We start from the raw sequence: 72089 nt of genomic DNA, 5'->3' as shown, positions 1-72089 counted from the left end.
ATCAGGTACCTGCTATCTATCACCAGCACTGATCTAGCTTTTGTATGTTGTGAAAAGGACAAAGCACTAGCTTTGCAAAGCTGGAGAGGGTCCAACAAAGATTCCAATGCCAAGAAATTTGTCTTTGTTTATTGTAGACAAATTAGGAGTAGCAACAATTTTCTTGTCCTTTTATTTCCTCCCATTATCATTTTAAAAGGGTTTTAAGGCATAAAGGGGAAAGTAACTTCTTTTTTGCCTAATCTCTCATTTCTTTTTCATCATTTTATCATATGAGATTTGTTAAGTATTTTTTTTTTTGTTTTAGAAGGCAAAGTTGTCTAGTTGTACACTACATTTGTCTTTGTAAGAGTACATAATGAGTGAGTATTTTAATTTTGTTTTGTTTCTTTCTTTCATTTATTTGACAGCCAACTTTCATTATTTTCTTTATTGTAAAAATGATTTAAAAAATATGGATATGCACAACTATACAATTGAATAGCAGTTAAGAGAGAAGGAAAACCAAATATTTCTTTTCAACATATTGTTTTGGTTTAAGCAAAAACAGAACTTTGGTAGGTTGAGTGAGAATAACTTATTCAACATTTAAAATTTCTCTTTTAAAACCATTGGAAAGGACAATGCAAGAAAAACCATACAAAGACTATAAAGACAAAAATGATATATCTAATATTATGAATGATTGGTTCTAGATGAACCATTTTATTTTCGTAGGCCGTTCTCATGAGTCAGAGATTTGGTGCAAAGTGTGTAAATTTTCTTTTCAATTTAGTTGTGTTAAGGGCGTGAAAAATTAAATATACATTTATAATACCTAACATTTAACCTGTGTACATCACATAATTTTCTCTCCACCTAAGATGGCTCCGCCCATGACCTTTCTTGATTGGTTCAAGACTTGAGAGATACAACCTTTGTTACTAAAAGAATTGATGTATAATTAGAGAAACAAAAAAGGGCTATAACAGCTAAGAAGGTGGATTTAAAACATGATCACAAAGGTAAAGTTTGTGTATATGCATATGCAAGCTAAGTACCTAATCATTATTAACATATTTTAATGATAGTTTAAGACACACTAAAGGTGAAGGTTAATGAGACATAATGATCATGACTAGTGTCATGCTGGTTTTCAGCTCACCTTCCTCTATATATATCTTTATTAAAAATTACTTTATATTATATCATAAAGAGAAAGTTGGTGTAAAATATATATCTTATTGTGGTCTAGTCCCTTAGTTAGGCAGATTGGGAGGACCATATGAATAATATTACTTAATTAGTATATTAGAAAAAAGGGAAAAGGACATTCTCCGAAGTAAATAGTATGCGTCATATTTTGGGACATTGGTGTTCCTGTCGTCTAAAAACTAGAGCATATATGTCCTTCACTCTAACGGAAGACTAAATAGGAACACGTGAAGCAATCTTATCCGTATCCGATATTTAATAAATGTCGGGTCGGTGGATAAGATTATGACACGTGTATGTCTATTAGTATAAAGGGTATATATGCTCTAGTTTTTGGACGGCATGGGCACCAATGTCCCAACATTTACGATAGTTTGGGAATATATTTGTCCTTTTTCCCTAAAAAAAAATTACAAAATAAAGCATCATGAGTTTTGAGAAAATTAGAAAAGATTGTAATTTTTTTGTATTAAAAAATGAGAAAAGTAGTTATATAGAGGATTTGAATGAGATCAATCTAGAATATTTAGTGGAAGAGTCTAACGATATCTCTCATAAAAAATAAAAAATGACCCTTATTTTGCGATATGTCAACAAATAAGATAGAAATATTATTAAACCATTTCTTAGAAGTTTTTTGTTATTATTAGTTAGTAACTTTTAGAGCTTACCAATTATTTTAATGAAGTAACTATTGAAGTTTTTTTTTTAAAAAAAAAAAACTTGTAAGGCATAACTGATATATGACTTTTTAATTATTGTATAGTTTGTTATATAAAGAATGGAGTATTTGAAAGTGTATCTGATGGTGGTGAGACATTGATTGATAATTTTCAAAATATTATAAGTCATTAAGTGCAATTGTAATGAATCTATTATTAATATTCATATACAGTATTGTGTTAAGTGGTTCATTATTATTTTTAAGTATATATTAAATATTGATATACTCGTTTTTTGTTTTGTTATAGTTATACGTTAGTTTGAACTCGTTGTCTTATCTTAAAATTCAGAATTCATAACTTTTAAATCGTTACACCAACTCTAATTTCATATGTATATTTGTTTCAAACTTTGAGAAACTTGTTTTAAGTTCCATTTTTATTCAATCAAGTACAAAGAGAAAATACATGCAAATTTCATTATAATGACAATGTTTGTATGAAAATGTCATGAATGTTATGATGAGTTATTGTTATATATGTATACTGACATTTAATATTAAGATCTCATTCAGCTATTATAAACAAAAATATGCACATAATTAGTTTAATAATTTTGTGTATGAAGAAAAAAGAATTCCTTCAATTTCGATTAAAGATTCTGGGCATCTAAGCCTTTAGTACTCTAGCTTCTTCTTTTTTAAAAAAAAAATAGATCTTACATGACACAAATTTAAATTAATCGATTAATATATTCATATTCCATATGATTAATCCCCCAAAAAAAATAAAAATATCATAAGATGAAGCTTCCTTTTAACTAAGGTGAAATTCCACTCTAGTGTGAAAACATATAAAAATTCCACCTTTATGAAAACAAGAAGAAACAAACTTCTTATAATATTATAGTACCTAGGTAGTTGCCCTCAAGATGGGGATAATTGACCATAATTTGATTGTTGGGAACATTATTAATTTATTATGTCCCACATTTGGCTCATTTCCTATAAGGCCACACATAATTTTTCCACACATTGAGATACGGATGTACTATATCGATCGTCTCAAAATATTTATCGTATTTTTTATTTATATATCTGTTAAAAAAATATCAGTTAGTAGAGATATTTAATTATTCCATCCTTGTTTATATTTTTAAAGATCATACTTCTTTTATTGAATATTTATTTTATTTATGTGTAATAATTGAGATGTTTATACTCTGCAAAAATAATTACTACTATAAATAAAATGAGAAAAAAATAGGACGGTAGGAATAATAATTAGTTTTGTCTTGAATTTTTAAAATAAAAAATATTTTGAGATAATTTTTAGAAAAATATATGGACAACAAGCACTGACTATGTTATTGAGCTTGTGAATTTTTTATTTTTTATTTTTTTGATAGAAGTGAAACAAAAACGTGTATTTGTTAGGAGAGAAGAAAATCATTTTTTGATATTTGGTAATAAGAAAGTCATTTTCATAGAAAGATTTTCACCAAGAAAAGTGTTTTCTTTCACTTAATTATGGGTGGAAGTTATTTTTTTTATAATTATCTTAACTCTAAACTTTGTATTACTTGTATAGTTGTATTAATCAAAACTTAGATATAATTTTTTTTATCTCTAATACTCTCTTCATTTTGCTAATCTTGTATTTGTTTTTAATACATTCACTTATAAAAAAAAGTAATATATGTTTCACTAACTCATCTAATGATTGTTTTTCTGCACGAGCAAGAAAAATGTGAAAATAACATCAATATATTTTGTCAAAATACATGGACCACAAATTACTAAAGAGGAAAAGTTGAATATTGAAAAACAAGACTAAGAAAAATAAAAGGAAAAAAATAGGAAATCTTCAATTCAATTGGAGAAAAAGTCATATAAGACATTTTAAAAAAATATATTCGTGAATCGTGAGACAAATTTTGAGGTCAATTGTTATTTTCTACATATAAGAGAAACTTTGTAAAGTGTGAATTTGATCCGTAGGTCCATTGAATGGACTCCATTCTAATAATCAAAGCGAAGAGTTGATTTTGAACTAAAGCTATCATATTTCGAAACCAAATAAATAAAACGAGAACTCAAAGATCATACTCATAAGAGAAACCTACATTCTAATTTAAGTGAAATTCCACCTTTACCTATTAAAAGATATAAAAATTCCACCTGTATGAAAACAAGAAGAAAACAAACAATTTTTTAATTTTTAAAAAATAAGGAAATAAATATTTTTTTTAAGAAAAAACATATTTTAACCTGTCTGGCTGTCACACAGGCTACATTATTCCCTAAGGCAATGATTTGAAAATATTCTTAAATTTATTTAATGAAAAAGCAATTATTATATTTTTAATATGGTACCACCATAAGATGTTATTTTTTTGTTGTTGACAGTGAATACGCAATTTTTATTTTTGATTGTGCACAAGTAAATTTCACTTCAATGTAATAGTTTGGATCAAACAAACTTCATGTGTGACAAATTCGAGTATTCGACTAAGAAAACATATAAAAAAAAAATTTAAACCTGAACCCTCCAATCTGAATAATCATCTACTTAACCAACTTGGTCATCGCAGTTATTAAAAAAAATGGTTTCTTCTCTTTGGGCTGATTTATTTTTATTCCATACACGTGAATTGATAATGATACTAGTGCAATTAAAATTAGAAACACATTTTTAAAAGAAGAACAGAAAGAAGCTTATTTAATTTATTTTATAATAAAACATGACATGTGTTAATATGTTAATATACACTTTCCATTATGGAATTCCGTTTCTAAAATTTGAAGTGGTTCTTTAGCTAATTTTCATTAGAATATTGAAGTTTATCGATAATTTTCTTTCTTTGTTTTCTAAGTTTGGTTACTAAGGATTTTCCTCCAATGTTCTACTACATCTAAATATTTTTTTAATATTTCTAAAAAATAAATATGTCATATAAATTAAAATAGAGAAAGTAATTATTTGCAATGACGTACGTTTATAATCCAACAAATAAAGTATATTACATGATTCAAAAATTGACGACTTACCCCATTCAGTGAATTAGATAAAATGGGGCAAGTGAAAATCAAATCAACTTTCTCTGTTTTTAGGCCAGCTTTGAATCCCGAACATTTTTTATCAATAGTTATTAAAATAAATAAATAATAAGAATTTTTATTATTATAATGATCAAATAAATAAAACCGGAGGGAGTGTGAAAATGACATCAATATATCAAATACAAGAAGTCAAGAGCAACAAGTAAAGAGGAATAATTGAATTAATATTGCAAACAAAATTAGTCTAGATAGCAAATTTTTTTGGTCAATTTCTACTTGGTATGCCTTATTTCACACATGAATAATATCATCCCCATTCAATGTTTACTTCAAATTTTTCTTCTTATAAACAAAAATATTTCCTGCATAAAAGTCTTATGGGGGTGTTTTATTTTAATCGTCTCATTTAATATATACATATTTATGAAGAATCATGACCACAACTTCTCATTTGTTCTAGAGTCTTTCACCCTAATGGCCCGCTTGATTTTTCACGAGATCTGATTATTTATCTAGATTATATTTAAATATTTTTTATTTACATATCAAATTTAAATAAAAAATAAATATAAGAAACTCATTAATTGTTTTTTAGAAAACAATTTTCTTTAATTTGTATCAAACACAACCCAATGTGCACAATTTTTGCCTGTTCTATGAAAATAAATTACGTATTAATTTTCTTTGAAAATACATAATTATTATGATAAAAAGTACAATAATTCTTTGTTATATAAATGTATATTATTTTAATTTCTTTAACCTTTTTCAAGTAGAAAAAATTAAGAAAATATTATTTGTCTTCTTATACTATGTCCCCGACATTAACATTATTTTATCTATTTAACTCTTTTTATATTCTCTTTCTTTAAATTTTTAATAAGTTAGAGTAGTACTCCATTAAAAATAAAAGTTAATAGACAAAAAGTGTTAAACACAATAATTTGTAATTTTCTTTCTGTTTGACTTTCAAATATTACAACGAACATATTAAAGTATGATATAAAATTCTTGAATCAGATTTTATCGTTTTAACTTTATTATATTTATTTAAAATTTATCGATTGAGAAACACTTTTTCCACTTAATAAGTGAAAATGACATCAAGCAAGCTATATTATACTATCAAAATGCAATGAACCACAAATAAAGAGGAATTCTGCAAAACAATTTAGGATTCTTTAAAACTAGATGTGAGACGAAGTCATATATAAGACATTTAAAGTACTTTTTGGGGTCCATTTCTACTTGGTTTTATTATTTCACTCACAGAATAAATTAAAATATAGTATCCGATCGATCCATCGACACGTAGGTTGAATGTATACTGATTTATAAATCATATTTCTTATCGCTAAAATATGTGTATGTCGAGATTCAAGTCCAAAAACTTGAGAAAACGATATAATTAATTTCCTAGGTTTACATGTGTTCCTTTTTTATGATAGCAAATTATTATTATAAGAACATAAAAGAAACATGTTAATGTTTAATATCGATTAATCTAGATTCACATTAAAAATTATCTCACTTTGTGAGAGATTATTATTATCATTAAATATAATATAACAATAATTATATCATTATCATTAAATAATTACCGCAAAATTATTTATTTGCCACAACAGTATTACTACAGGTACTATTTATTGATTTCTCTTAAAATATTTTTACTCTTTTTTTTTTTTATCCAATTGTGACGAGTAAAGTTCCTGTTTTAGTGGAACTTTTAATATGGATATCGAAACCGAATGAAAAATAAAAAATTCTTACTTGCAAAATCTCAATAACACACGTGACTCATTTCAAGGGTTATTTTTTGTTGTATCCAATTGTGACGAGTAAAGTTTCGAATTTAGTGGAACTTCAATATGGATATCAAACGAATGAAAAATGAAAAAAGAAAGTGGAAGTTTTCAACGAGTGGAATCGTCCAACATGCCAGTATTTCCTTTGTGGATGTAAAATCAGCTGTAAAAAAAGTATATATATATATATATATATATATTAAATGTTGGCCAATTCTCAAAGTACTAGTAAATAAGGAATAAGAGTAATAATAACAAGAAAACTTCAATGCTTGAAAATGGAAAAAAAAAAAGTCCTATAGTGGTAGAAATGTTACCATCACCTTTAATTTTCCCCTATGTTCATATATAAAGTCCATGCTAGTTATTAATTATAAAGTCCATGTTAGTTATTAATTATGAGTGATTTGCCAAAACGACTTTCATAATTCATGGTTTTGAATTTTGGTCATAAAAATATATAGTTCATTGGACATCAATTCAATTTGTTTATGATGAAAGAAATTAGAAATATTTCAATACAGAGAATGTGCTCAATTAATCATAAATTTTGCAAAAATTGCATGTGAAACTCCTGCCCATTAGGCTACATATTACACTAAATTCATTGTGTTACTTATTGAATTAGTGCCAGAGTAATCAATAAACAATACACCCTTTTTGTTTCAATTTATTTATTTAATTTTAAATTTAGCACTAAATTTAAGAAGATAGAGAATGCTTCTGAATTTTATAAACATAATTAAAGATATGATAATCTTTATTAAATTATGTATATTTGAAAATTTCAAAGATATAATTTATTAACGTGTTGTCTTAAGATAATTTGATTCCTTATTTATGAATTATGATTTGTTTATTCAATAAAATTATATTTAATAATTATCATAAATTCTAGATGTTTTATGTTTATGAGAATAACTTAAATCGCACGTCGAAACAAATTTTTAACTTCAAATGGTGATATAAATCAAGGTAGCAAGATTGACATCAACAATAAATTCAAAGTATCATGAAAGATTTATCAAAAGAGCATTTTAAAGTTCATAACATACTCAAATGAAAGAAATAATAATCACAGAAGTTATCAAAAACTTTAGCTTACCTCACCCCCCCAACCCCCCAACCCCTCACCCCCCACCCCACCCCCTTCTTTGAATTTTCTGAAAATTCCACATAAACACGGTTCCTTAATGTACCAAAAAACCTTAAAATTTGTAATTTTTCTATTGCATATACTTTGTACAAAGTCCTCTTGAGTTTTGTAATGGACTAATTATTTTTGTGTACCCGCTATGACCAAACCCAAAAAAATTCTTGAGAACTTTTTGAAACCCTTTTTCTCAAGCTCCAACAAAGGTAAGCAAAAATTCTTGTGAGGGTACCCTTAATCTTGTTTTTTATTTATTTTTTGTTGTTCTAATGGTGATTTTGGGTTTTTCTCTTGTTGTGAATTGACTAATCAAAAAAAGGGAAAAATGAGGAGGACTTAGAGAAAATTGCAGCACAAGAACAGAAGCAATTCCCTTTTGAAGTTCTTGTTTCTGCTACCAAAGATTTTCACCCAGATAACAAGCTTGGTGAAGGTGGATTTGGGCCTGTATTCAAGGTAAAAAAAAAACTGAAAATCAACAAAATTGAGTCTTTTTGTGATTTGGGTGTTAACAAAAACTCAAGCTTTCCTGAAAAGATTGAGTCGTTTTGTGATTTGGGTGTTAACTGAAACTCAAACTTTCTTGAAAAAATTGTGTCTTTTTGTGATTCTTGAAGAAAATGAATCTTTTTGTGATTTGAGTATGAACAAAACCTCAAGCTTTCTTGCAAAAATTGAGTCTTTTTGTGATTCTTGAAAAAAAAAAAGAAGTCTTTTTGTGGTTTTGGGTATGAACTGAAACTAAAGCTTTCTTGAAAAAATTGAGTCTTTATGTGATTTGGGTATTGAACAGAAACTCAACATTTCTTGAAAAAATTGAGTCTTTTCTTATTTATAGGGGAAATTGAGTGATGGGAGGCAAATAGCTGTGAAGAAGCTTTCACATAGTTCAAGGCAGGGGATGAAGGAATTCAAGAATGAAGCTAAGTTGTTGGCTCGTGTACAACACAGAAATGTGGTGAATTTGTTAGGGTACTGTGTACATGGGGTAGAGAAGTTGCTTGTCTATGAGTATGTTGCTAATGAGAGCCTTGACAAAATCCTCTTCAGTAAGTTTTATTAGTTTTTATCTTCTTAGATCTACTAGCTTTTGTATGTTCTTTTAAAATGAAATGAAATGACATTCATTGAGAGGCGTAGCCAGAATTTTTAGTTTATGTGTTCTAGGTCATAATTGTGTTTGTTTACTGAGTTCTGGATAGATTATTCGTACTTATTAGATGAATTTTTTAATGCAATAACAAGGTTTGAGCCAAAGTTATCGGGATCTGCAGAACTAGTAGACACCTGTGGCTCTGCCCTTGTCTTCACTATCCAAAGATTAAAACAAATTGAACTGCAGATGGATGCTCTTGTCAGTCTTTTGAGGAGTGAGATACTGGAAATAGCCTTGGGATATGCATTTTCATTTTGCTATTGGGTCCAGAAATTTTTCTTTCAGTTACGTTGTCAGTAATCTAGTTCAATGATCTCTGTGTCAGTCCGTGAAACCACTAGGGATCGTCATATTGTTCTGTATTCGTGTGTTTTAGTTGCTAAACAAACTCTAAGCTCAAATGTTCCTTGAACTCCAGTGATGGACATAACGTTTATTGTTTTCTCGACATCCAGCAACAAACGTGTGGCTGTTCTTTCTGTTGTCTTTCTTCTTTTTTGATAACTTTGATGTTTGGACCAGCATGTGTGCACCTCAACTACTTCATGGAATACTTGCATCCTCCTATCAATACATGTATCATGTAAATCTGTTCACCAACGGTTAGACAGATGAAAAGAAATTACTTAGTTTGTTTTTTTGCCTTTGCTAGGATTCGTACCCCACCCATTGTGTTCATTCCAGTTTCATCAACCTTAGGCGGCCGCAGTACGTTATTGAAACTTCTTCTGTCGGAAACAACCTCCCATTCCCCACTAAGGTACATCATACACTCCCTAGACACCACGTGTGGGATTACACTGGGTATGTTGTAGTAGTATTTGTAGATATTGAAACTCCTTGTACTTCTCAAGAATTCTATAACCCTGAAACATCATTCGACGACATTTGAGGACCTTAACTTCCTCGTGTAAAGTTAAACTTATCAGTAGAAGCAATTTGTGATTCCGAGCCCGAATATAATATAATTCTTCAAGCAAGCAATTTTTCTCATAGTGGTCTTAGCAAAACCAGACTCTTTACTTTATGAATCTTTTTAACCTTTCCGAGTTTTGAGCAAGAAGAAACATGTTTAGTAGTTTTAGAAGCTAGTACTGACTCTTATATTTTTGTATTAGAATCTGTTAACAGAGATGCACTCATCTGGAAGCAACGGCATGACATAATTGTTGGCATTGCTAGAGGGTTGCTATATCTTCATGAAGGTTCACATACTTGCATTATCCACCGTGACATAAAAGCTAGCAACATCCTACTTGATGACAAATGGGTGCCCAAGATTGCTGATTTTGGAATGGCTAGACTCTACCCTGAAGATAAAACACATGTTAACACCCGTGTAGCTGGTACCAAGTATGATTCTATTGAACCTTATAAACTGTGTTTAGTGATGACTATGTAGAAATTTCGTTATATTGCACAAGTACACTCACTCGATATTGCTAACAACTCTCTTTGATAATTTAACTTGGAAGCCAGTGGCTATATGGCGCCAGAGTACGTTATGCATGGACAACTATCAGTGAAGGCTGATGTATTCAGTTTCGGAGTTGTAATTCTGGAGCTCATAAGTGGCCAGAAGAATTCTACCTTTAACAGAGATCCTGATTCTCGAAGCCTTCTTGAATGGGTAAGAACTTGATTTCTCTGCGCTTTTCAGTCTTGATATTCCTTGAAATTTCTGGATTACAAGAAGAAGAATAACCTGTCAATGCCTTCTTTCCTGTTGAGTATAATAGGAGAGTCCTCGGAATCAATTCGAGCTTCCTATAAACATGTAACAGAAAAAATAATATAGCCATACTGTAGAACTTTTTAACTACTTGAAAAGTAAGATCGGACTACTTTTATCTATGTTGAGGGTGCAAAACATAATCAAATCGGTAGATGGAGGGAGAAGAACTTTACTTATAAGGTGTAGGTATACTCTTAATGGTGTGAGACCTTTGGGAGAAAACTGTGTGGCTGTGACCGTAAGTGGATAGTATCACACCATGTAAAGGTATTTTTTAGGCCAATTTAGCCTAAAAGTGGGTAGTAGTGCCAATTATTTGACGGATAGAGTATGGAGATGAAGGCATTGGGTGAGTTTGCTGCTAGTCGTTGGAAATGCACAAAGGAAAAAAACTATCAGTCTTGGTGACAGTGTTATAAAAAGCGAGGAAAAGCGCGCTTAAAGCGCGAGGCGAGGCGAGGTGAAGCGCAGCCCCTGCGCTTTTATTTCCTGAAGCGAGGCGACATTGAAAAAGCGCTCGCTTCTACTGTAGAAGCGAGAAGCGCCAGAAAAGCGAAAGCGTGAAAAAGCGCGCTTAATTTGAAAAAGCACTAATTAGGGTTTTTTTAAAAAAAAAATTGTAAGTTTTTTTTTATATATAATTTCTGAAATCCTTACGCGACTTCACATACCTCTTTCGCGACTTCAAATTTATTTTTTGGACTGCTGCAAGGCTGCGACTGCTGCTGTAAGTTCTCTTCTTCTCTTCTTCTTTGCGACTGCTCTGCGATGTTTTTTTCTATTTTTGGTTGCTGCCAGGCCACTGCTGTAAATTCTCTTCTTCTTCTCTGCGAGGCTGCTGCGACTGATCTGCTACTGTTTTTTTTTTTTGGTTGCTGCTGTGTGTTTTTCTATATTTTTATTGCTGCATTTTTTGTGATTTAATTATGTTTTTACTTTATATGTTATGACTTATGAGGATTATTGACTATCTATTTACTTCTAATCTAAGAATATATTATCTCTATTCAGTTATTTAATATATATATTTTTTTTATACTAATATCGCTTTACTTAAAAAAAGTGTGCGCTTCGCTTCTCGCTTCTGTGAAGCAAGCCCTCGTCGCTTTTTTCCGCTTCTCGCTTCCCAAAACACTGCTTGGTGATTGGCCACACGGTACTAGGTCCGGGGACTGTGTCGTTCTCGAGTGAATCGTGATGCGACATGCAGGACTTATAGTTTGAGAGAATATTTGTGGAGTTGCAAACAAAGTCTCATATTGGTAGTTGAAGTAGAAAAATAGTTATATATAAGGTGTTGGGATGGTCTTACGGTGTGTGGAGTAAAAACGTGCATGCTTGGCCCGAAACAACAGTATCAAACCATGTTAAAAGTGTCTTTGAGTCGGGGTTAGCCTAACTTTGTACCAGATGGTGATCATGATTAAATGTTGTTATGGTTGCAGGCGTACAAGCTTTACAAGAAGGGTAGGAGCTGGGAGATTACGGACCCTGCACTGGCACAATCTGCTATCCCCGATGAGATAGCAATGTACATACAGATTGGCTTATTATGCACTCAATTGGATCCACGACTACGTCCAACCATGCAACAGGTTGTGGTGATGCTATCGAAGAGTCCTGGATCTCTTGATAGAGAACCAACTAGACCTGGATATCCCGGTTCAAGAATTAGATCTCACAGACCAGGTGGTGGTACGTCTCATACAGCTGGAACCTCGGGTGCATCCAATCCTTCTACATTCAGCTCCTCGTCTAGTAGCAACACTGTTAGTGCAACTGCAAGTTCGTCCACACCTACAAGACGGAGATCGGACCCTCATGGTAAACGTCCTGTGAGAGATTAGGCGCGGCGTTGTTGGAGAATTTTTCTTATTCTTTTTGTGTATACATTCAATTTTTGTAGCATGTAAATTGGTTACAAATAGAGATCAATGAGTATGATGAATCTTAGTGACAGTTAATATGTTAAAGAAGTGTATGTAGTTACTCTCAGGAAATTAAACTACGTTGCATAATACATAAATGCGTCCTTTAATTTGGCCTCATTTTACATTTATACCCTCTAATTTTGGGTGTGTACAAGTAGACATGAGTTTTTCGTGACATAATATACATAGGACACTATGTAGGATGAAAATTGTCACATTGGACACGTGTGTTAATTTGTATAATTTTATATAAATTTAAGTGTATTTGTGCACACGCAAAGTTGGAGGCATAAATATAAGGTGAGGCCAAATTAAAAGGCATATTTATAGGGGGAACTCATAAATAGGTCCCTAAACTTGTTGGGTTTTTCCCCTCAGGAACCTCAACTACACCATTTTCCTATTGAATCCTTGAACCACCCCTAATTTGTTCCTTTCAAGCACTGTGGGTTGATGTGGCACAAAATGTGATCTCACGTTGCTTAAGCGCGTGAAGACGTTTTGAAGGCGCTAATGTGGATTCCTGAACCACCCACCAACGCTCTTTTTCTCCTTTTAACCCTAATTTCTCCCTTTTTTCTCTTATTTCTCCTCTTTTCTTTCTCTTCATCATTAAGTTGGAGATGTTCATCAGAATATATCTCTCCTTCATTGATTTCTTCTTAATCATCAAGTTTCAATGTCGAAGCTATCTTGTTCATCGATTTCTTCTTCTTCAAGTCAAAAGTGTTTTGGGGGAAAATGAAGGGGCTTTAGGTTTTTAGGTTTGGGAAATGATTATGTGGCGCTGACGTGAACATGGATTGAAGTTTGATTGATTGCAATTTCCATGTGGGAAAGGTGGATCTCACACGCACAATCAACAAAAAATATTTACGAAAGTTTTGTGCCAAATCAGCCCACAATGTTTAAAAGGAATAAATTATGGGTGGTTCAAGGATTCAATAGGAAAATGGCGTAGTTGAGGTACCTGTGGGGGAAACCCCAACAAGTTTAGGGATATGTTTATGTGTTTGGCCATATTTATATATTATGTCTTTACGAAAAAAATGTCAACTTTATCATGTTTTGGTTTCATTGGCTGTTGTATACACTTGTATATCATATCAAAGATGGAATAATCTGATTATAAAAATGAGTAATTTTGCCCAACAAAACTTAATAGATTGAGGGAGATACTTAGATAATTTTTAGTACTCTTTAATCGGTTGAATGGTTACGAAGTTTGGGATACCTTAATTCAAGATAATAAAATAGTTAAAATGACAAAAAAAACACTCCGTCAAACCTTTTTTATACATTGTTTTGAGCAAATTTTACACTTATGAAAGATATTTTTGTAAACAAACAATTTATTTATAGAAATTATGTAATTCATATATTTTTAATACAACAAATCAAACATTCACTGGTTTGTAGATTATTACACAGTGGGGGGTTTACCCAGTGCGCACAAAGTGTTCACCCAAAGGGCAGAGGCTGTGGGAAAGGTTGTAGCAATTGCGGGTTATTCTGGGATTCCAAAATAATCAAACGTTCACTAAAAAATAATACATGGATAACTAATCCATCATAGTTAAGTTTCATTATAACTTGTCTTCAAAATGACTCTCATATACTTTTAACATTATAAAAACTGACTCACATATATTTTTTTATCTAACGAAAGTGAAAAATATACATTAATGCCTTCAAATTTTTAGATCATTATATTTGAAAATTCATGTTAAGGCCTTATGCAAAATATTTTTTAGTGAAATATTTTCCATTTTTTAGTGAAATATTAGTTGTACAAAATTCAACTCTCTTAGTGGGACCGGTTTCCCAACTTTTGGGCGGTCCAATTAATTCATTTTTCGAACATGTGGGCCCCACCTTTCCGCATTCTCATGTAACTGAAAATCTGCTGTCTGATAGGACACAAATATATCATGTTCCCTCACCATTTTCATTAAGAAACAATATTATAACTATTATAATTGTTGTCTTAATATAGATAGTAGAATTACTATTAATTATTTCATAAAATTATGTCATTAAAGATAAATAATTTAAATTTATCCATTTCTAAATATAAAATATTTATTACTCTTTAATAAACAAAAATATCATATAAATAAAATATAAACAATATGTAAATTCATCAACTTAAAAAACTTACAAAACTATAAGAATTCTCGAATTGAAATTTTAGAAAAGACCTCTAGTATGTAAGAGTAGACCTATCATTCTATTTTTATGTGTTTTGATAAATCCAATAATTTCAAATTTCAAATAAAACATATAATAAGTTTTTTTTTTTCGATCCGATGCTCGATACTCCTATTAAAGTCGGACTAATATGTGGAATAGTCCATATTAAGTTGTGAAATAATAGTAATTTATATGTATAACGACAAGCACAGCCATGTCATCAATCCGCGTGAACTTATTTTCCTTTCATCTCAAATTAAATCTAAACCGTCCATTTATATGTCTGAAATGAATCCCCAACTGTACGATCAATCTCCCAATGTTGATCTCATCCATTTAAATTCTCTTCTTCCACTCCCATTTTTTCTCAGATTTTGCTTTCTCTGTTACAAAAATGGCTACTGAAGAAGCAAGTTCAACTTTGCCTTCTTATCCTGATGTAAGTAACAATTTTTCAAAAAAATTCTGCTAGTTTTGGTAATTTTTATTTTTTTTTGACATTTTTGGTAATTTTTGTTTGTAGATGATAATGGAAGCTATAGATGCGTTGAATGAAGAAGAAGGGTCGAATAAATCAGCAATATGGAGGCAAATTGAAGGGACTCATGGTACACTACCACCAGCGCATGGTACACTCCTTGCACATCACTTGAACCAAATGAAGCAAGCTGGGCAGTTAGTTATGTTGAAGAATAATTACATGAAGCCAAACCCAAACGCGCCGCCGCGCCGTGGGAGAGGCCGTCCGCCGAAGCCGAAATCTTCGGTTCCGGTTCCGGATGGGTATCCTAGACCACGTGGAAGGCCACCGAAGGAGCGTGTTCCATACGCGCCGATTACGGTACCTATGAAGAAGACGACGACGACTGAAAGTAGTTCTGGTGGAAGTGGGAAGAAACGTGGAAGGCCAAGGAAGTATCCGATGACGGAGGAGACGCCGGTGGCGGTGAAGCCAATTGGTACTCCGAGAGGAAGAGGAAGGCCGCCGAAGGTGAAAACTCCGGTAGCTGCAACTGTAGGGGCTTAATTGAAGAAAGACAAATTAGTTTAGGGACTTGTATGGCAAAATATGCTAACTGTTTTCTCTTTTTATCTGGTTTGAATTTAATGTTTAGTCCCTGTAGCTTTGTTTAATTACATTTGTAGGAAGAATTGTGTGACTGGTGAGTGATTTTTATGTTGTAATTGGGCCAATGTAAATCCAAATTGAGGGCTTTTATTTTTTTTTAAAAAGTTCAGTATTATTCTGTTTTATATTCCATTTTTTAAAAAAATATTTTACATTTTACTTTTAACTTTTTTAATTGTATTGGCTAATAGTTTAAAAAAAGCAAAGCTGTCCAAAGGCTTTTTATATGTTTTATTCAAAAGTGGGACTTCTCATTGGTAAAAGGATATAAAGAAAATAAAATGGAAAAAAAGATACTTTCTCTTTTTAGTTCTCTTATTTATATGTAGAGTGAACACTTTTATCCCTCAACTTAGGATAAATGAATATATTCTTTATCCCTCAATATGGACACCAAATATATGAGTGTTGTGTTTGAGTAATGCTTGTTATTGGGTTCGTTTGATAGAGTGTATAATAATCGTACTGAATAAAATATATTAGTAATGTTGAAATTAGTTGTGTTAAGCTATTTGCTTAGCCATTGATTTATTAAGGAATCGTTTGGTAAAATGTATAATACATAGCCTAAAAATCCTACCAATAAAAGATTAAATAAGGTCACAATTAATACATAATTTTGTGTTTATCTATTAGCAAACCAAACATCTCTTTCATTGTACTACCCAAACTCCTGTATTTGCATCTACACAACTTATTGAGATATAGTTTGTTTTTTGATTTCCGTCCGATTACTTTGAATTTGCACCGCGTGGGTTTAATTTTAAGGAGGAAGCGCTCTCTATCAAGAATTTTTTTCAATAACCATGACTCGAACCCTATCAATCTTTGATAATGATTTTGATAACAAATTGTTTGTTGTACAAGTATTAAAATGGTGATCAAACTTAATTGTTGCTAATTTCAAATTCATGGTGCTTTCTTTTTTTATGCATTGATATAGCTTTAGTAACTTCTTCAATCCCAAGAAAATATTTAAATTACCATAGATCTTTATTCCTGAATATTTATGGATGTTTTCCAAAGTATATTTTGTATCTTGAATCATTTGAACAATTTGTATCTTTGATCGTATTTTTTTCATAACCAAAACTCTCTTAATCTAAATTGTGATGCATAAATTGAAGAGTAAATTTTAGGTTTAGCAAACATAAAAATCATATTTATATGTTATAGCTATAGTTTACATAATTGCGCTCCTTAACAAGTTTTATGTTCGCTATTAATCTGTATATTTCAGTAATCATTCCAATTGTGAAGGTATATATTTGGAATATGTATACAAATAAGAAACCGACTTGGCTGTAAGTTATATAAGTATATGTTTTTTTTGTTGTGATTTTTAGTCGTATATGTATATGTGTATTATATGTATTTAAATATAAATTTTTATATGTATATGTAATTGTATTTTTGTATACAGATAGATTTGTACACAGATCTCTCTCTCGCTTTATACAAACACAAATTATACATTGTATTTGTATAATTTGTGTTTGTACAAAGTGAGAAAGAGAAAGACAAAAGAGAAGTGGCAGTGGAAGATTTGTATTGTATAATTATAAGTGTATAGGACAAAGAGATATATATTTGTATGTACAGTTTTCTCTCGCTTTATACAAGAACAAACACAATTTATACATTTGTGTTTGTATAAAGTGGGAGAGGCGAAGGAGAGTGACGAGCGAAATTTCTGGAGAGTGGCGATCAAGATTTCTGGGGAAAGAGACGAATGACAAAGTTTTTGCTACGAAATATAATTAAATGAAATTGTGGTTATAGCATTTATTTTAAATTAATAGTTTGTTATTTCATACAATTTTCCCTAAATTGAAACAGATAAAGTAGTAAACTAGATGGCCCAGAAGCATTGGGCCGTAAGTTTCTCTTTTCTTGGTCAATGATTGGCCCAATTGAATCTAGGCTCAGCAGCAGCAGTCCATTCCAAACAAGCCCAATTCAGTTTCTAGCTTATTTTTTCCCCATACGGGGACTAATTACATTCTATTCCGGAAGTTTCCCCAATTATAAAAATCTTAAATTTTTCATTGCTCTTGGATACATTCTTTGGTTATCCGATTTATTGGAAATGATACATTATTTAATGGGAGAGATGTATCCGAGAGGGAATCCAAGAAATTTTTGTAATATTTTTAAATGATAGGAAATTTTAGAGATTATGAAATCCTAAATTGTTTATTTATATAATCTTTCGATAAATTTATTTAATAAACATATTTAAGAGTTATTACAAAAAGGAGACTAGTCTAGGCAACGTAGTCATTCCCGTCTCTATCAATATATATACAGAAATAATAAAAGTAGAGGGAATATAGTATATCATCATCAAGCTTCCAAAAATATCTACTTCACATTCTTTTTTTTCTAACTATTTATTCATTAATTATACTGTACAAATTCTTTATAAAACGAATAGCTAAATTTTACATAATTAATCCTCATTTAAAAATAATATATAAATTTTTATAACTAATCTCTATATTATTAATATATATCTAACTTTAATAAGCTACTAAACGAATCTTACCACATAACTTAGATTGAGGGTGTTGCAGAATTAAAGTCTATGGAATTAATTAATTTTCAAAGTCTATTATATTAAACTATACGGCAATTTAATTTCTTTTATTATGACCAACCTTGTATTGACTAATGATGTAACATTTGTTGAAATTATTATATTGCCAAACTACCCTAATAACTTAGTAACGAAATTGCCTTCAATAGAAAATGTTTTACTTCTAATGAGATTTTGTATATCAATTTAAATTAATCGAATATCAAAATTAATTCTAATGAGATTTTGTATATCAATTTAAATTAATTGAATATCAAAATTAATACGAACAGTAGATAATGATAAATCACAAAAAAATTAAGTCATATAGGAAGCTAACACATAAGTGATGACTAAGTCAAACACAAACTTCCAATCTTGACCCTTAATTAAAATTATATGTCGCAATCCATTTTGAAAAATAAATATATCAAATTATTTGTTTTTTAAACATTCAAGATAAAATTAACTTTTTTAAAAAAATCATTATTAATAACAATAATTATTCTTGAAAATTATAAATATCTTAATTATAGAGAAATGACACAATATTTAATATTAAGATGTTATAATAAAATAATTTTAAGATACAATAAATAATTTGAAATGGAGGATTATAATTAAGAAAAATCAGACTAAAATCTTAAAACACGCGGAATATGAAGTTTCTTAGCCATAACTTTGAATCGTCAAAGTTGACTCACAAGACCAATTATTTATTATTTATTGGACCCCATCTCTGTTTGGCTTTATCATATAAATGAAAATGAATGTTGGTCCTTTATTTATGGATACATTTAAAATAGTCTTACAGTGTATTTTGGACAGGTTTGATTTTTTTTTTTGTGTGACAAAAATTGATATTCTTAATCTTAGTTAAATATATAATAGATTTGACGAAAATTATGAAAAAATATAATTATAAAAAATCTCATTAAATCCTTAAAATTGTAACACAAAAAGCTATAGTAATAGACATAAAAAAAAGAAATAAAAAATCATCAAATGATGTAATTTGGTGGATGACACTAGGGGTGTGCAAAAACCGAACAGACCGATAAATCGAACCGAAAAATGTGTTATTGGTTTATTGCTATTGGGTTATTGGGTTAACGGTTTCCTAATGGTTTTATAAAAAAAATTATCGGATTATCGGTTCGATATTGATTTTCAATATTGGGTTATTGGGTAAACCGATAACCCATTAAGAGTTAAGACTATAGTAATTTAATACTTTTACATATACAACATACATATTAATAAATATTAATCTCAATATCTTTATAGTTATGTCTTAGTCATTTAGCCATCAATTCATACTTCGCTGTAACTTTGAGTTCACAATTTTACATTATACAAATCGTCAAAACCTAAAGTAAGAATCATATTCCTCTTTATTTCTCTTTGTGTTACACATGTATAGTTCTTTTCATGTTTGTTATTATTATTTCTATTTTATGAGCTTTTGTAAAGTTAAATTATTGTCATGACGTGTCAAATTTATTAGAGAAGTCATATATTTGTTTTATAAGCATATTCTTATTGGTTAAACCAAAAACCGAACCGTTAAGGACCAAAACCGATAAACCGATAAAAAATTATCTTATTGGTTCGTTATTGGTTTAGCGTATTTAAAAACCGAAAACCAATAAACCGAACCGATAATTCATAAAACCAAACCGAATCGACCGATGAACACCCCTAGATGAGACTGCTCTTCCAATAATTAGAGGTCTCGAATTTGAAAAATAGTGAGGCTCCAGTGTGGATACTGAATGGTGAGTGGAAAAAAATAGATATATATATATTAAAACAATAAGTAAAAATTAAATAAAAAAATTACACCAAACTTTTAAAGGAGATTAAAAACAATTAAAGTTGTTTCTCCAAATGTGACTAAATTAAATTTTTTTCATAATTTTAACTGACAAAATTTATTAAAAAATTGACATAGTCAAAAGTTATTAATTTTAGATAAATTTAAAAAGTAAAGACTATTCAGAATTTTTTTTTAGATCTACCCTCAACATAAGAGGACCAATCTTGTCATTTTCTCTATCATATTATATATTAAGTCAAAAGTCTTGTAAAATATCATCACATTATCTAATTCAAGAACTTAGCTCATCCCCCTTCATCTTTTATTTTTCTTCATCAATCAATTATCATGAAATCTTCAACAAGTTCATTAAGTGATCGATACCAGAAATTTTCGTCATTCAGTGACGACACTCCGTCACCGATTAACGTTATGAGGAGCTCGAAAACTCCGTTTTACGTAGAGACGATGGATCCACAACCCGCTATGTATAGAAAAAAGAAAAATGATGTTCCATGGTCAACTGGACTATGTGATTGTATGTCCGATCCCAAGAATTGTAAGTCTTCCTTTCATATCATTTGTGAAAATGCTACTCTGTCCGCGCTAATTTATATAATGTTATTTAATTTAATACGGAATTTAAAGAAAAATATTCAGATTTGTGATCTAAAATGGTGTTGTTGTAAAATAAATTGGGACATAGAGAGTACTTTTTTTTTTCTTATTGATTGAATTTTTTATTTTACTTTATTAGAAGGGTTAGTTTATATTTTTAGTCCGTCAATTATTTGTAAGATTTTAATTCTAGTCTTTGTGATATGCATATAATATTCACAAATTTATCATAAAATTTGTGGTTCCACTGCTTTATTACGTTAAGCATTGATGTTATTGCAACTTATATTATCTTTTTATGATTTTTAAAATTCAAATTGATGTTATTTAATTTAGTTTCAAAGATTAGTCAAATACTCTCCGATAGTAAAAAGTGTCACATAAATTTGAAATGAACGAAAATAATATTGCTTTTAATTTTATTCAAATGTAACATACTTCCTCCATAAAAAGACTAAAAACATATATTTCAGTTAATTAAAAAATATATTTACTTAATCAAATAACACAAGAACTATTAAAATTTTACTAACAATTAAAGAACCAAAATTACTATTATTGCTAATGAACTAAAAAAAATGTATTTTTTTTCTCTTTTTTTGTTTGGCTTTATTTAATCAGGTTGCATAACATTGTGGTGTCCATGCATCACTTTTGGAAAGGTTGCTGAGATTATTGACAAGGGTTCTAACTGTAAGTTTTTTATTTATTTTTTTCTGATTTTATTATGTTTAATAAATAATGAGTTCAGTTTTATTTCAAGATCGAAAAAACCAAAAATAAACCCGTTGAAATATTGAATAGATTGGCTATTTAAATTTTTATCTCATAGGTGAGTGCTCCAAAAATTGAGGGCAAAATTAAAAAAATTGAGGGGCAAAATGTAGTAAAGTGTGTTGACTAAGTCATACATTCTTGATCTCTTAAATAACTTATAAATATTTTACTGATTTATGTTTGTCGAATTGATTAATGAGAAATTTTATTAAAATATTGAATGACTTTTTTATTTGTTAGGTGACTTATGGCTCTATAATAAAGAATAAATAACAATAATTTTGTCTTAGTTCTAAACAAGTTTGGAGCAGCTATAAAAATCTTCACTTGCTCTTATACTATTAATAATACCTTCACAAATAAAGAAACTAAAACTTGATAAGAGTTCGATGAATTAGGTTACATAACCCATAGTTTAGTCTATTTTGACAGAGTTCAACTTAACTCAAATAACACTTTTAAATAACGTCAGATAATATCTCACTTATTAATTAATGTAGTCAAATTACTCATTTTCTACCCCCAATAAACTGGTGAATTTGTCTTATTAATCTTTTTTCTTCAATTTCATAATTATAACATTATTACTTTTTTTACCTTAATTTTTGCAGCTTGTGGAGTAAATGGAGCATTATATGCAATAATAATATGTGTGACTTGTTGTCCATGTTGTTACTCTTGTTTTTATCGTAACAAAATGAGACAACAATATTTGTTGAAAAAAAATCTTTGTGGAGATTGTTTGGTTCATTGCTTTTGTGAAGCTTGTGCCTTGTGTCAAGAATATCGTGAGCTCAAAAATCGAGGAGTTGATATGTCAATTGGTAAGAAAAACAAAATTATCTCACCCTTTATTTTTATTTTATTTTTAATTTTTAAATAAATTAATGTGAAAAGTAAAGTCAATGCGAGTCTTTGGTCAAATTTTTAAAATTTATTTATTTTTACAAAAATGTATTTGTGAGTATAGAGTTTGTGTTTGGTTACTATCAATTGAAAAACATATTCTAGTCATTTATGCAGCTGATAATAAATTTTGTGATCGAATGCTACTAGACAAAATTTCTCACTATGAGAGAGGCATTTCAAATAGTGTTAAACCAGAACAATCAATTTAAAAAATAATTTGTGTTTGGACAAAATTAGAACAAAAAATTTTGTTTGGTCAAGATGTTAAAATGGAAACAATTCCTCCATCCCTACGAGATAATAATAAAGTATGCGTATACTCTATCCTCTCCAGACCTCACTTGTGGAATTCATTGTATCTTTTCTTAAAAGCTAGATCCAACACTTCAATTTTCTAAAATAAATATTTTTACACTTCTTGAAAACTTTATAGAAAAAAATATAAGATATCTCAAAAGTACTTTACTATGATTTTTTTTTTTTTTATATATTCACAGGATGGCATGGAAATGTGGAGAGGCAAAATCGTGGAGTGATCATCCCACCAACAGTTGAAGGTGGAATGAATAGATAAGGATTAAGATTGGGTTGTGAAAAATCACGAGGATATTTTTTGAAATCGAAGCAATAACTGCTATATAGTAAAGAGATAGCTCTTAATTGAATGATAGTGAATATAATATTAGCCCTAATATAATTTGTTAGGGGATTGTGAGTGTTTAGATTTGTAATCTAATTATGTACAATACATGCATTCAAGTATCTTGTTAATTCTCCTTTCCCATCGTTTCGAGTTCATGGTTTCAGGATGGATATAATAAAAATTCACTATGAAAATTGATATGACAACCCCCGTTAATGGGATATGGGGGACGAGCAAGGCATATAGCCAATAAAGAGGTGAAATACGCTCGTTCATACGCACACCAAGGATGATAAAAAAAAAAAAAAAAGGGACCATAGCTAATGTAAAAGCATTTGAATTGCAACATAATGTAAGGGGAAAAAGTACCTTGCATATATATATGAATTTTTGTTCATCCCCACCTGGTCAATTCACCAGTTCTCACTTACTACTTATTCATTAAATACCGGCTTGAACAAGGAAACCGGTCCCTTACTACCAAGAATATCTTATACAAAAGCATTATATGATCGAACATCCTCATTCGAGACAAAGGAATTCAGCTTCAGAACGAAAAGAATGATTCTACCCTACAAGATAATTACAGCAATCAACAACAAGCCTTCTCTGCCTCGACTGCATGTAGGAACGAATCCAGAGCATAGGACAACACGCGCCAACCTTAACTCTCCTTGGAGGAACAAAATTGGAAGCCAAGTGGAACTCTGTTCACAATTCACAATATGCTACAAGGAAGCTGCAGTCGAGAGTGTCAACAAACCAACAATTAGAGAGCTCAAGAAAGTATGAACGTCATGGGAATATTGTGAATGACAGCCAGATGCTGAGTCTGATGATGGAGCAACCGAGGAGCTATTCGTGAAGGTGCCATTTCTCCCTCCACTAGACGAAAAAATGAAAAGAAACAAGGCATAAGTAATAGAAGAGCAAGAATGTTATGGGGAAGTTAATCAAACAGAAATGACTAAATTAGTACCTTCCAGGATATATACAAGAACTATGACCTGCAACGGGAAAACAAACATTAGGTATCGATAATAATGTAAATCACAACATTGTTCTCAAAGCATCTGCCAGAGACATTTACACATATTACTCTTGAACAAGTTCAAATCAGTATCTTATAATAGCTTAAAAGTAACCACTGTGACCCAATTTTGAAGGGAAAAATCAAGTATTTATCAATGTTACTTCAATCTTTCTGTATAAAGGTTTTCCTGTTGAGTTCCGTAACACTCTACCATGTGTATGTGCATTGGACATGGAAGAAATACATCTTTGCATCCATACTTTTGGAAGCATCACGAAGCCAAACAAGCCGAAAAGTTTAAACAGACTAGGCCTAAGAGCAGTTCATAAGGCATGTCATCTCTTGTTTTGGATAGTTTTCCTTATTAATATAACACATTTTCCCAATATGCTTGTAGCAGACTACATAGTTAATTTGAAAATTGAATCTCATACCCAGAATTTTGTGTCAACTTGTTAAAGTTAATTTGTGGTAGGATTACAATTGGACAAGACACTTAACAACAACGACATACCCCGTGTAATCACACAAGTGGGGTCTAGGGAGGGTGGCGTGTATGCAACCTTACCCCTATCTTGAGAAGAAAGTGAGGGGGTTTCCGATAGACCCTCGGAAACATGTAAAGCAAATACAGTAGCGAAAGAAACCATGTTGAAAACAATTAAGAAAAGAACTGGACAAGACACTTGTGATGTTGTATCTTAGGTTCAAATATTCGAGTCAGCAAATTCATGTACATATGAGCATTTGCAAAAAATAACAACATAGTTTTGACAACTTACTAGGATCAGTGGTTGTGACTTTAGCAACCCCATTGAAGTTGCAAGTTCCGTCGGCCATGCCCATCTTGTGATAATACGCATCAAAAGCATATGATGCATGAGCAAACACAGTATTTGGGTCATAGCAAGGATTTTCTTGCAACAAAGGAGTACAGTCAACTTTCCCCGGTCCACAAGCCCAATCCAGTGCAGCTTGCACCATTTTTTTATCCGCGTTTTCCTTTGCAACACAATAGGTTTGGTTTGTGGTGTCATTGGCCAACACCGTTCCAGATCCTGTCAAGTGCATGATATAAACTGGCACTCCATTGGAATCAAAAAGCCCCCAGTTCTTCTCAGATATAGAACCAGGTCTGAGATCTTCGTTGTAAAGCTCATAAATGTACGTACTAACTGCAATCCCAGGATGCTTGGGCGTCCCGGTGTTGTTAAGAACATGCCTAATCAAGTTACTATTATAAGTATTAGCATTGTCAAGAGAAGCATCCGGCTCAGTGGAGTCACCCTTAGATGGCCAACCTGACTCCGTTACCACAACGGGAATGTTAGTGAAGTTCAAGTAGGACATAGAAAAATATGCTGCATCAACAACAGCATCAAATACATTAGTATAGTGGAGGAGTGTGTTAGAATCAACAGCCTCCTTGTTAGGTGGGAGGGGGCGAAAGAGAACATAGTCCAATGCGATCACACCATTGGATTTCACATAATCATAGTATGGATATACGTTGAGCATGAAATAGGAACTGGTGTCCTGCAAAAATTTGAGCAACGGAACCATGACAGGATCTAACGATCGATTGAAGAAAGCTTGTGAGGGTGGAAATGAGTCGAGGATGATAAAAGATGAATGAGGGGTGGAGACTTTAATCTTAGTGTCAAGATTAGCAGCAACAAGGGCAGAGTGAATAAATTTCATGGCAGAGACCAAGAGAGGAGCAGCATTAGGAAGAGTGGTAAGGACTTCAGAACCAATGGCGATGGCTGTGATGTTGGTGGCAGGAACATGAGAGAGGATATTCCGGGAAACCCAATTGGCAGCAGTGGAATTCGACTGACCAATTCCTAAGAGCTGATCATTTGGTACAGAAACAGTGACGCGGATTTCAGTATGAGCAAGTGCAAGTAGCATAGCTTGGTCAGCATCAAATAGCCTGACATGCCGAATCTGCTGTGCTTTGAGGAGAGCCACCACCTGAGCTGGACTGGGCATGTCAGAGACATCAGTTCCAATGTTTACACCAATGAACGCCTCTGACAGAAAGAAGAAAGATTGAGTAGTGTTTAGTTAAGCAGCTTTCAGTAAAACCAGAAGAAATGATATCCTAATCAGCCGGCACTTGTGGAACAATTAAGTTGAAACAAATCAAATCAAGGCTTCTTGCGCAGGAAAATGCAGTAAATCTGATTGAAATAAGAACAAGAGAATAATAATAATGAATGTATGTAAATTTACAATTTCAGATGATCTACAAGCCGTCATGGCCAACAACATCAAACTCGGTGTAAGTTGGGGTCTGGGGAGGGTAGATCATACACAAACCTTATCCCTAACTTGAGAAGGTAGAGTTGTTTCCGATAGACCTTCGGCTCAAAGAACGATAAAAAGAGGCAGTAGCAACAAGCAGAAACAACAGCAAGATAATAAGATAACCGAGACTACAGGAACAACATGTAGAAGTAGAAATCTAAAAATAACGAACAACTGTCACAGCCCTCGGCTACAATTTATATATAACAAAACAACACAAGTTTTGCCACCAGGTTAGTGTTTCACAGACTTGATAACCATCATAACTTCCATAATACATATGAAGACCAGTCAGACATAGTAAAAATAATTACGTCTAACCAACCAGAAAATGTGATACTCCTATAAAAGAAGAGTTACAAAGTTTTAGTTGTTTATCAACCCCCGGAAATGTTGAAATTCTTATTTTTTATTGATGACAGGTGCCTAAGTAATAAATGTATCAACTGCCTACCCACGTGTAATTTACTTCTAGTCCTCAATCTTCATAATCAAATCGATTTGATTTAAATTTTGACCTATTCTGTGAATAGAAATGAAGCGAGTTGCTAGGAGCCTATGACAGGAATAATATTACTGAAGAGAATATCTAACAGCTTCAGCTCTTCCAATACTAACTCTACAAAAATCCCAAAGCTAGTGCAAAAACCGACATGATTCCAAATATTTATCACTCAGATTGCTTTGTCTAATTACTTGTTTCATTTCGTAAGGGGTCATTTATTTTGAAGTCAAGTTATGCTGAAATTAGTTATCCTAAGATTATTTCTTATTAGTTGTTTGGTTTAATATATTAATGATATCGTACATTGCATGATTTCTAAGAAGTTGTTTGTTATCCCCCCCAATTAATAACCAAACAAGGGATAAGAGTCTTATCATAAGACAATACTAGTTTTTTTTTTATCACAGGACTATCTATGCATGTCCAGCATACCAAATGATCCCTAACAGTTTGTATAGACCCTCTAGCGATCATCACATTGCTGCATTGCACGATTCGTGCTCATGTGATCGACCACTGTGAATGGCAGAGATTCCTCTCATCTGTCTTGATATTGTGGTGCAGCAAGCAACCATATCCCGAGACAGTATGGGTGTGCACAGGGTGTACCAAATCACCCTAGTTGGTCGCCCCCGCATCATAAGTGGGGCAACCAGATGAAAGTTGACTAGAAGTTCTTGGTCTGATCAAGAACCAGATCGAGTTGTGGGGTCAAAGGCTTCCAAGGATTCCACAAGTTGCAGCACAACAAGGCGACCAGCCGCCTATTTTCTCGTACCAAGGCAGCCAACCATTTGGCACATTAGCCAAGGACACATACTTTTATGCATTTGATTGGGATGTCTATTATTGTCAAAAGCAGGATATGCGTCCATCCTAGCAGCGTGACATTCCAGGCACATCTTGGTATTACAGAGGCACTTCCAGTGCCAGATGTGCATAGAAGATGACTAAGCTACTGTTCGTCTCAGGTCAGTATTTTTTACTACTATTAAGCAAAAATTATTTGTTTCCTATTATTGTCATTTAATAGTTTCATAGTAGCAAGTTGATGCAAACGATTTCTACGACTTACTATACCAATGATCCCATTGATTCAGATGATTTTGTTACTCTCAATAGTCCCTTTGATCATAATGGGCTGAATTATGACCTAAATAAAAGAGTGGAAAAAGTCTTGTGCGCTCGTACGATCATGCTATAGAGCATTTCTGATTAAGAGAAGGCAGCATTGTATTATATATATGCATATATCTTTTGATAAAATCCTGCCTACCCTTGATCAAATATCAATTAGGATACATTAACTGATGTTCCAGACACCCCCCAAAGTATCATTAAGAAGAAAAATCATAATTAGAGTAAGGAAGACTCTATATAAGCCATCACATTCACCCATTCTATTTCGAGATTTTTATGTCCAATATTAATTGGAACAATATTTTCAGCCAAAAGACAGACCACAAACACGGCTCTTTGGTGATGCTCAATGAAGATTCACAAATAACATTATGCTCACTGTTATAATAACAGCAACAACAACAACATACCTAGTATAATCCCACAAGTATGATATGGGAAGGATGGTGTGAACACAGCCTTACCCTTACCTTATAAAGGTAAAGAGGTTGCTTCCAATAGATCCTTGGTTCAAGTTAAACATGTCCAAGAAACAAGTAAAACAAATACAAGCGAAAAAGTCATGTTGAAAACACTTTAGAAAAGAACAAGCAGCAACAACAAAATGTACGATAACTGAAGCAAAGAAAACAAAGAGGTAATACTAAAACCGAAGAATAAAATAAGACAAGAGAAAGTCCATGTGCAGTGAATAATTTTCAGAAACAATGGGCACATAAATCTTAAAATGCAGCAAACAACCACACCATGTGCTAAATGTTACTTCTTAAGAACATTGATAAAATAGCCTTGAAAGCACATCAAAGGATTTCCATTATTTTTTATACTAGTATTTGCAGAGGAAACCACATGAAGTGGGACACATTAAAACTAATCTGGAAAGATGGTCATATTGTAAAATATCATAAAAGTGAAATTATATATTAAGAGATACCATGTTTAGAAAAAGTCAAGATCACTAAGGCAAAAAGTTTCTTTCTTTAGAAAAATCATAGAGAAATGAGAGTGTAGCAAAAGTATTCACATTTTGCCTCTTTACAACACTGGCTTGAACTTTAAGCATTCAGCTCCATTTTGTCAAAATTAACTACTTTTGATTTTTGTCAAATATTTGAACAAAATAAACCAAAAATGTTTTAAGTCTTATCAAATCCTAGGAATCACAATACAAAACCCTACAAAATGCATTAAAACTCACATCCAAAAATGAGTACCCCTATGACAAATTCATTACATATTTGATTTTTGAGTTTCATACATGAACTATCAGGTGTGTGAGTTTCCTACCTGCACTATCACCAAATGTTTATGGAAACACAAATGAACTATAAGTTGTTCACTTTTCTTACCTGAACAATCAGGTTTGCTTCAAGAAGCATTTGGTGCTAGTTCAGACAGAAAACTCACACACACTTGATAGTTCAGCTATGAAACTCAAAAAATTGGAATAATTTAAGTGTGTTTTTTATACTTTTTCTCTAATACTTTGCAAGGCCTAATGGAGAAAAGATTGGTTCTACTAATGTGACAAAGAAGTTCAAAGTAAGTTGGTGGAGAAGTACCAAAAGAGTTTAATTTCTCATAAGCTTACTCAACTAACATCTATTATCTCATAAAGACTATTTTTCTGAAGAAAATTAAAATCAAGAATAAAGGTAATAATTATCTAAGATAATAACTATTAGTAGTTGATTTAGCATATAACAAATCCAGAGCATAATGCAAGTAGAAATAAACATCATAGTTTAAACAAGCAAAAAAGGCAAATTAATTTCTTTAAACCAAAGTTATTGAGTTCGATTAAATCCATAAGCTAAAATCAAGAAAATAGTAGCAAAACTTACCTTCATTAGCAGAAAAGGCAAAAGCTAGTAAATGTGGAATAAGAAGAAGTAGAACAAGAAGATCCATTGAGCTCTTCATTTCTGTTCTGCAAAAAAAAGATTCAATCTTTCTACACCATTAACAACCCTTCAACCAAAAAAGGGGTTTTGGGGTGGGGGGGTGTTTGGGGGGAGGGGAGAGTTTTGGTGATTGTGAAGTTGAGAAAAGTGGACTCTGTTCAAATGTATAGAATTTTTTATTTTTTTGTAAGCATTTCACATTTGTGAGAGAGATCTAAGGGCCGAGATTAAAACATAGGATGCTCTGTCTATTGAAGCAAAAAAAAAATAAAATGGAAACTTTGAAGGTCTCTTTTGGGACACCAAAGAACACTTTTTTGCTGCCTTTATAAGTATTATCAGGTTCGTATGTCCAACAATAATTGTCCACAGTTAACTTGACAGATATTTTAAGAAACAATAAATAATAGGGGTAATATTTACTGTATTTCCCTTTAAATAATGGTTCGGAAAATGTGTTAAATATTAAATAGTATTTAAAATGAAAGGTAAATAGACAGACATCTCTAGATTTTTAAAATTAGACAAATATTATTGAATAATTATTTTTAGTATAATGAAAACGTAAAAATTATGGTGATATTTGGAAGCGTTTAACCATGAAATTTTTTAAAAAAATTTCTGAAATTCAACTAATTGAAAAAAAGAAGAAGCTATTTTCACTTTTATTTCAAATTACTAGTATTAAAAAAGAAACAACTAATTTGAAGTAGTAATCTAACACAACGTAAATTTTTAAATGGTAAACCGAGAGAGTAGAAAGTTTGAAATTAATTATTTATAAAATATAAAAATGATTATATTTTTATAAAATTTAACCCCAAAAAAGGAAATTTATATACATAAATTGATTTTAAAAAAAAGTACTTACATTATGTAAATACATTTATTAAACATGAAATTTGTAACACATTAAAAGTGATGATCTAAAATATGTCATGGCCACGCCTATTTGACTAGATTAGTCAAATACTTCAACCTGATCACACAAAATAATTATGCAGAAAAAGGAGAAATTATGTAATTATAAAAAATTAAAAATGATAACAATGTCTTGGTGATAGATTTCCTTCCGTTCATTTTTACTTATTTAATTTTTCATAAATAAATGACTTATCAATTTTAATACATTACAATAAAAATAATTAGTTTTTCTATTTTAGTATAATCACAATTACTTAGTTTTAAACAAATTTTTAAAGATGGACATTATATATTATTTAATTTTAATTTTATAATAAAATACACTTATTTATTATTATTTCTTTAAAACCGTGTGAATTTGAGAATGATCAAGTAAAAAATGAGGAGAAAGTATAAAATAAAATAAATTTGTAAAAAAAAAGGTTTGAAAATGAATTGATTCAAAGATTGTACAGTGTTCAAAGATTATGCAATGCCCAATGAGAGCAAAGTTCTGATATATGCCATTCAATTGTCAATTTTTACAGTGTCAGTAATGAATTCAGATATAAGAGGGGTCTTTAATTATTTTGTTCTCTTTTATCGATGCATGCGTAACGGATAAATACTTCGCTTAATGAGTCCAATTTGTATAGTTTATCACTTTTTTTAGTTTTTTAGTTTGTTTTTGATATTCATATTAGATTTCGATTAAATTTAAATTCACACTGAAAAATTTCAAATTAAAAATAAAATGCTCCTTAGTGATATTCAAGGGAACTCAAATATGAAACTCTTGAGACCTCTTGATTGATAATTAAGTACTTATCACAATGAAAAGTCTCAAATAATATTGGGCCATCTGATGTAAGCCCAATGTGGAAATTAGTTAACAGACTTTTAGGCTTTGCTTTGCTCTTTGCAGATTTTGTGTTGGAGGAAATTTCTTAAGTAGCCACTACAAATAATTTAATTAGATTACATAGTTATAGTTTGTTAATTATGATTCGTAGCTACATATTAGAGTGAGGAAAGAGGCAAGAGAGATTGGGAGAGGGAAGAAAGAGGCGATCGAGAGAGGACAGAGAGTAGAGAATTGTATTTGTATCTTTGTCGAATTGTATATGTATATCTGTTAGATAATTGTTTATAAATAACTGGTATACATATGTATTTGTATATCTGGCGAGCGAGATTGAGAGAAAGAGAGGAAATTATAATGTGGGAATCGAACCCTCACCAACAATATGAGAACTCAGATAATCAACCAACTAAATTATTAAAATTCCCCAACAATCTCATTCTACTTCTACAGATATAACAAATTGAAATACTTGACTCATAAAATTCATGCTCAATTAAATCAGACTAACAAATTGAAACGAAGAGGATGTCAGGTACATATCATTACAAAGAAACCAAACAAGTAGCTACTCAAAAGAAAATTACAAATATAGCTACTCATAGCTTAGAATTACTAATCTTGATTCTGCAACTTATCAACCCATTGATTCAACTGTTCAACAAAGTAGGAGTTCAAGTAACCAACCTAGTCACATAATAAAACAACCAATAAAACATCAACACAAACGCGATCAACACAAGTGAATAGACAAGAAACATGTATAGTTAATGAAATGAAACAAGTCATAAGTAATAGTAGAGCAAGAATAACAAGTTATAGGACAATTTAGAAAATGACTAAATTAGTACCTTCCTGGATATATACAAGAACCATGACCTGCAACACGAAAACAAATAATAAGGATCAATAATAATGCAAATCACAACATTGTCCTCGAAACATCAGCCAGAAGAGTCGTGAAGATAGAGAGGTTGTTTCCAATAGACCCTCAGAAACATGTAATGTCAGCAAATTCATGTAACATATTGAGCATTTACCCCAAAAAACAGAGTTTTGACAATAGGTTCGGGTTGTAGTTTTATTTGCCAACACCGTTTCCGATCCCGTCAAGTGCATTATATAAATTGATTGAAATAAGAACAACGAATAATAATAATAACAATAATGAAGGTATGTAAATTTTACAATTTGAGATGATCTACATTTAGGGGTAGATCATACTCAAAACTTATCCTTAACTTGAGAAAGTATTGATCTTTGGCTCAAAGAACGATAGAAATAGTCAAAAAGTGTATTTCTTTAGAGGAAATCATAGAGAATGAGAGTGTAGCAAAAGTATTCCTATTTGCCTCTTATACAACATTGGCTTGAACTTTAAACATATAGCTCCATTTTGTCAAAATTTAGTGCTTTTTATTTTTGTAAAAATAAAACGACGACATACACAGTGTAATCTCACAAATAAGGTCTAAGAAGGGTACAATGTGAGTAAACCTTGGTAGAGATGTTGTTTCTGCTAGACACTCGGCTCAAAAAAGTAATGTAATCATACAAGAAAATTAACCAGTAATGTCTTAAAATTCTTATCAAAACCTAGAAATCACAATACAAAAAATTACACTAGACAATAGACACCAAAATATCAAAAGTTACACCTCAAAAAGCTTCAAACCCCTAAAAAATACACTAAAAAGTTGTCACTCCTAACAAATTTAAGGATCAAAACTACTGAATTCTCTTATTATATAAGAGGGAGTTTATGATGGGACATTGTGATGTCCAATCATAAACTCCCTATATAATATATAATATATAATATAATAAATCATTTTTTCTACTATATAATATATATTTGTTTTTCTACTATAAGGGAGTTTATATAATATATAATAATATAATATAATAAATCATTTACAAATGACTTAAAATATTTCATATTTAAAGGATATATAATAAATTAAGTTTACTCTCAAAATTCTATCCGGGTCACATATATTGAGACAGAAAAAATAACATATATCATTTTAAAATTACCAAAAAAGTATTATAAATAATAATAATTAACAACTTAAAATATCTTAAAGACATTTTAAAAGGGTTAATTTTGTAATTGTAATTTCTACTATATAATAAAAGGGAGTTTATATAATATATATTCTACTATTATATAATATCATAATAAAACCCCTTTTATTATATAGTAGAAATAAATATAATATATATATATATATAATATAATATAATATATAATATAATATAATATATAATAATATAATATAATAAATCATTTACAAATGACTTAAAATATTTAATATTTAAAAGATATATAATAAAATAGGTTGACTCTCAAAATTCTATCCGGGTCACATATATTGGGACAGAAAAAATAACATATATCATTTCAAAATTACCAAAAAAGTATTATAAATAATAATAATTAACAACTTAAAATATCTGAAAGACATTTTAAAAGGGTTAATTTTGTAAGTTTATCCATATCACATAAATTATGACAAAGTGACCAGCAATATAAGTTATTTGAAAGTTACATAAAAATATTATAAATCACAATAATTAATAACTTAGAACATTTTTTTTTAAATGCAAATTTGGATGACTCTTCAAATTTCATTTGTGTCACATAAATTGAGACAACAAAAATAACATATATTGCGCCCATTTTAATTTATTTGTCTTAATTTTTTTTTATATTTAAAAATTGCGTAAAAATACTATAAATCATGATAATTGACAACATAAAATATTTCAAAAATAAATACATATAAAAAAATTTGATTAATTCTTGAAATTAATCTATCGTTAAAAATTATGTATAAAATACAATAAATCGTGATTTTGACCACTTCAAATATTTATTAAAAAAACAGAAAAAATAAATTGACTGATTCTTAAAATTAATCTATCAATGTCACATAAAATGAGACAAAAGTAGTAATATGTATTGTTTAATGTGAAATTATTGAAAACTACGTAAAATGTATTATAAATGTTAACAATTAACAACATTTGATTGAATCTTGAAATTTTATCAATGCTACATACATTGAGACAAGTGGAGTAATATATATTAAGTATTTAAAAATTACGTACAACCATATTGCTTTCTGTAGGCTTCGAATTATCGTGGTCATTTTTTAGGCTGATACAAGTTTTGTACTTTTTTTTTAATATTATAAATCGCGATAATTAAAAATTTAAAATATTTTTAAAAATATATTAAAAATTTAGTTGGTTCCGGGAATTTTATTTATACTATATAAAATGGGACAAAGGAAGCAACATATATCATTTACAAATGACTTAAAAAGCATTAAAAATTAGAATAATTACCAATTTAAAATATTTAAAAGCTATATAATAAAATAGGTTCACTCTCAGAATTCTTTCAGGCTCACATATATTAGGACAGAAAAAATAACACATATCATTTTAAAATTACCAAAAAAGTATTATAAATAATAATAATTAACAACTTAAAATATCTGAAAGACATTTTAAAATGGTTAATTTTGTATTTTTATCCATATCACATAAATTAGGACAAAGTGACCAGTAATGTTGGTTATTTGAAAGTTACATCAAAATATTATAAATCACAATAATTAATAACTTAAAACATTTTTTTAAAATAAAATAAAATTTGGATGACTCTCCAAATTTTATTTGTGTGACATAAATTGAGACAACAAAAATAACATATATTGGGTCCATTTTAATTTACTTGTCTTTTTTTTTTTGGGTTTTTTATATTTAAAAAATGCGTAAAAATATCATAAATCATGATAATTGACAACATAAAATATGTTTTCAAAAAAAATAGAAAAAATTCCACTCATTCTTTAAGTGAATCTATCGTAAAAATACTATAAATCATGATAATTGACAACATAAAATATTTCAAAAATGTTGTATGTGGATTAGTCTTATTGTGCCTTGAATAGCGTCAAATAAAGTACAAGTTTGTGATAAAAAAACTTATTCTTTTATTCACGCAAACAATCGCTTCAAAATCTCCGTTATTAGCCCCAAAACATACCATTTATATTATTGGGCCCGTGCCCGTGCATAGCACGGGCAACATTACCTAGTAATATATCTAAGACACTAGTTTGAACATGTCCCAAAACAAGATTTATTTATTTTTGTGTTTTTTTCTCTAAATCTTTGCAAACAAAACTCACTCCAAAACAACATCTCCCACTCAAATTATCATTTCCATATTTGATATCATGGTATGGATAAATATATTAGTTGTTTTATAATGAGATTACAAATTATTTCTTAATAATTATTTTTTGTCAAATTTGCTGGTCAAATAATTATGACCCAAGTTTATCAGACATAATTAAATTCAGAGTTTGGCTTGAAGCATGATTTCTGGAAAATCTGATTTAGAGGCAAGACTTTGAGAGAAATTTTATCTATGGATATAATTTATGTCATTAAATTTAGGGAATATTATGCGGTTAAGCAAATTTATATCATTTAATTAGTCATCATAGGTATAATTTGCTATAATTATCACTCGCAACTAACATTAACTATTAATTATGTGAGCTGAGTTCGAATTTGTATAATTAACCACGTTTGTATAATTTGCCATGTATAAATCACAACTAACAATTCTTCATTTGATTTGTATTTGTATACGATGATTTGTATTTGTATATTACGATAATTTCCTTTGATTTTTTAAGTTTATCACCATATACATATAATCTTTTTTGTATAATTTTTTAAAGCTTGTATAAACAGATTGTTTTTGGATTTTGTATAATATAATTTATATAAGGTAATTTGTATAATATAATTTATATAACTGTTTAAAATATATGTTTGTATCAATTCATTATTTCAAGTTTTATCATATTTGTATGTTTTATCATATTTGTATAACTCCAAACTGTATATTACTCAATTATACAAAAACACGCAAATTATACAAACGTACCCGCAAATTATACAAACGAGATGTGAATTATACAAATTATTGCCCTCTCTCGCTCGCCTCTCTCCTCCCTCTCCCAATCTCGCTTAGGATATATATATATATATATATATATATATATCAATTACATATATACAATTATCTAACCGTTACACATATATAATTCACCTCTCCCACTCTCTGCCCTCTCTTGCTCGCCTCTCTCCTCCCTATAGCTACGAAACGTAATTAACAAACTATAGCTATGAATCGTAATTAAGCTATTTTTAATTGGCTATGCGAAATTTCCCTTATGGCTTATGCTACCGAACTAACTTATGTCTTGGACATAATTTACGCCGTTGAACTTCTATTTTGAGAAGTAGTAACAGGTATCTTAAGCCTAACTTGTGTTATCGAAGTTGGGCACGAAAATCGAAGTTATGTCATCAAACCCCATTAACGAATAAGAGGAATTCGTACCCTCAATAAATAAAAAATCTACCTAGCAATTCCAATGCTAGCCTTAAAATTCATTCTAACTCGAACAATTTTCCTAGAGGTAACAAATCGGCCTAGACACTTTCTTAAAAGTTGTGACAAATAAATATAAACATTACCATATATACATGCTACGTGCATATCATTATACCAAAAAAAAAAAACAAGTTAATAGAGATTACCGATAAACTCCATACTCATAAAACTTTGCAATCCATTACAAAGGAAACCAAACAAGAAATACTCAAAAACATAATATAAACCACAACTACTTAATTTAACTTATATTTTATCATTTGAATTATTATTCCTGATTCTTCAACTTTTCAACCCGTTGATTCAATAGTTCAACTCGAGTAACCAACCTAGTCACAGAATAAAGCAACCAATAAAACATCAACGCCGACGCGATCAACAGCGCGTTACGCTGACTCTTCACAATCGATTTCTGATGCCGCATCAGTTCCGTGGGAGTACAAGACTCGACCGATTTACACCTCGGCCGAGTCTCGTACTTCCAATAAATATCCAACAACAAGAACAAACAAAACGGAACTACAGAAAGAAACGGTTTGAGGAGATTTCGGGTTACGGATATTAAACCTTTACGTAACGGGTATGTACCCGGAAGAGTCAAAAGTATTACCATAACTGCTTCTGCTGCTGCAGCGTAACCTAGAATTACCCATTCTAATGCCATAGATATGTTGTTTTGCTCTCTTTTTTGGATAAAATAAATGATTGAAGATTGTGATTTTCTGTGAGTATAATTTGAATTTATTTTTTGGGGGTTTAAATGGGAAGTGGTTGAGGATTTGGTGATGACGTGGCAAGGGAGAAAAGTGACACGTGGAATGGTTATACACACGTTCTGTATACAGATGGCAGGTTTTGGTAAAGCTTTGTTATGTATACCCGTTCTATATTTTGGTTAGGCATATCATTTGGTACCATGTTATCCAACTTTGACCATGCGCAGGTTGTCACTTAAATTTGTTTAGAATTTTACGAGTAGCCGTTTATATCTTATTTTGGTTAGGCATATCATTTGGTACCATGTTATCCAACTTTGATCATGCGCAGATTGTCACTTAAATTTGTTTAGAATTTTACGAGTAGACGTTTATATCTTATTTAGCTTTTTATGTAGCAATTCAGGTTCTATGTGGCATCATATGTAGTTTTCTACTTGTATTAGATCATGTAAAACGAATGTGTTTACTTCTTTAATCATATATATGTTTAAGTATTGTCTGCTTATACACACTCCAAAGTTGAAGAGCATAGATGCAGTTGAGAATAAATTAAAGGATATAAGTGTGTTAGGCCTATTGTTTATATAAACATCAACAATGAATAACCGATAAATCGAAGTTATAGAAATTCTATAACAGTTTAGCAACTAATAAATCAAATTGATAAATTTCAAAATTAAACCGAATCAATTGATACTTAGCTCTAAAACAAACTGATAACACCACTTGATATTCACCTAAACAGTTAACATTCTAAACCTTTTGAGTTATGCACCTAATATATAATTAAAGAGCGTTTAGAGATTAACTTACTGATGCAAACTTCATACACACACAAAAAATAAAAATAATGGTTTAATACATAATCATGATTAATAATTTAATCTTATTGAAATTATGCATTAGTAAGCAATTTCAACAAAGATAGAAACATCTTACTTAAATTTTATAAAGGTCGGGTGTGAGGCGAGGCGTTATTATTACTTCTATAGGATTTACCTTACGCATAGTCATGCCAGGTCCCTCTTTCATATCCAAAGGTTCATCCGATGGAATTTTATAATCGAAACCTTGGATCAAATGACCTATTGTTAGGTACTCCACTTGCAACGCATAGGTCATTCCAGGACAAGATCGTCTTCCAGAACCAAATGGAATGAACTCATAATCTTGACCACGGAAATCAATATCAGTAGTGAAGAATCTATCTGGATTGAATTGATCGGGATTTGACCATATTTTAGGATCTCGTTGTAATTTCATGACATTTGTGTATAGTCTAGTACCTTTAGGTATGTGATAACCACTAACAACACAATCCTCCGTGTTTTCATGTGGTACTAACAAAGGCCCTGGTGGATATAATCGTAACACCTCCTTAATGATAGCTTGAAGGTACACCAAATCCTTAATATCGTTGTCATCTATCCATCTATCCTTACCAATTTTCATGTGGATTTCTTCTTGAGCTTTCTTCAAAACATGTTGATTATTTATCAGTAATGTCATTCCCCAGTTTATATGAAGAGAAACTGTGTCTGCTGCATCCAAGACCAAACTCTGGAAATTTTTTAGAAGAGTTAAAACTTTACTCCATTCAAGACCCCTCTATTATAATTGAAGGAGTACAGTTTATTATGCGAGTTTTTAAATTGTAAATCAAACACAACATCAATTTTATACATAAATCATTTTTCTCCTAACCCTTTATCAAATGTAGTATAATTACGTAGAACGTAATACCTACCTAACTCACCTCTAAATCAGTTACCAAATAGCCGTAGCTAGTTAGGGAGGGGCATTCACATGTCAACGCTTAGGGGCTTAGGGCCTATAGGTTATTCAATCTCCTATTTTTTCAGATAGGAATGTCAATGATTTTCTTAAAATCGACTTACTTTATCAAATTGAATTGTTTATTAGATTATTTTTAAAAATAAAAGCATAATTTTTTTAATATAAATTTATAATCGTATTGAATACTTAATTAGATACTCCAATTTTAAACTTTTTTTTAAAACAAATTAAACTATATATATATATATATATATATATATATATATATATGGAACATTAAATTTTTTGTCTTGAGCTGGAAACAAAGTAGCTAAACTTTACCATCAACACATTATCTAAATTAGAAGAAATCGTAAAATATCCACCCGTTATTTGTATGGAAAATTTTAATTGGACTTTGATTGGCTATTAAAAGTAAACATTTTTTCAGCTCTTTCCTTAATAATTACATTGTGTCGAGTCAAATTAAGAAATATTAGTATTAATTTTTTATACCAAGAGTTATAATGATGCATGCAAATCAAGTTACCAAAATATGTGAACGGCCCTAAACAAGTTATAAGTCAAACAACGTAACATAAATTTAACTAGAGTAAATGACTAAGGAGAAATAAACTTACAAAAACTGTTGCTTTGATAACGATATCACGAGAGTAACCTCCATGAAGATGTTCATTGCTCATCTTCGAAAGCATCACGTCAATGAAATCTCTTTCATTACCACCTCCATTAACCTCCATTAATGACGTTTCTCTCGTCTTCACATGCTCGTCTAACCATCTCTGAAAAATCGAATCGATATCCTTAAACGTCTTCTTCATTAACTTCACATGCCCTTGAAAATCTATCCATTTGAATAGCCGAATCGGAAACGCATCCCACAACACAAAATCCATTGACAGAACCAGAAATTTCCTAAAAGCTTCCTTAAATCTCTCCATTTCTCCGTCTCCTCCAGATTCGTAATTCTTCCCTGCTATCATCTGTACAATTAGCCCAAAATTCAATTCCTCTAACCAATCGGTTAGGTTTACTACTGATTTCTCTTCAGTATTTTGAATTCGAGAATGAAGATTTTTGATGTTGTTTCGGATTTTACAGAGCTTGATCTGTTTCAATTTCTCGAGACGAGAGTTGGATAGAACTTCCTGAATGATTAATTTTCTTATGTTTCGCCAGTAAGATCCGTAATTAGCTAGAAAAAGTATGGCGTTATTGTACCCAATGTATTCGCCGTAGAGACAAGCTGGACGATTCGCGAATACGGCGTCGTTTTTGGTGTAACACTCTTTTACGGCGTCGTAACTGCTGATTACTAACACGCGGTGAAGTCCGACCCGGAATGTGAAAACAGGGCCGTATTTATCGGCTAAATCGGAGAGTTTTCGAGCTAACGGACGATTGTCGCCGTCGTTGTTGAAGTAGAAAAGATGACCGATTACCGGCCATCCTCCGGCAATTTCCGGTGGTAATGGTAGTTTTGAAGTTTTTTTTGTCGATAAGATGAAGTAGAAGAGGAATGCGAGTGTTAACAGTGCTGCAATGGCTTCCATGGGAGAAAGAAGAAGAAGATCAAATTCCATGTCTAGAAAGTTATTATGAGTAAAATTATGATGCATGCAACTTCTTTTTTATAGTGTTAAGTATTACTTGTCACACCAACAACGGTGTCGTATTCTTTCATTTTTAATTAGATATTTTGATTTTAGTTCTTCTGGATATTGAATTGCATGGTACTTTTTGACGTTAATTCAGAATTGTATAAAAGTTAATTTGACTAATTTTTTAAGTTAAACTACATAAGAATCATTCAATAATTTGGATATCTAAAAGTTATATAAAAAATACAATATTGTTCTCATATTGATGGTATGAGAAAAAGTTAATTTTAAAATATTTGTTAAAGTTCATGTAATTTGACTTTAATAAAACGAAATATGACAAGTAAAGAAGATGAAAAGGGTATTGATTAAGTCTCGAAGATGAGTACTATATTATTTCTTTAATATTGTGATTTTTAAAATTAATTATTTTAAATTATTTTATTTTTATAGAAGTTCAAAACAAAATAAAATGTATATATTTTTTCCATTTCATCTTTAGTTATTGCCTTCTCCAAAAATAAGTACTACTTTGATTATATTGAAGGACAGATCGCAATATCAATATAATGACTTATATTCAAAATGTTAATAATATCGCCCATATAAATTGTTGATTAAAGTTATAAACGGTATTCTAGATTTATTTGCACTTTTCATATGGATATTTGAAATTTTGAACTCTTGGTTGTTTCTATTCAAATATTGAATGGTAATATGGTAGATAACTTATTTAAGGAATAAGTGATTCATGTTTTAACATCAATCACTTATTCCTTAAATCATTTTTCATAAGATATATGCGTATATAATTAAATTTCAAGTATTTATGCATGATATCAACAATTTTCAAATATTTTCTTTTTTCTCTAGTAATATGAAATTTTGAGAGTAGTTTATATAACAATTCTTCCATCATTTATAATGTTCAATTTTTTCGGATAATATCACATGTAGCTTGTCAATAATTTGAAGGTGTGGGGAATTGAATTGGTTATATTGAAAGGACATATCACACTATCAATATATTGACGATATTCAAAATGTTAATGATATTGCCCATATAAATTATTGATTAAAGTTATAAACGGTATCCTAAATTTATTCGCATTTTTCATTTTGATATTTGAAGTTCTGAACTATGAGTTGTTCATATTCAAATATTGAATAGTAATATGACAGATAACTTATTTTAGGAATAAGTGATTAATGTTATGTGTTATCATGATGAGTGCAAGTTAAAGAGTATTTACCTGTTCTTAATTTGGCATAAACTCCTTTTTGGAGTGAAAGGTGTGTTTGCTCTCTCAAACTTTTTATTATCCATGGTGAGGACTTTTGGAGTGAAGAGGAGATATTGTAAGAGTCCAGATTTTACCAACAAGGGTTGTGGTGGAGCGGTAAGTATTCCTTCATCCTTAATCAAGAGGTCTCGGATTCGAGCCCCCTTGGGTACGGAGTCGCCTTTGTTAGGGAGTGCTTTACTCCTCAATGTGGGAATTTCCGGCGCGAATTCGAATTTAGTCGGGCTCTAATGTGGGTACCGGACACCGAATGGAAAACCAAAAATAAATAAAAAAATAAGAGTCCAGATTTTACTATTAAAATTTGCTTTTTAGTTATTCTCAAATTTTTATTTTGTTGGGCTGGAAGGTATTCGTGGTTGTTGCCTTGTTGGGAATTGGGAGAAATTGAGAATTTTTTTGTTATTTGGTTTGTTTCTGTGAGCTTATGTGTGAGGAATTGAAGACTTCTTTTAGGTTTTTGGTTGGGTTAGTTTAAGTGTGAGTGGGTGGATGGACGGATATGGGCCGGATGGGTTTTAAATTTTGGGTTTAATTAATTGGTCAAATCGGATCCCTCCGTAGGATTAAGCCACGTGTCCCTATTTAGTCTTTTGTTAGAGTGAAGGACATATATGGTCTAAATTTTGGATAGCAGGGTCATCAATGTCCCAAAAGTACGATGAAATGTATCTGTATAGCATTTTCAATAGTTCGGAGGTATATTTATCCTTTTTCCATATAAATTATTGATTAAAGTTATAAACGGTATCCTAAATTTATTTGCATTTTTTATTTTGATTATTGAAGTTCTGAACTTTAAGTTGTTCCTATTCAAATATTGAATAGTAATATGGCTATTATAACTTATTTTAGGAATAAGTGATTGATGTTTTACTCCTAATATCAATCACTTATTCCTTAAATCACTTTTCATAAAAATATATGCATATATATAATTAAATTTTAAGTATTTATGCATGAAGTTCTGGTATCAACATTTTTCAAATATCTACTTTTTTTCTCTAGTATTATGAAATATTGAGAGTAGTTTTTATATAACAATTTTTTATCATTTATAATGTTCAATTTTTTTGATAATATCAATCACATGTAGCTTGTCAATAATTTGAAGGTGTGGAGACTTAAATTGATTATATTGAAAGGACATATCGCACTATCAATATATTGACTATATTCAAAATGTTAATAATACTGTCCATATAAATTATTAACTATAGTTATAAATGGAATCCTAGATTTATTCACATTTTTCATTTTGATATTTGAAGTTCTGAACTTTCGGTTGTTCTTATTCAAATATTGAATAGTAATATAGCAGATAACTTATTTTAGAAATAAGTGATTGATGTTTTACTCCTAACATCAATCACTTATTCCTTAAATCATTTTTCATAAGATAATTATGTATATAATTAAATTTCAAGTATTTTATGCATGAAATTGTGATATCAACATTTTCCAAATATCTTTTTTTTTCTAGTAATATGAAATATTGAGAATAGTCTATACAACAAATCTTCATAATTTATAATGTTCAATTTTTATTTTTTTCCTGATAATATCACACGTAGCTTGTCAATAATTTGAAGGCGTGGGGACTTAAGTTGATCATATTGAAAGGAAATATCGCACTATCTATCGACCATATTCAAAATGTTAATAATACTGGACCAATAAATTATTGACTAAATTTATAAACGGTATCCTAGATTTATTCATATTTTTCATTTTAATATTTGAAGTTCTGAACTTTGGGATGTCTTAGTCAAATATTGAATAGTAATATAGTAGATAATTTATTTTAAGTGATTGATGTTTTACTCCTAATATCAATCACTTATTACTTAAATTATTTTTCATAAGATATGTGCGTATATAATTAAATTTCAAGTATTTATGCATGAAATTATATATGATATCAACATTTTCCAAATATCTTCTTTTTTCTCTAGTAATATGAAATAATGAGAGTAGCTTATATAACAAATCGTCATCATTCACTACTAGAAAACTGTAAATAACTTGGAGATTTTACTTGGGAATTATTTCTATAGAAATTTCCTACGAATTTTCATTTGAAAATATGAAATTCCAAATTCTAAACTTTTTTACCTGCGAAAAATATTTCCCCAGAAAAATTTGTAGGTAAATTTGGCGCCATTTATGCAAGATTATTAGTTGGGGAATTATTTGGGGCAAATAATTTGCAAGTACCATTTTCATAGGCAAATTCGCAAGAAATGAAAAAAACTATTTTTTTTTATTTGTTTGCAAGAAATTCCTAAATAAACTTATTTGCCGATCCAGCTAGAAATAATTACTTTAAAAATTATTTTGTTGACTTCATCTGATACCATGTTCTCCAAATTTGAGTGTGCGCACGTAGTTACTTAAACTTGTATAGAGTATAACAAGTAAACACTTACATATTATTTAACGTCTTATGTGGCGATCCATGTCGGCGAACCAATTGATACTTAGCCCTAAAACAAACTGATAACACCACCTAATATTCATCTAAACAGTTAACATTTTGAACCTTTTGAGTTTTACCCCTAATATATAATTTAGGAGCTTTTAGATTAACTTACTGATACAAACTTCATACACGCCAAAAAAATTAATAGAAAGGTAATACATAATCATAATAATTTAATCTTATTGAAATTATGCATTATTAAGCAATTTCAAGAAAGATAGAACATCATAATTACTTAAATTTTATAAAGCTTGGGTGCGAGGCGAGGCTTTATTATCACTTCTACAGGATTTACCTTACGCATAGTCATGTCAGGTCCCTCTTTCATGTCCAAAGTTCATTTAATAGAGTTTTATAATTGAAACCTTGGATCAAATGATTTTAGGACAAGATCGTCTTCCAGAGCCAAATGGAATGAACTCGTAGTCTTGACCATAAAAATCAATATCAGTAGTGAAGAATCTATCTGGATTGAATTGATCAGGATTTGATCATATTTTAGGATCTCGTTGTAGCTTCATGACATTTGTGTATAGTCTAGTACCTTTAGGGACGTGATACCCACTAACAATACAATCCTTTGTGTTTTCATGTGGTACTAACAAAGGCCCGGGTGGATATAATCGTAACACCTCCTTAACGGTAGCTTGAAGGTACACCAAATCCTTAATATCGTTGTCATCTATCCTTATCAAATTTCGTGTCGATTTCTTCTTGAGCTTTCTTCAAAATATGTTGATTGTTTATTAGTAATGTCATTCCCCAGTTTATGTGAAGAGAAACTGTGTCTGCTGCATCCAAGACAAACTCTGGAAATTTTTTAGAAGAGTTAAAATTTTACTCCATTCAAGTCCCCTCTATTATAATTTATAATTGAAGGGGTATATTGTTATGCGAGTTTACAAATTACAAATCAAACACCGCATCAATTTTACACCTGAATAATTTTTCTCCTAACCATTTATCATCAAATGTAGTATACTTAGGAAAAACAATGGCACTCCTATGTTTTTCATGGGTACACTGTTCATTATATTCTAACTTCAGTCAGTTTCGCAAGATAAATATACATATATATATCTATGACTCTTTTCGAAATTAATGGATGCACGTGCACTCCAACTTAGAGGGGTGGATCTGCCTCTGGTTAGGGGCTTAAGGCCCTATATGCTATTCAATCTCCTATTTTTCAAATAGGGATGTCAATGATTTTCTTAAAATCGACTTAATTTATTAAATTGAATTGTTTTATTATATTATTTTTAAAATAAAATCATATTTAATAATCGTATTGAATAATTAATTAGATAGGTTTTAAACTTTTTTAAAAACAAATTAAATTGAAAACATATAGTATAAATTTATATTATATCATTATATAATAAATTCAAAAATAATGAAACATTAAACTTTTTGACTTGAGCTGGAAACAAAGTAGATAAACCCCTCACTACTAGCATATTAACTATTAATATAATACTATCCTTGTTTATAAAAAATAAATAAATAGAAGTTATCATGAAATATGCACATGTCATTGGTACAAAAATATGGTCATTTTGGTACATTTGATATAACTTTAATTTAGGATCATAAAATTGAATTATTTTTTTTTATCTTTTTAAATTTCGTATAAGTCAAATTAGGTCATTCTTTTTTGAAACGGAAAAAATAAAATATTTTTCATGTGTGTCGATTGCTAGGACTTCAATTATGTCACCAATAATCGATAATACAATAATAGACATTGTTGCATGGAATATATTAGAGAGAAGACATAAATTTCACCTTAAACTTGTATCGAAAAGTCACTTACACACTTAAATTATCATGATGATCTATTACACATATTTACTATTCAAAAGTGAATTTATTTATCCCTTAAAACTGATGTGGCAAAGAAATAAAATGAAAATAAAACTAAACGCATCAGTTAGAAATAAAAATAAAAATAATAATTAGAAGCAGCTCTTAACCCCCCTCCCCCCACCCTCCTCCACCCCACCCCTACGCTACACCTCTTGTTCTTCACACCCATTCTTCTTCATTCTTTATACATCACAATCTCAAAATACAATTTTTCTTTTTGATTAGCAATTAGGTTAATTCTCATAGTTTTGTTATTGAATAATTGTATTTTGTGAAAAAATTTACTAAAGGAAGAATCTAAAAAGAATTTTGGATAAACCTAAATAAATAAATCCTAAGTTATGCTTAGGTGATTTTGGTTGATTGTTTCCATCTTTTCTATTTTTTGACTTTGTTAAAGCAATTTTGGTTGTTAATCAATTTCTGGGTTTGGTTGTAATTGCAGCTTTATGGGAATGGTGGTTCTACGTAATGGGTGGAAAAAAGAGAGGAAATTGAAGGTGGTGAAGAAGATTAATTAATTTTTGAATTTGGTGAAGATGACAACTTTATGAGTGTGGTGGCCCTGGGTAACGAATTTGAAAAAAAAGAGTGGAAACTGAAGATGATGAAGAAGAAAAAAATTTATATTAGAAATGGTGATGGTGATATTTAGTGGTGGATGGCGAAGAAGATGAAGAATTGAAGGTGATATGATGATGGTGAAGAACAAAGAATCAATAGTGAATAAGATAGTCGTATATGATTTTTTCCGTGAGATAAGAGATGGAGTGGATGAGATTTTGTGATGAAGAAGGTATAATTATTAGAGAATTTTGATAATTAATTAGTGTAAAATATTGTTAACAAAAGAAAAGTAATTAATAAAGAAAAGAAAACAATTTTTTTTTATAAAAAATAATAATTTCTGACATGGCGTTGACGTGGCGCTAATGTGGCGACGAGTGTATTACACCACACCCTGTGAGAGTGGTGTTACACGTCTCAGGGTGGTCTTAAATTTACTTTTGAATAGTAAATGTGTGTAATAGGTCATCATGATAGTTTAAGCGTGTAAGTTACTTTTCGATATAAGTTCAGGGGCAAACTTATGTCTTTTTCCAATATATTACTTACTATTTTCTTTTATCTTAATTCTCTAATTTATTTTATATGATACGTAGAAAATGGTAAAGGACCAAAAATAAAACAAAGAGAGGGAAAAAAATAGTAATAAGGAGTTCACGCAATTCAAGAAATTTGTTTCGTTGAAAGCAAATAGATGATGGCCACCATTTTGTGCTACATAACCAGTTTAAATAATTAGTTGATATATGAATAATTTAAATAACTAATTTATTTTTAGTGGAATTATTTTTGTATTTTTCCTAATAAAAAAGATTATTATATCAGTAACTACCGAGTTACATATTACGAAATCTACCAAAAACTTGTAAAATTATATTTCAAACCCCGACTAAAATAAAATTGTCAAAGATAAAGTTAAATAATTTGGGAGAAGGTCGGTCGCATATGCAAGAACTCAATCTTATTTTCTGGTGTACGGTTGATCAAAAATTTATTTTTTATTTTTTGGAAACAAGCTTCAATTTTTTTTTAAAAATGACTTCCTTAATAAAATTAGAGAAAATAAGTCGTATTATCTCCTCTGCCCACCTTCACAACCAACCAACCACCATCTCTTCCAATCCTATCGATAGTGGGAAGCAGAACCGAAACCGAATATATATATAAATGAAGAAAAAGCTATATAGGTACATCCACAACCCCATCATCCGCCCACACTCACTATATCCAAATAACGAATTTATAACTTTAGTTACGTACGTTTGAAGTTATTCCGAAAACGGGTGAACTTATGAATATTCAAAAAAATGAACACAAAAGACGGCTCTAAAGGAGGCCCAAGGATTTATTCACTTATCACACTAAAAACTAAGTAGGTGTAAAGGAGGCCCAAGATTTAGAAAAGACTAGAGATTCCTCAAAAAGGAGTCCAAATATATGGCCCATTTAACTTCACTTTTACTTCTCTCTTCGTCGGGAAAATTATGCAGAATGACAAATATTTAGCTTATATTAGGTACTATAGCTACAATTTAAGAAAATTATTATTTGCGGCGAAATTTTCTAATATTCTTACTATTCGCCTGATTTGTATAAATCCAGAATTTGTATAATTGAGTTCATGTTTGTATAAATTCAAAATTTTGTATATGCTTACCTTATATTTGTATACGATTTATGAAAAAATCACAATAAATTATCATGTTTGTATATTGACAAGTGAAATATACAAACAGAGCTCTGAAATTTTTTTAAATGTATAAATACAAAATTTATATATACTTGTATATTCACAAACGAAATATACAAATGGTAGAAATATACAAACCGCAACCTCCGTAGCAAACAGAACTATAACTATGAAGCGCAATTATCAAAACTATAGCTATATAGGACCTTGTTATGTCTATTATATTTGTTATCTCTAAAATTTTCTCTCCTTCATCACATGTAAATAGTAATGTTGCTTGTCACAAGGGTTGTTCATGGACCGTTTTGAATTGATTTTTAATAAAAATTAACATTAAATTAAGTTAACAATTAAAAATTAAATGTAATGCATATTTCTTGATTTAGTTATTGTTGTCTCGTTCGTTAGATTCAAACTATTAGAAAATTCCACGTTGTTTTCTTTGTATAAAAATAAATAAATAAATTTAATCATTTGTTAATTTGTAATCCTTTATTATTTCATTTATTATAGTAAAATTAACTATAGTTTTATTGAATCATTGAGAAAATATTTTGAAATCTATAAGCTGAACTTATGAAAATTACAAGATCTACATAAAAGTTATTGAGTTTATCCGAACACCTGAACTCTCATTTAGCTCTGCCCTCTACCCAAATTAAGTGAAAAATTCACAACTCAATTTCCCAATTATATAATTCCCATCATTATCAAACTTAAACACTTTATTTAGCACAATGGAAATACTTTAAAAAAAAAAAAAAAGGTAGGATCATTAAAAGATTCGAATAGATCAATTGTATCATCATTCTACCTAATTCTTATGACTCAGGGCTTAAAATATTCCAAACAGCATTGATATTGCAATCTGATTACTGATAATTAAGTGTCCCCCCATTTAAAAAAAAAAATTAGTATTATTATTATTATCATCTTTATTATTAAATTAAAACAGAATATAATGTTGTCCCAAATCATTGTCAGTCGTTATGATTAATATATTTTGGAAAAATATATTGAGTCTGTTCTATCCACAAGAGGTGTTAGTTAATTCATTAACCAATTATTTTTCATGCATAAATTTAACCTTTTTAAGGATATCATAGCAAAACGACAAACATAATTATAGTCATCGATTCCAAATTTGAATTTTATAGATTCTAAAGTGTTGGACATAAACTCTTGCCTTAGCTGTGCACAAAAGGAAATGAAATCGTTCTTGAATAATAAAGTTAAAAGATTTTGAAATAGGAATGCACTTTCTCAGGTTCAAGTCCTTTGGAATTAAAAATAAAATTATTGGGAGTGTCACCTCATGAAATGAACCTGTAATATATGTGAATTCAAATTTAATTTGATCCAAATATGAATATCGAGCACGGAATAAAAGTATAGAATACTATAATTGAATATAAAGTGTTGCTTACATGAAAAGGAGGGTTTAACAAATTGCATAATTCACAACAAAAAGTGCACCAACTCCACATTTATCTTTAGCATAAAGTGAACACTTTTACAAAAGAGTATATAGAGGCCATTGCCAATAGACTACAATTATTGCAAGATGAGGCCAATCACCTTTTAGCTAATCTTTTGAGTCTTTTTTTTTTTCGGTTTTGAAGATATAGGAAGGGAAACTTGAAAATAAAGTGGGAACTAATTTACAAAAGCTTAAGAGCACCAACAAAAAAAAAAAAAAGCAATTTAATTACCCAAGTGAGAAGCAATGGAAAAGAAAGTTATTCACAAGGACCAAGATGTGCATGCCTTTATTTATTTACCACCTGCAAAATTCAAATTAAAGAGGATCAATTATAAAGTTCATTGACTCATTATAATACCTTTTAACAAGTGGCATGAAGTATATATAAAAGTAGATATTAGATGTTGAATCCTTGGATTCATATTCTGACTTATTCGTATATTTACTTTTTTATGTTTTGAATATATTTGGAATCGTTTGATTGTTGGTCAGAATTATGTAGGTATTAGTAATGTAAGTATCAGTTATATATATATATATATATTATTCCATCTTTTTTCTTGCATAAGATAATACACGAATTCCCTCATAACTTATATAAGTATTAATTATGCTGATGCCTAAATTATCAACCAAACATCATATTCATCTTATACATAAACAACTTATTTTGCTAACTAGCTAGGAAACGTTGTATATGTATATATTATTCCATCTTTTATCTTGCATAAGATAATACACGAATTCCCTCATAACTTATATAAGTATTAATTATGCTGATGTCTAAATTATCAACCAAACATCATATTCATCTTATACATAAACAACTTAGTTTGCTAACTAGCTAGCAAACGTTGTATAACTTATATAAAATTAATTAATAGATAAGGTTCTTCTTTACTAGCTGCTAATTAAACAACCTCTTAGTTAAAATTCTGATTTCATCGCTGATGAATTGATAATTTTTTTATATAGCCGACTCTAACTTAATTTATAAGGAATTGAGGCATAACAATTATTGTTGCTATATTGACTCATTATACCTTTTAACGAGTGGCATGGAGTATAAAAGTAGATGAGCATGATCAAGATATAAAGATGAGCCTAATAACCTAAAAAGAAGAGACTAACCTTTCTTTTCACAAAGCTTATTTAGAACAGAAAGGAATACAATGAGGACTGCCACACCAGCTATGAGCCCAATTGTAATTGCTAGTGTCTTTTCAACATCTTCATCTCCTGCAATTTGTATATATATGCTCAAACTTAAATACACATATAGTATAAGAGATAATTACGGGTCTGAATCATTCGATCGTAAATTTTCAATATAAGTCTATTCAAACGGCTAGATGGTAAGTTAATCACTGTGGTTCGACAATAGAGAATAGAACATCTCTAAGAAAACAAAAGAAAAATACCACAATATATGTACGAAGTGTGTAAGTAAATGTATACTAAATATACATACATTATACATACTTATACACAACATATACATAATATATGACGTTTATTTTGATTATGTTGGTAAACTAATTGACCGAACAATATACATTGATAACTATCCCTAATATGTGTACTTATGACTCTTGGTTAATTTAAACACTAATTAGTTTGTATAACTACATTTTATCAACTTACCTATTCAATGTACATTTTGTATCCAACTTGTCTTTCAATTCTAGTCATTCATATGGTGAAATATAGTTTCATTTTGTTGTGCAAACTTCTCCTTCAAGTATATATTAGGAAATAAATATGATTAGTGGTGGAGCTACTCTTGTACAAAGGTATATTAAAATGTTATACTACTATTTATGTAGACGGGGAAAATATGTGACCATTGGTAGAGCTACTCTTGTCCAAAGATACATTGAGATGTTATATGATATATGTAAATAGAGAAAAAGAATTTCACGGAATCTATTTTGTTTTAAATGTATATGTACAATTACGTTGAATCCTCTTGATTAATTCTTCGTGTGTTTATCTATCTATATTTTAGTCTTTCTTAATAAAATTTCTAATTCCGCTGCTCATTGTTACACTACCTTGTATACCTATACATTAGGATCAAAACTTGAATCAATGAGTGGTATGAAATTTCCCAATAAATTAAAGAGTGACAAATAAGTTAAAAGCAAGTGGAATATTTTGAGAACCACAATATTGTGGAGTTGCAAGTGGAAGAGTGACCACATTTTTCTTTTGTCATGACTTATTAGAGTAAACTTCTTGGAAGTTCATTTGCATTTGGAAAATGACAATAAGTCATGCATGGACTTCTTCAATGTTTCCTAGCAAGTAATCATGATAAGATCACTTTTGTAGAATATTAATTTATGTTGATAATAATTATTAACAAATACTAACAACTAACAAGTGTGACATATAATGATTGTTTTTTAGAATGATGTCTAACCCTCATTATGATTAAGTGATTATGCAATTTAGTCATGCTTAGTGTACATATAATCAAGACTATCCATAAATAAAAAAGGGAGGCGACAAAATGTCTAAAATCATTAAACAAGAAAATCAAATAACTCATTTAACTTTATACAAAATATGAAAGAAAATAAAGCAAAAGGACACATAAAGAAAAAAAGTATTTTATGTCCATCCTAACCTCTATGATTAATTACTTATAGCCAACCTAAGAACACCCCCCCACCCCCCCGCCCCCTCCCCTTCTAGTAACCTACCATCTACCTTTTATTTAATTAGAGTTGGATTAATCACCTAATTAATTACACCTATATCATAATTACCCCATCTCAAGAAAATAAAAGAATAAGAAAACCATTTATCCATAGGCGGCGGCGCATAGCTAGGTTCATGCAAGAAAATTTAATTGAAATAATTTCTTAGTTATACATAAACAGTTGAATAGATACTCTTTCATATATTCAATAACAATTTTACTTTAACCTTTTCATTTTATTCATCTGATCAATATTTAACCAGTCAATTATTAGTATGTCAAGCAAAATTATGTCAAATCTAAGTATCAAACTTCATCTCACTTACCATAGACTTAAAATCAATTTTACATATTTCTCCTAACCATGTATGAAAACCTCACATAACTTAAATTTACCGTTTACCATAGAGAAGTTACAATAACATCGTAATATTTGTAATCTCATAAGTAGAGTTGGAATAAAATGATGTACACTGTGTACATAACTTTATCCCTATCTAGTAAAGAATTTCGATAGATCATCAACTCCAGTAAAAGTTAGGAAAAGAAAATTCATTCAAGTACTTAGAGATAATATAAATTCATCACATTTTTACTAACAAAAACCAAATAAACATAAAGATATAACTCATGCACCACCAATTATAATGGCTGAGCCGCTTACCGCTTTTAGACGTGAATCCACGCTCCGAGAACCGCGCGTAGCATTTGGATAAAAACATATCTCCCCAAGGTGATGACCCACACTCGCTTTTCAACCGTCTGATCGCCTCCGATAAACAATCATCACACTCACTCATACTCAAATCTTGCGTACACTGCGCTACACCGTGTATTTTCCCTGACCCGACAACCCGAAAATACTGACCCACAGATGATAAATACGTCAAAACGCCGTCGTTTCGGGTCATCATATCCGAATCATCCATAATGGATGGTCCACATTTATGCGTGACAATTCCTTTGTCTTCAATCCCAAGAAACGAAACATTATCGTACTTTATAAAACACCCGTCCAGCTGCAACGCTCCGCCACACGAGACGGGGCAGAGCGTTCCAAGCTGAGTCAATGCCGCGGCGACACAGTTGTGACAATCAGAACTGCCTAAGTCGCCGCGGCACTGAAAGAGACCGTATACGACATCGTATTGAGTGGAACCGGGCATGGAAATCTTGAAATTGTTGAAATTTGACATTGATGCTGAGTTAACTAAGGAAGTGAGTAGCGAGTTGACATTCGACTCGTAAACCGTGCCCGGATTATATTTTTGTTGTGTACATCCACCGTATACGAAAGATTGTATCGACGAAGCATTTGATCGGTGAACGAAATACAATAATATAATTATAATATAGTAAACAAGAAGAACATGAAGAGAGTTTTTTTTAATCCAAAGTTTCATTTTTTTTTTTGTTCTTCTTGTTCTTTGAGGTAATGGGGACTAATGTTCAATATATTTTTTTTGTATGGAAATTTTGTGGGGGTGGGGGTAGGGTTGTTTGGTGGAGATTTACGTGAGAAAATGGTGAACTCAAGAAGTATTATTATGTAATAAAAGTTAAAGGGGGTATGGGATATGGACCATGGATCTATATATATAGGATGACTAGTATAATTAGAGTATGAAAAATAAGAGAGAGAAAAAGTGGTGGGGGATAAGTTTAGTAGTAGTTTAAGATTAGATGTCCTTTTAGAAACAAAATTATATTTTTTTTTCAATATAAAATTATTAGTTAATCTTTCTTTGTCTCGAACTTTCATATTCCTATAATAATGACAGAATTGGGGATGACTTCAAAGCGGAATTAACTAAGTGAAGAATGCTTAAGTGTTCGATATGTTGTTATCTTAAAACAAGTTGATCATATGGTCAAGCAAAGGATTTTTGTGAAACAACGTAACATCACTTTAGATTGAAGCAGAATGAACGATTTAAACTGAAAATAATAGTGATTTTGATTTTAATTTGCTATTTTTCTTTTTTACATGAGATTGGTAAGAATACCGTAGACAAAGGTGGATGCAGGTTATTTGTACTAAATTTAGATTAATTTTGATGCATAGCATAAATTTATGAAAAATCGCAACAAATAATAGATATAAACTTATATTCTTAAAAATACAATGAATTTAATACTAATTTTTTTTAACTGTTGAACCCTTAAAATTTATAATTCTGAACCATCTTCTAAACACAAGAGATGTGTAAATATAAAGTACATGTAAGTGAAGAATTATTTACATTATCAATCACTCAAATGGGTATAAATAAGCTTTTTCTATATATGAATTTTGAAAATTTTAAAATAAGATAGTTATTTACTATAATTAGAGTATGAGGGAAAAACCCAAAGGGGAAGTCTTTGTGTATTGTGGATTTGAGGGGCTTTTATAAATGTGAATACAGTTTCTATGGACCCAGAAAAATAATAGTATTATATTTGTCTAAATTTATTTGACACTTTTAATTTTTGTATTTTAAGATTTAAATAAGTATATTTTTATCATTTAAAAAATATTTTTAATTATCAGTTATTATGACTTATAGTATATGATTTTTACCTAATTTTCAAATATTTAGATTTCATTTTTAAAAAACGTGAAGATTTCATATTCAAATTTACAATCAAACTTAAATTATTTAACTCTTAAAATCTAAACTTATATCATATAAATTGGGACAGAGTGAATACCATAATAATAGAGTACTAGTGTTTCTCTTTTTTTGGGAGTAACATAGAAGTTGTAATATTGTCTTTATACTGTTTGCAAAAGGCATTTTCTCATTTTGGCTATTAATGCTTTTTCTAGTGCCTTTCCTTTATGTATTGTACGTTGGTGAATCATCTTGTTCCCTGATATATTAAAAAGAATTAAATTCTAAAAGAAGTTCTGAAACATAATATATAAATATATATATATATAGTTTAACATATAATAACATATCATTTACTTCTTTCGATGCTCCGATATTTATATAATAAAATTGTAATTCATTATTTATTTCAAATGCTTGTCAAATCTGAAAAATAAAAATCAAAGGTTATTTGTATATTTGGAAAATCTTTCAAATCATTCACTCCATAGTGTGGTAGATTTTTTGAAGAATTGATTAATCGTACGAGAATAAAGATAGATATAGTCTCATTCTATGCTTATCTATCTTGAGATATTAGAAAATGCATAATTAATAGATGCGAATGCTCCTATTAAATTCGATCTTAAATAAAATTTAATAACACCATAAAATTACAGGTAATATTTTTACATATCATAAGTAATATGTGTGAGATGTGCATCTCCTTTTTTTAAAATAAAAGAATTCATCGCTTAATTTTCGTAAATAATCCTTTTTTTTTTGGGGAAAGGAGGGACACTTTTGATTTTTAGGTGTTTCATATAATTATATCCTCCATCTTATTTTATTCTTAATGTTGATAATTTTACATGAGAAATTACTTGAATACAATAACCTATAATCGTTGCTTTTTATTTTTATATTTAGGTCTATATATTCAAATAATATATTTTGATTTTTTAAAACTAGATATCTTTTTGGAAAAATAGGTAGGAATAGGCTATAATAGCTTTGGTGCTAAACAATTAGGTGAAATGTCATTTCACAAGTTACGTTTAATTTCCTATTTAAAACTTAGATAAGTTCTAATAATGTTGACTGGGATTAAAACTATTTTAAAGAAGGATATACTAGAACCATAACTAATTTAGCTAATCACCTTCTTTTTTTTTTTAACTATTATGTCTATAAAAAGCCTTGTGTTTCTAGTAACAAATTTCTTTAATTTTTATTATAAACATTTTCAATAGATTTTCATCAGAAGTTTGATATTGACAAAAATACTTCTAAGAAACACATGTTTATAGTAGTAAATTCTTTTATTTTTGTTCAAAATTATTTTCAATAAATCTTTGTCAGAAATTCATACTGGCAAAGTTTTCCATAAAAAAATATGACTTTTAGTTATGATAAATTTATTTTATCTTTTTTAAGTTATGTTTATATTCGTCCACATAATATTAATATCAGAAAGAATATCTGTAAAAAGCTTTGTGTTTCTAGTAGTGAATTTCTTTAATCTTCATTGAAAACTATTTTAATAGATTTTTTTAATTAGAAATTCGATATTAAGAAAAAAAAAATTGTAAGAAACATGTGTTTATAGTAGTAAATTTCTTTTATCTTTATTCAAAACTATTTTTAATAGATCTTCATCAGAAGTTCATATTGACTTATTGAAAAAGTTACCCATAAAACACGACTTTTTAGTTATGATAAATTTATTTTATCTTTTGAAGTTATGTTTATGTTCGCCCATATAATATTAAAAGAAAACAATATTATATAATGGGAGAAAAAGTACTTAAATGTACCAAACTAACTGTAAATTTGACCTAATTCAAGATTCAATATTGAAATTAATTAAAGATGGAAGGAAAGAACAGACAACACACCATCGCTTTGGGAATATTGATTCTTTTAGATATTATCTTCAAAATAAAGTTACTCCTAGAAGAAATAAAAAACTGTGCATTTCAGAGGGTTTTTTTAAAAAAAATAAAAATTCATTGTTAGGTCGTTAACTAACTATTTTAATTTATCTGGCTCAAATTATATGTTGTGTTTTTAATTCTAATTTTAAGAAAAATAATATTTAAAAATTCATGAAAAATATTTTAAGACAGAGGTTGAATTAATAGACGTACACCTTCAAATAAATTTTAAGAAGGAGAGCCTTGACATAATTGACAAAATTATTGCAATTTGATTTGGATATCACATATTTAAATAGAATGTTGTGGTTCTATTCTTTTGCGAATCGTACATCGCGAGAGATTAATGTATTAGATTGCCTTTATTTTGGTTTATACCTTCAAATATATTAATTTCTTTTCAAACAAATACATATATCACGCATGAGATAATATTTTGTATCAGAATGCTTGTGCTAAGATACGTACATACAGTTTGATTACTATTAAATTAAATTAAATCATGCTTTAATTAGGAATTGAAAAAAATTACTAACAAGTAGTAGTCAACAACAACCATGGGAATAGAAAAACAAGGGATGCACTTTGAACATTATTATTTTTTGTATAGCTAAATGATCACCAAATTATGTAGTTTGGGCATGATACAATTTTCTTTTAAAGTCATGATGTTAAATGTATTTTGGTGGATCCAGATAGGTCAATTAATAACATAATTCATAAGTATTTTTTTTTTGTTGAAGGTAGAAACATGTCTTGAAAGTCGATATCGTTGGTCGAATTCAATGGGACGAGGAACTTTTCATTTGACGAGTTTTTGCTCCCTACACACAACCAAGATGAACCTTTCAACATCAAATCGGGTATTAATAATACTTCAATAATCAACGTAGCAACAGTAGAATGATTGAGATCCTTCTATTCTTAATCACAAGTTTCAGGTTCAAATTTTCAAAATGGAAAAGATTCAGTTGGAAGCACCGCCCCAAAAATGGGCCTTGCAATGATGTGCAAATACGAATTTGATCAGACTCTAATACAAATATCAAACATCAGGGGAAAAAATAAAGAGAAAAATAATAGTACTTCGATAAAGGACCATAAATTGATTTCAAAGACTAGTAATAAAAGGGGGCCGTTGGCTAGGGATCTTAGACACATTCGAGACTTAATAATTTAATGGTATATTGGTATGTTGTAATTGAAATCTTTCACACAATAAATATATGTTCTATTCATGTTATTATCACCTTAATTAATAGCAAATATTTATTTTCCAAAATGAATTATTTTGTCTCGACTCTCCTAATTTGAATGGTCATCATGTACTTAAATTGTTAAAAAAAATCTTAAATATTATGCTTGAAAAGTATCACGTGTAATCTAGTTGAGATTAACATATGCCCAAATGTTTATCCATTGTACAATAATTAGTTGACACTTAATTTTCACATAAGATAGTGATTAGGACATTCAACCAAAAAAATGGTGTTTATTCTATTTCCACTCTTGACTTATTAGTGAGTTTTTGGTAGCTACATATGATATTTTAAACCAAAAAAATCCCCATTAAGTTAGTTATTACCATTCTTGGCTACCCAATTTTTAAAGAGAAATATGGTAAAAAAAAGAAAAAAAGGTGATTTTGTCAATGACATGCTAGTATTTTTTATTTTACTCTATATATAAGAGTTTAAATTGTATTAGATTGTTGGTGCAAATAAATTTTATGCTATTATATTATCCAAAGAATATCTAGGTAAGTTTTCTTAAAATATGGAATTAGAAATCTTTTTTTAAAAAAAAAAAAACTTAAAATATGGAATTAGTTGCATTAGCAAAGGGAAATAAGTATGTGGTTGAATCAATAAGCAACGTATTCCTTTATTCCTAACAAAGGTCTCAGATTCAAGATCAAAAACTTGAAATATCTTTGACAATTTTATTTTTTATCCTGGTCCAAAGTAAAACTTTTCCGTATGAATTCAAATTAGTCGAGTGCGAAAACAAATTTCAAATATTTAATGGAAATCAAAAAGTAAAAAAAAAACTTCAACTAGCTAATTATAATCGTCATATTTGACAATAACGTGTTGCTCCGATGGTAAACACTCATCACTTCCAACAATTAAAGTTCAGAGTTTGAGTCACCAAGAAAGTAAATGTGGGAACTCTCGGAGAGGGGTAAAAAAAATCATAATTATTTACTGAACTTTCGACACATATTATATAATTAAAGTTTAATCACTTATACCTGAATTTTAATTATATGTGTATGAATTCAATTATTTTTTATTCGACCTTTAAACATTTTTCCTTAATTATAAATAGAAATACCTTAATTTCAACCACACCGATAACTCCTATGTTGAAAATATAGATTTCCAACAATTTCCTCTGCCTATTAATATCCACGTAATTCACTACTAGAAAATATGAAATTTGTTATAAAATTTATCAATTGTTTCCGGCCGCTGATCCATAGTTAAATAGAGTAGCTAACTAAATGAATTTTTTTTTATAATTCGTCACTTATTCATAGCTAAATGAATTAATATAATTTTTTTGTTATTTAGATACAAAATTTTGCCTCCCTATTTCCTAGTTTTCTAGGAGTGATTCATAGTATTATTCCTATAATAACTTTCTTTTCTTTATCTAACTTTTTAAGAAATCCCATGAACTTACACTCCCACTAATTAATTTGATTGATTGAGTCCATTTAATCAACTATTATCAAAAGAAAAGGCAGACAAGGATTTCCAACTAAGGTTGTCTGTTGTTTAATTTATTTGGAGCAATTGAGGAAAAGATAAAGGTACATTCTTTATTCTTTGTTTACGTTGATTGATAAATAATTGCAAAGGTAACGACACAAAACCAATTAATTAAAGTTCATATATCTTATATTATATAGCAAATACTTTCCATGGTTGCTTCAATTGGTGGGAAAATCAATTTATTACTCTCAAGTAGATGCATGGTGGGTGACGATAGAATCATGATTTTCAATAAGGAATTCAAAATGCGAAAAAATAAATACACAAAGTAATTAAGAAAAGGTTCAATGTCTACTATAAATACATAAAAGTAATTTATCGATATTAAATAGTATAATTTTCTGTCCAAAGAAGTTTGAATAAACCTCATTGATCCCATCTGGCTCCGCGCTCCTGACGAGTGGAATAGACAAATTAAAGGTATATTATGAATTAAGATATTTCATGAAATTAGTTATCCCAGTATAGATATGAGAAACTTATTTCATCATTATAGTACAAATGGTAAGATGAATAATTTCGAAACTAACTAATACTTCTGACTAAACACATAATTAAAAAATAACTATATATGCTATTTCGAAATTATTATCTTTTATCTCTCGTGTTCCCAAAGATCTGTAAAAGTACATGAGAATTTGAATTGATTGATGATTAAATTATTTCCATGGGGACTCATTTAATTTTTCCATGCATAATATTTGACTTGACTATATATTATTGACTCCCGTAAAACACGAAACGTGCTTTATGTCTATTTTTTCATTTTGTCATTTCAAAGACCAAGACTTTTGGGGGTGGGGGTGATTTCTCTATTTCTTTTGAATTTATTTATTATTATTGATAATGATTTGAACATTAAAAAAAATTGTTATATCCATATTCATATTCATATCATAAATAAACTGATGAATTATGAGGAAAAAAGATAATATTTCTTTATTACTCTAGCAGTTCTAGTGTACTACTTAAGTTATATACATTCAAGAGCGTAATAATTGTTTACTCCATCGGAGTAAAAATATATATTTTTTATTTTTTATACCTGACATATTAAAAATCACAAAAAAATTAAAAATAAATGTATACACATCTTTAATTTAAAATCACACCAAAAAAAAGACCATCACACTTTCAAAAAAGAAACATTTATAACACTTTAGACAATTTTCACGTCAAAAATGAAGAGAAAAGTATAAGTAATATATAAGATTATTGAAAAAAACTTTACATGACACTCTTGATTTTTATTTTGAGCTAAATATGAAATTATGTAAGACGAGTTTGGATTATGACATTATATGTAAATTTGTCAATTCTTCTCATAGGTGTAACATACGTATATGGGCGGAGCTAGGGTATCGCGATAAAATAATGGTCTCATTCTATCATGTCTTTTGAGTATTTATATTTTTGAGCTTTGAATATTTGTCTTCTATTTCTACTTCAACTCTCCCTACCAAATTATTGCATTTTTGTGTTTTTTTCCATATATATAGTTCCCTACCTTAATGTCTTTGAATTGGTCTCTAGCCACATAACTTCTTTGAACTTTGTTTCTGACCTAATATATACACATGCCTTTTACTGAAATCTATGTTTTTAACTTTGGATATGTACAAGTAGACGTATGCCTCCTACTTGATTATCTAATTTCTATTTATAAGATCGAGCAATATATGAATAAATAAATATTAAACTCGAGTCTAACAGAAGGATAATTTGTAAGGGTATTTTTTTTCCTTCTTCTTCTTTTAGTTCTTTGATATATTAAGTTTTCCCAATTTCTTGGCGAGTATGTGTGTCACATGTACTTTATATTTCCAATATAATAATAATAATAATAATATGGTTCAAGATTATCAATTAGTAGGTACATATACAACTATATACTATACACTCACTGGAGAATAAATGGTACTAGTACTAGTTATTTTTGTTTCTGTTAAGATATTAGAAAAGGATAAAAATATTGGGAAATTTCCTTTTGATTGATTGGATCAAAGTACAAAGGGTTGATTTCGTGTGAGATCATGTTAATCAAGACTTTTTACATACATCATTACATACTTTAAAATGAAAATTTGTCTTTAGTCTGGAATTCATAACAAATCTTCCTCGCTTCCTCCGCACTCTTCCATGTATATGTTATTTCAGATGCATGCGAATCACATCAGATATATACAAATACATGTATGTAGTGTATATCTACTGTGATTCGCATGTATTTGGGAATTGGGATACATACGAATCTCGTTCGACTCTCTCCCTATTTTTATTTTTATGTATCTAGTAACAAAATGCATGTATCTAAGTGTATTTTCCTCAATATATGGTAGAAAACTCTTAATTAGTGGTAAGATGCGTAATATTTTAAAAATATAAATAATAATCATATATATAGCAGTGAAGTATGTCTAATTAAATTATGTGGTTTTTCCTACTTTTAAAGAGATAAAATTATTAGCTACCAATTTTGGATTTAAAAGATTATAAAAATATATTTCAAAGGATATAAGTTTTTTCTTTAAGCTTAAACTATAGCTACAACCCATAAATATGCAAATTATAGCTTAGGAGCATAATTAAGCTTATATAGTGGCTATTTGTGAAAGTTCCCCTTAAAATGGCTCATACTTGAAGGAGCGATTTTTAGGAAATTTGGCACATATATCGATGTGGGCCAATAATTGGCATAAAACAGCCCAATTCCAATTTTGCTCTCAGTAGCCCAATACCATTTCAAATCACATACTATTATTATCTAGCGGTCAACTAATTTACAAAATATATAAAAAATATAGGAAAAATTACTTAAATACACAACACTTCTTTACCTACTCTCAATATTTCCCTACTCTTTTACTAAAATACAAAAATCCCTTATTTTCCCCCAATTCAACTTAACCGGATACTTTATTAGTTAAAGTATCCGCCCGTTATTAATTAAAGTATCCGCGCTGCTATATTATGCATCCGCCCGTTAATTAAGTATCTGTGCTACTAACAACTTAATAATTTAAGTATCCGCCCGTTATTAATTAAAGTATCTGCGCTGCTATATTATGCATCCGCCCGTTAATAAAGTATCCGTGCGGCTAACAACTTAATAATTTAAGTATCCGCCCGTTATTAATTAAAGTATCCGCGCTGCTATATTAAATATCCACACTGCTATATTATGTATCCGAAAAACACTAAAAAAAGGGATTTTTGGTAATTAATGAAAGAGTAGGGAAAGGAAGTAATTTCTTTCTTATACTATGTCATTTGCCTAATTTTTACAAAAATATATAAGTCATATATATATATATATTAACTAGTTACCCGAACGATATATTTGAACAGAAAGCCCATTTCAAAAAGGCATTTTGTAGCCAAATTCTTCACCCGTTAACAATACATGGTTTTGTCTCTCCTATTATTTCAAAGGAATATTCCTACCATATTTATTAATTTTTTCTGAAATAATCACACATTGTCTCACTAATTAATAATTTCATATCAGATTTCAAGTCAAATACAATATATATATTTGCTATCAATAATCAATCCAAACTTAAACGAATTAGATCAATTATATTTTCATGAATTAATTCTACCACCTCCACCTTCTCCATATTAGGGAGGTGACACAAAAAAAGGAAAAATGAAAGTTTCATGTAACAAAAAATAATTGAAGTGTCATATAATAAGAGAAAATTAAATCACCCCATTAATCAGTACAAAGAAATGATACTTCACATCACAAATTACAAATAAGAGAAAATCCACAAGATATCACTCCATACATAACAAATGTACTTACTATACATAGTGGCTAGCATTACATCCATTTTTATGAACTTGATATAAATCTGCTAATAAAAATAAAATTACATCAATTTTTTTTTAAAATCCTGTTCAAATTAATAGAGAAATCAATTAGCTATAACTTGAAATTAATTAAGGCATGAAAATAATTTAATTACTTTTTCTTCTTGGCTTGTTGCTCCTTGGCCATTTGTTCAAATAGGCTACCATCATAAACACCTCTAACTATATCTTTTTTCAGTAATCCATCCTTATCTTTGCAAAGAAAATATAGAATCTTCCACTCTGACAGAGCAGCAACACTGCATAATTTAATCCACATAAATAGTCAGTGGTATTATTTACTTTTTATAGTTGGTATATAAATTATACACTAAATATACATAGTTATACATAGATTATACATCTGTTGGTTATTTTAAATTTGTGTGATTGAGTGAGCAGCTATTCTGATTAGTTCTCAAAAGAAAATGATACGTATAATCTTTGAACTAAGATGTCTTTTAAGATTTTTATATACCAATTATAGTCTGTTGATTAAACTTTTAAAACCTACTTACTTGGGGGTGGGGGTGGGCTGGGGCCGGGGGGTTTAAAGTTATTTTCGAAAAGAGTGAAGGATAAAAAATAAAAAATATATTCAAAGTATTTTGATCTTTTGAATTTTAACTATCAGGTCTGTGAGTTTTCTATCTAAATCATCACCAAATGTTTATCGAAACCAACCTCAAAATATGAGTTGTTTACTTTTCCTACATGAACGAGGGTGATTGTTCAAGTAGGAAGAAGTGAACAACGGATAATTGAGGTTGATTTCGATAAACATTTGGTGATGATTCAGTTAGAAAACTCACACTTGATAATTTAGGTATGAAATTCAAAAAACTAGGATACAAATTTAGGTGGTTTTTTTTTTTAATCCTTGACTATAATACTTTTAGAGAGTAACAATTTGTGTTTACTAATAGATATTAAACACACCTTTGTCAATATGAATAAGAACAGTGATATGTGTTTGACCAAGATTTCAAAAGTGCTTCGAATTCAGAAAAACATTTATACTATAATTCAAAAACACTCATCTTTTTTTTAAAAGCTTGATCTAACCCCTCAATTTTTGAAATAAACATTTCAAAAATAAAATAAAATTGGTTTCTCATAAACTTTGCCTAACATGCCATTAACCTATAAAAGAAATACATTTAATAATGGGAAAATGGTCAGAAATGCCATCAAACTTTGAGAAAAGGCTCATCTATATCATTCGTTAAAAGTTTGGCTCATCTATGCCATTTTCGTTTGAGAAAAGGCTCATCTATGTCATTATTTATTAACTGAAATGGCATAGATGACTCAAATTTTTAACGGATGAAATAGATGAGCCTTTTCTTAATGTTTGATGACATATTTGAGCCTTTTTTCTTCTAAAAAATAATTTAATTAATGAGCTTTTTTTCAAACGAAAATAGAAACGGAGGAAGTCTTACTGTCCCTTAGAGTCCTTTGGTTGCTTGTTTGCCTTAAGCATATCATCCAATTCTTGGGCTGTTAAGGCGTTTCCATTTGAACGTGCATATTTGTTGAATATCTCTTCGAATTTTTCTTGAACAAACCTTCAACATGAAAAGAAAAAAAGAAAAAAAACAATTTTGAGTTCTACTTTTTAACATTATTAATTAAAATGTTTAATGTAGAAGGACTTGTGACTTAATTAGCTAGGTCATAGGTTCAAATTCTGAACGTGATAAACGAATTTAACTTCGATATTTAAAAAGAAAAGAATAGAGGGATGGATCCATTATTCCGAGGACATGTGTTTACCTTCCTTCACTATCGTAGACCCCACTGTCACTGGTATGTTTGGCAAGTTTGATGTTTTTCACTTCAATAGGAAACAGTAAAGAAGGCCCTTTTCCCTGTATTATTATTTCACATCATACCGTTAAAAATACGCAATAGTAGAAATTTGTGTCTTAAACATATCATATAGTAACATTTTGTGTACCGTTTAATAAAAAATATTATTTTAAATGCATTTGTATATAATCTAGATAAATATATGAGATGTGGAGGGAGTGTGGGTCGGTGTGGATTGGAGATACGGGAGTTTGGGTGGAGTGAAGATGATATGTGTTGAACAAAGATAGGCCATGATATAATTAATGTAGAATGACACTCATGAAATTTATTTTCATTACTTCATGGCTAGGTAAGTAATTTCCTTATTTAAAAAAATAATTATTTTCTTAGAAAAATATTTAATTATTTTTAGACCGATCGAATATGAAAAAATTAAAAATCCCTCTGCAGCAGGTGAGAAGCTTCATCTAACATTAGAAAACACAATAAAATTAAACTTCAAATGAATTAATTAATGACTTAATTGATCAAACACATGCATGCAAGATAAGCTTTCTAATGACATGTTAAGTATTTTATATAATTTAATTTGGCGTATTTACATGTGAATGCAACGTTGGCTAATTGCGCACAACTTGGAGATAAAAAGTAGGAGAATCAATTCATTTAAATAAAAGAGATCTCGATAGAATCATTTCTCGATTTGTTCGTGTCAGAAGCATCTTTTTCTTCTTCTATAAGTTAGAAATACCATATTAATTCTATAAAAAGTTGGTTATATTATTGCTCCACTTTGGCAACATTAGGGTCCATGTCTAACCATGCAAACCACTTCTACAAAAGCATTTTAGAGAATAATAATATATGGATAGACAAAGTTAGAATTTTAATTTAAGTTATGAATTTTATAATGACAATTTTTAGTGATAATAATTGAATTTTAAATTTAATATGTATATATATTAAATAAATTTAATAACATAAATATATTATTTAAGATAAATATACTAAATTTAACCGAATCCCCATATGAACTACTAACTCAACACTTGTTATGAAGTGCATTTTTTATTCAAGAGTAAAGTTAAAGGTAAATTTAGATTTTCTATTTGATGAAGGATTCAATTGACCTTTATGAGTTTTGTTATTAAGCTCATTATATCTATTTTTAAAATTATCGATTCAGATTTAATATATTTCATATAAAAAATAATCAATTCAGATGAATCCGTCATCATCGAAGAGCTATTGTCTTTTCCTTTACTTCTTTTGTACTTCTCCACTAGGATAATGCGTATATGTTTTCTACTTCTTGTCCTATTCTTTTATTTTAATTACCCCCTCCCCCCCCCCCCCGGACCCACTCATTCATGCAAAAAACTATTTTATGACTTCTAATTATATGTCATATTACCTACCATAGTCCTTCAATATAATATTTTTATTAGTTTTATTTCTGTTACGATTTTCAAAATGAGAAGCACTTATTAAATAATAGGAATAGGAAATAATAAAGCGTTCATATTCAAATGTACGAATTATGGAGACACTATATTAAAAATAATCTTCAGCGATAATTAATTAACGACATATATAAATATAGAGAGACTTACCGGTCGAGTTTTTCGGCTAAGGCCAAAATTAATGAAAATAGAGGCAACAAAGGAAAGAAAAATATTACTTCCTATTTTTCGAAAACCTGAAAAATAAAAAATAAATTAGTAAAAAAGTTAAGGGTGATATTCACTTGTCATTAAATGGGTGCTACAAAGTGGATGTAAGATTTTTAAGATTTACTAAATTCTACTCCACATATTAGTACTATTGATTTTATTTATATGTATTCAATTATACAATTATTTTGTACTTTTTTTAGGAGCCACATATTCATTAAATTGAAACAAAAATATCTAGTACTATCAAATTAGTAGGTTGGGTGAATTTAGAAAATGTCAAAATCGATTAAGTTAATCAAAGACGAGTTATTGACTCGCTTAAATGTTACTTGACATGAAATAAATTGGGTTAGAATGAGCGAAAAAAACTAGTTATAGCCCGCTTTATTCTTACCATTTATATTCAAAATTTGATTTCTTATAATTTGTTTGAGTACCTAATAAAAAAAATCCCTTATATTATGACTATATGAAAAATATCTTGTAAAAATAGTTAAACAAATTTTCTCGTTAAGTTAATTTTGAGTTGCATATCAGTCATGTTTAATCTAAGGAGATAAAATGAGCAAATTATTAACCCGCCTAAACCTAAATAAATTAGGCAAATTATGATTTTATAGGTTGATTTCGCCAGCTAATGAAAAAAATAAAAAGTAGTCTAGTAACTCTATAATTCCGGAACTAATTATAAAACCCTATATTTTCATTATACCAAACAACTTCACACTCCAATTTTCCTCCACAAATATTTTCTCCAATTATTTACCACAAATTTTTATTGTCATGGAGAAACACACGATTCCTTTGAGGCTAACAAGAAATGGGACTCTTCTCTCCACTTATTCATGAGCAATGCAAATAGTAAAAATATGTTCGATCTATATGCACAATATAATTTTCAGACAAAGAATGTTCAAATCGATAGATATAGAAAAAATAAAAATACCTTGATAAGTTTCCCAAGGGTAAATAATTCCATTGTTATCGATATCGAAGAACATAACATGTTTTTGTAGAGGAGTTGGTTCGCTCTTCGTAATTTCTGCATGTAAAATTATAATTAGACGAACTATAACTCATCAAATTAATCGATCTCAAATTATATGAAAATTATAAATCATGTAACATGAGAAGAAAAAAAAAAGTTAAATTATTTTGCATACCTTCTTGGTGAATGTTGTTGCAGGAAGCCATATTTAAAAGTTTGGTTATTAGAATATAAAATAATGAATAGAGAAAAGAAGTTATAGAAGAGAGCAATGAGAATATGGAAGGAATAAAGCAAGTATATATAGAAGTTGATGTGTATTATACAACTTGGAGAAGTATACTATATATATAATTATCGCTCCTTCCTTCCAAGGACAGATCCAGGATATCGGGTGCGGATTTTTAGAAATTTCATAATTTTTGGGCAAATTCTATTTTTATATTGAGATTTATTTTCTTCGTCTAATAATAGTTGCAGGTTATACTATTTTGAAATGTCCAACAATACTTGTCCACTTCATGAAATCAATAGATAATTAGAGTTATTTATCTATTACATTTTCAAAACATTTATTATATTCAAAGGATGATATAGTAAAATTACCCTTCTATTTATAGTTTCTTAAAAAGTGTATTAAGTTAAGAAATATGTATTTGTTAGAAATATGTATTGTTAAATGTACAAAGTTAAGAAATATGTATTGTTGGACAGAAGGAGTATTAAATATGTAAGAAATATTTATTAGGAATCTAATAACTTGTTTCAATTTGTTTGTCCTATTTTGATTTGGCATGGAGTTTGAGATGTTTGTTATGTTTGACTTGACATGAATTTTAAGAAAGTAAAGAAGATATTTAAATTTTGTGGTTGGAAATTAAAGATATATCAAATGTACTAAAATATTATTTAATATTCCGATCTTAAACATGTCACGTGAAAATTTAGAATTAGAGAGTTGTCATAAAAAACATTTTTATTGAAATGATTTTTTTTTTTTTTAAAATAGAACAAATAAATTAAAATAGAAAAATATACTCCCTATGTCCTTTTCTAATTGTCCAATTTTGACTTTTTATTTGTCCCTTTTTACTTGTCATTCTTGACAAATCAAGAAAATACAATATGTTTTTTCTATTATACCCTCAATTTATTTAGAGAGTTAATGTTTTGAAAAAAAGGTAAAACCTCTTTAATGAGAAAATTAATTTATCAATTAATAGAAACAAAATGATAAATTCATTGTGTTAATTTTTTTAATAAATGAACTTCAAATTTCGAATAGTTAACAAAAATAATAATTATTGACGAGATATGATGAATGTGTTTTTTGACACAAAGTGTATTATCCGACCCCATTTATTGTAACAAAAAATGACAAGTAGGTCTATTATTTTTTGGAGGAAGAGTTTCGGCCTTTGTTGCCCTTTTAGAGCGAATTTAATTAGCAATTTGACAGGACATAAAGATCTATTCATCAATTTAAATCTCAGAAATGCACGATTGATTGCTTTAATTTAAATTAATCAAATTAATAAATTTCATATATATTTCAAATGGTTAATAAAAATTAATAGGTGGCAGACATGGGTTACAACCTACAATAATAGGTTACGCGTTCGATACACATATTTTGGCTTTGTGCGTTCTAACTCAAAATAATGATAAAGTCAAGGGTGACTTCAAAGCAAAATTGATCGATTATGAGTAAAAAGCAATTATCTTTAGCTCGATCTTCCTTATTAATTATTAATAAGATATAAGGGAAGCATTATCCTTATAAGACTATTGCTAAATAAAAAAAAAATCTTACGTATAAATTCGGTAAAACCAGCAATGCAACTGCGGTCTTTTCTCTCTTTCACATCTGGAATTTAGAATCTTTCTTTATAAAAACTTAATTTTATTTTATTTTCATCTCTTTATTACCTTTTCCCTTTTTTTATATATTAAAAAAAACTTTTGTTGATTTTTTATCATTATTCTAAAAAATATATAGCATGTGTTAGATGCTTTGTTTTATATGTGTGTGTCTCCATGTGTGTACAGTACTTTTAAAAATAATATAAAATATAAGGTGAATATTAATTATTTACATTTTTTATTTGTAACTTAATTCATTGCATTTATAGTGATCTAGTTCTTTGATTTTACATTCTCGTTTATTTTGTAGTACTAGAAATAAGTGCCGTGTAAGCATGAGCCCAATATATATTATTTTATTTATTTTAATTTATGTGGCACGTATTTAAAGAGTTGATCAAATTTTTAAATATTTTAAGTTGTTAATTGTTGTGATTTATAATAATATTAACGTAAATTTCAAATAATATATGTTACTCACTTTTCCTAATTTATGTAGCACATGAGAAACTTTGAGAGTCAATCAATTTTTTAATACTCCATCCGTCTCAATTTATGTGACACTTTTCGGATTTAGAGATTCAAACAAGTTTATCTTTGATCGTGAATTTTTTTTATATATTTTGAATTGTCAATTATTGTGACTTATAATACTTTTTACGTAGTTTACAAATATATAAATTTCATTTCAAAAAATTGAAGATTTCGCACGCAAATTTCCAGTTAAACTTAAATTGTTTGACTCTCGAAAATGGAAAAGTGCCACATAAATTAGGGCAGAGAGAGTATTTTTTTAAATATTGTAAGTTGTAATTAATTATTGTGATTTTTTATTTTATTAATTAATGTTATTTTTAAATAA

The 72089-nt window shown here is 29.5% G+C and overlaps 9 protein-coding genes across 10 annotated transcripts in view; 4 read left to right on the top strand and 5 right to left on the bottom strand.

Annotated features, from left to right (window-relative positions):
* The window catches only part of LOC125812074 (myosin-binding protein 2), a 4263-nt gene extending 3867 nt beyond the window's left edge, over positions 1–396 (top strand). The window contains exon 4 of the mRNA XM_049491563.1: positions 1–396. This exon is cut by the window's left edge and continues 301 nt beyond it. The gene's annotated coding sequence lies outside the window, so the exon portion shown is untranslated.
* Positions 397–7943: 7547 nt separating this feature from the next.
* On the top strand, positions 7944–12823 carry LOC125812078 (cysteine-rich receptor-like protein kinase 43). The gene is made up of 6 exons (XM_049491568.1): positions 7944–8085; positions 8199–8335; positions 8718–8928; positions 10154–10388; positions 10515–10665; positions 12216–12823. The coding sequence occupies exons 1-6, from the start codon at positions 8022–8024 to the stop codon at positions 12615–12617; spliced, it is 1200 nt and encodes a 399-aa protein (XP_049347525.1). The 5' UTR covers positions 7944–8021; the 3' UTR covers positions 12618–12823.
* Positions 12824–15268: 2445 nt separating this feature from the next.
* On the top strand, positions 15269–16120 carry LOC125812084 (HMG-Y-related protein A). The gene has a single exon (XM_049491575.1). It carries the CDS (start codon positions 15418–15420, stop codon positions 15919–15921), a length of 504 nt encoding a protein of 167 aa, XP_049347532.1. The 5' UTR covers positions 15269–15417; the 3' UTR covers positions 15922–16120.
* Positions 16121–20665: 4545 nt separating this feature from the next.
* Positions 20666–23505, top strand: LOC125812083 (protein PLANT CADMIUM RESISTANCE 2-like). The gene is made up of 4 exons (XM_049491574.1): positions 20666–20979; positions 21660–21731; positions 22427–22639; positions 23222–23505. Exons 1-4 carry the CDS (start codon positions 20769–20771, stop codon positions 23296–23298), a joined length of 573 nt encoding a protein of 190 aa, XP_049347531.1. The 5' UTR covers positions 20666–20768; the 3' UTR covers positions 23299–23505.
* A 505-nt stretch (positions 23506–24010) lies between these two features.
* LOC125812077 (glucan endo-1,3-beta-glucosidase 3-like) lies at positions 24011–30355 on the bottom strand. Of its 2 annotated transcripts, XM_049491567.1 has the most exons (4): positions 30203–30355; positions 25183–26436; positions 24347–24374; positions 24011–24252 (listed from the first exon to the last, which is right to left on the bottom strand). In XM_049491567.1, exons 1-4 carry the CDS (start codon positions 30279–30281, stop codon positions 24096–24098), a joined length of 1518 nt encoding a protein of 505 aa, XP_049347524.1. In that variant the 5' UTR covers positions 30282–30355; the 3' UTR covers positions 24011–24095. The 2 variants fall into 2 exon arrangements, 1 of the variants encoding a protein (XP_049347524.1); XR_007441968.1 differs by lacking the exons at positions 24011–24252; positions 24347–24374 and adding an exon at positions 24578–24760 and having other exon boundaries at positions 25048–26436.
* A 7428-nt stretch (positions 30356–37783) lies between these two features.
* LOC125812101 (uncharacterized) lies at positions 37784–38179 on the bottom strand. Its single transcript, XM_049491594.1, has one exon. The coding sequence runs from the start codon at positions 38177–38179 to the stop codon at positions 37784–37786; it is 396 nt and encodes a 131-aa protein (XP_049347551.1).
* A 979-nt stretch (positions 38180–39158) lies between these two features.
* On the bottom strand, positions 39159–41614 carry LOC125812076 (xanthotoxin 5-hydroxylase CYP82C4-like). The gene is made up of 2 exons (XM_049491566.1): positions 40652–41614; positions 39159–39794 (listed from the first exon to the last, which is right to left on the bottom strand). Exons 1-2 carry the CDS (start codon positions 41612–41614, stop codon positions 39174–39176), a joined length of 1584 nt encoding a protein of 527 aa, XP_049347523.1. The 3' UTR covers positions 39159–39173.
* Positions 41615–51015: 9401 nt separating this feature from the next.
* Positions 51016–55287, bottom strand: LOC125812081 (plasmodesmata-located protein 6-like). Its single transcript, XM_049491571.1, has 3 exons — positions 54399–55287; positions 52159–52266; positions 51016–51328 (listed from the first exon to the last, which is right to left on the bottom strand). The coding sequence occupies exons 1-3, from the start codon at positions 55135–55137 to the stop codon at positions 51318–51320; spliced, it is 858 nt and encodes a 285-aa protein (XP_049347528.1). The 5' UTR covers positions 55138–55287; the 3' UTR covers positions 51016–51317.
* A 9482-nt stretch (positions 55288–64769) lies between these two features.
* On the bottom strand, positions 64770–69601 carry LOC125812082 (probable peroxygenase 5). Its single transcript, XM_049491573.1, has 7 exons — positions 69540–69601; positions 69323–69418; positions 68314–68399; positions 66662–66756; positions 66328–66453; positions 64999–65142; positions 64770–64884 (listed from the first exon to the last, which is right to left on the bottom strand). Exons 1-7 carry the CDS (start codon positions 69568–69570, stop codon positions 64866–64868), a joined length of 597 nt encoding a protein of 198 aa, XP_049347530.1. The 5' UTR covers positions 69571–69601; the 3' UTR covers positions 64770–64865.
* Between the last annotated feature and the right edge of the window lie 2488 nt (positions 69602–72089).

The sequence above is a fragment of the Solanum verrucosum genome, unplaced genomic scaffold (genome assembly GCF_900185275.1).
Source record: "Solanum verrucosum unplaced genomic scaffold, falcon-dt-bn FXZP01000603.1, whole genome shotgun sequence".
In the NCBI taxonomy this organism is placed as follows: domain Eukaryota; kingdom Viridiplantae; phylum Streptophyta; class Magnoliopsida; order Solanales; family Solanaceae; genus Solanum; species Solanum verrucosum.
This window is presented reverse-complemented; position numbering and strand designations above follow the sequence as displayed.

Bases quoted from the DNA above. Each gene is read 5' to 3' on its own strand.
- LOC125812077 (XM_049491567.1), bottom strand. From the start codon at position 30,281: ATGAAGAGCTCAATGGATCTTCTTGTTCTACTTCTTCTTATTCCACAT. The intron at 26,437-30,202 runs GTAAGTTTTGCT...TCTTTCTGTCAG, and splicing joins TGCCTTTTCTGCTAATGAAG to AGGCGTTCATTGGTGTAAAC. The intron at 24,375-25,182 runs GTAAGTTGTCAA...TTCCCGTTGCAG, and splicing joins AGTCACAACCACTGATCCTA to GTCATAGTTCTTGTATATAT.
- LOC125812082 (XM_049491573.1), bottom strand. From the start codon at position 69,570: ATGGCTTCCTGCAACAACATTCACCAAGAAG. The intron at 69,419-69,539 runs GTATGCAAAATA...TTTTACATGCAG, and splicing joins CAACAACATTCACCAAGAAG to AAATTACGAAGAGCGAACCA. The intron at 65,143-66,327 runs GTAAGACTTCCT...TAAATTATGCAG, and splicing joins CCAAAGGACTCTAAGGGACA to TGTTGCTGCTCTGTCAGAGT.
- LOC125812084 (XM_049491575.1), top strand. From the start codon at position 15,418: ATGATAATGGAAGCTATAGATGCGTTGAATGAAGAAGAAGGGTCGAAT.
- LOC125812078 (XM_049491568.1), top strand. From the start codon at position 8,022: ATGACCAAACCCAAAAAAATTCTTGAGAACTTTTTGAAACCCTTTTTC. The intron at 8,086-8,198 runs GTAAGCAAAAAT...AATCAAAAAAAG, and splicing joins TTTCTCAAGCTCCAACAAAG to GGAAAAATGAGGAGGACTTA. The intron at 8,929-10,153 runs GTAAGTTTTATT...TTTTTGTATTAG, and splicing joins CCTTGACAAAATCCTCTTCA to AATCTGTTAACAGAGATGCA.
- LOC125812076 (XM_049491566.1), bottom strand. From the start codon at position 41,614: ATGGAATTTGATCTTCTTCTTCTTTCTCCCATGGAAGCCATTGCAGCA. The intron at 39,795-40,651 runs GTAAGTTTATTT...AAAAATTTCCAG, and splicing joins TTATCAAAGCAACAGTTTTT to AGTTTGGTCTTGGATGCAGC.
- LOC125812083 (XM_049491574.1), top strand. From the start codon at position 20,769: ATGAAATCTTCAACAAGTTCATTAAGTGATCGATACCAGAAATTTTCG. The intron at 20,980-21,659 runs GTAAGTCTTCCT...TTATTTAATCAG, and splicing joins TATGTCCGATCCCAAGAATT to GTTGCATAACATTGTGGTGT. The intron at 21,732-22,426 runs GTAAGTTTTTTA...TAATTTTTGCAG, and splicing joins TATTGACAAGGGTTCTAACT to CTTGTGGAGTAAATGGAGCA.
- LOC125812101 (XM_049491594.1), bottom strand. From the start codon at position 38,179: ATGGCATTAGAATGGGTAATTCTAGGTTACGCTGCAGCAGCAGAAGCA.
- LOC125812081 (XM_049491571.1), bottom strand. From the start codon at position 55,137: ATGAAACTTTGGATTAAAAAAAACTCTCTTCATGTTCTTCTTGTTTAC. The intron at 52,267-54,398 runs GTAAGCGGCTCA...TACAAATTGCAG, and splicing joins TGGATTCACGTCTAAAAGCG to GAGATGAAGATGTTGAAAAG.